Source organism: Arachis hypogaea, chromosome 1, assembly GCF_003086295.3.
Source record: "Arachis hypogaea cultivar Tifrunner chromosome 1, arahy.Tifrunner.gnm2.J5K5, whole genome shotgun sequence".
Lineage (NCBI taxonomy): Eukaryota > Viridiplantae > Streptophyta > Magnoliopsida > Fabales > Fabaceae > Arachis > Arachis hypogaea.
The window spans coordinates 26484998-26550317 of record NC_092036.1 but is presented as its reverse complement, the minus strand read 5'-3'; the positions used below and the strand labels follow the sequence as shown (position 1 = coordinate 26550317).

At 36.5% G+C, this 65320-nt stretch overlaps 1 non-coding gene across 1 annotated transcript; it reads left to right on the top strand.

Moving 5' to 3' along the window:
• Positions 1–47434: 47434 nt before the first annotated feature.
• LOC112715404 (small nucleolar RNA R71) lies at positions 47435–47538 on the top strand. Its single transcript, XR_003159675.1, has one exon. It is a non-coding gene; the product is annotated as a small nucleolar RNA R71 (small nucleolar RNA).
• The last annotated feature ends 17782 nt before the right edge of the window (positions 47539–65320 follow it).

Genomic DNA, 65320 nt, shown 5'->3' with positions numbered 1-65320 from the left:
ATGGCTTCAACCCACTAAATCAAATGCAGTAAGACTACTTAAATCAAATGCAACACGATTATGATTGAAGTTATTGGTGATCCTAGATTAGGTGTTATGCTTTATATATATACATATATCTTTACATGCATGGGCTTTCCTTAACTTTACTTTTTTAATGGCTTCGGTCATTAATATATTATAGTATAGTAACGATAATAATAAAATGAAACTAAGTAGTAATAATAATAATAATAATAATAATAATAATAATAATAATAATAATAATAATAATAATTTTTTTATCTTTTTTTTAAAATATCTTATGTTAATAAAAATTATTTAAAAATTTAATAGATTTTAAACTCATTATAAAATTTAATTTAATTATTTTTAAAAAATAATTTTTTTAAATAAAATAATAAATTATGAATAACTCATTATTTAATTTTTTAAAAACTCGAGGTGTTATATCCCACCTACCTTATAAAAATTTTCGCCCTCAAAAATTGATATAAGATAGAAGAGATTCATATTATCTTCCTTTTTAAACATGTCAAAAAAAAAAAACAGAAAAATTTGACATGTTTAGTTTTCAAACATAAAGAAAATAATATCACGTGAAAATGATTGAAAAAGTGTAGTGTGATGTAGAAGTTGTATGAGAGGTTTAATATAAGTTAAACTTAAAATATGAATACTTGCAATTTTAACAAATAAGCTCAAATTTGAAAAAAGAAATTCAAAATCAAGAAAGAAAATGGTTGAACATCACAGATAATGGTTACAAGAATTTAAAAAGATGAGTAGAATCGAAATCAAACATGAGTGCAAAAAATAGAAAATCCGTTAGGAAGAGAGTTAAGTTGTACCCTAAGGAGAAATCTGAGAAAAGAACTTGGATAGGAACAATGAAAGAAGGTAGCAGAATAAGTCGAAGCAAATTCAAGCTGAATTACCTGGTTCACAAATATAGATAACCAAGGTTAATGACAATGTTTTTGAAGAATTAAAGATTTATTATATTGCCCCAAATTTAGCCCAAGATCAAAGGGTACAAGATGCTTGAAGAAGAATATAAGCAATGCCAAGGATAAAAATTCAGAAAGGATCCATTTGCAAGCAATATATTTTCGTTAGGCCATTTCGACGAAGAAAATAGTCTATTTTTTGTGACAATCGTATCCCGCAGAACTAACATATTTTCTCGTCACATCTAGAAATTACTCATGGCATAAACAAGCTCATGCTTAATCAAAGGAATACAAAACAAAAGTAGATATTGAGAATTATGCGTTGCGTCGAAACAAACTCAAAATCAGATCGAAGGAAAAAGTTTGAAAATAAGGTTTTATAAAATAAGGTTTAAGACTTTTATAAATATTATATTAAATATTTGTTTAAAATTACTCATTTTTATTATAGTAAATTATTATTATAAATTTTTATTTATCAAAGATATTATTTTTTTAGAATATTGTTGTATGTATTATGAAAAAAATAAAATAGAAAGTGGTAAATAGACAAGATTTTCTAAAAGTTTTAAAAAGATAAATTTAAGGATTTCATAATTCCCTCTTCATAAAACATTTAGGGAAAGACGAGGGAAGAGTGTGAAGATAATTCTTGATGTTAAAAGTAAGGAATTAAAAGAGTAATGAGAAAAGAAATGAAATGAAAAGAATATATTAGTTAAAAGAACTTCTGCCACAGGAGAGCATAGAGTCAAAAGATTAAAAGAATTTAAATAACCTCTGCCACAGGAGGGTAGAGAATAGAATAGAAAAAAATGAATGAATGAAAAGAAAAGAAAAGGAGAGAAGCAGTGATGATTGTTTACCTGCTAAAAACAAGCAGAGATATGGTGGTGAGTCCACCGAGATTTGCTTTCCAGAGATACATCGACCAATCTGGGAGATTGTCGCACCTGTAAGACAGAGGTTGCTTACAGAGGTTATCGCTACATACATTGGCTAGAGAGAGCCTCTCACCTGTAAGATAGAGTTTGCTTACAGAGGTTATGTTTGCATATATCATCAACTCAAGAGAGTTACACCTGTATGACAGAGGTTGCTTAGAGAGGTTATGACATTGGAAACCAAACTCAGACAAAGGTTGCTGAGTTGCGTCGGGAGTGGGCCGAAACCGATAGATGAGCTCATTATCTGCACTAGTGATAGACATGCATCATACTTGTTTGCGTATATTTGTTTGTGAATGTAAATTTTTGTGATTGTGGGTATGCTAAATGACTGTTTGAATTTTGTGTTCTTTAATTGTTGAATTAGATGGTACCTTGTTGATTATTATTGCTGACCAAGTATATATAGTATGAACTTAACTCCTAATTTCGACCCTACTAAGAATTCCCCAGTTCTTACCCCCTATCTCCATCCCTTTCAGCTATATAGGTGCGAAAGCGCTTATTGCGATGTTGCGGGAGCACAGGAAAATATGTTTACGAGTTGAGTTATTAGAATTTATTTTTTCCTCACCTTGTTAGTTAGAGTTTTATTCAGAGGGATAGGTTCTGTAAACACTTTTGTATATAACGCTACAACGTATTATTAGTATTAAGTATGTGAATGTGTGTTGTTTGTATTTGTTGAAAAAGTTATAGTTTTAGTAAAATCATCAATAGACTTACACGTAAAGGCTCAATATTAAATTGATAATAAAAGGAATTAGGTTAATAACGTTTTACTTTTGGTATGATTATAAAATGCTAAAAGTTAGGGGTAACAATTCAACTTATTAAATATGTTTGATATAATTATTTATGAATTTAAAAAGACTTATGCTCCACGAGCCATTTAAATATTCAAAATCTCTGTCTTGACTAAAATTCTGAAATCCGAACTGATTATTGAATTATTTTAATTTTTAATTTATCGATTTAGAAATTTAATTAATTTAATTGTGGTTTAACAAAAAAATTAAATTATAATAAAATAATACATAAAATTATAAATATAAATTATTATATTATATTTTTATGATAAATTATAATCTTTTAAATAAGAATTTTTGTATTAGTGTCATATAATTAGTATGTTAAATTATAATGTTTTGTCTAAACTTTATATTAATATTATATTATAATTATAATTATTTGACTAAAATCTGTTGACCCGGATCGATGTGCCAGCGAGGGCGCTGGGCTCCCTTAGGGGGGTGGATTGTAAGGCTTACATCAGTTGGGGAGGAGAACGAAGCATGCCTTATAAGGGTGTGGATACCTCTCCCTAGCATGATGCATTTTGACGAGTGAGTGTGGGGGGCTTTCAGCTAGCATCCCTATCGTCAAAGGCAAAACCGTGAGGCCTTGTGTGTCAAAGCGGACAATATTGTGTTAGCGGATGGTCTGGGCTGTTACATGCTCCAAGTCAGTGATTGTGATGCCTGGGTAGTAGCAGCAGTACTGGATTATTCCACTTGCTCCAGGTTGAGTTTATAAACACCCGCCCGAATAATAGCAGCAGCAGTAGTTTATTCCACTTGGTGTGGGTTAAGCGGATTGTAGCAAAGGGGTTGTGGCTCAACCTCACTTGCTCTGTGATGGGGTGTTTCTATCCAAGGTTAGCTACCAGGACATGTTGAGATTGGCTATATGACCGAAAGATGATATCATCACCCATAGAACAGGCATGCATAATGTGCATTTGTATGTTTTGCTTGAGTGTGCTTTATCTTGGCTTGTCTAATTGCTTATTTATGCCTAAATGCTATTTTCCTAATTGTCCTATATGTATTCTATTTGTGTTTTCTTTGTCTACTTTGTTTGTCTGTGCAACTGAAAAATCCCTCATGCTGACGGAGGTGACGCTAAGGGTAGTTCCACTTGTGCTTAGGGGATTTGGGTTGACAGAAGGTGAAGAGTTAAATTGGAATTAGGATTCTCTTAGATAGATTACTGATATTTCTGGTTTAGTATTAATTTTAAGTTTTAAATTTGAGTTTCAGAGTTCTAGGATTGCCTCTAGCTTTCCTAGGACCTTATATCTTATCTATGTGGACACTTTTACCATGCAGAGAACCTTTGATTCTCATTCCATACATGTTATTGTTTATACTCTGGCCAGCCGTAGCTTCACAGGATGAATTTGGAGCTCGATATTTTGTAACTCTTGACATTTCTACTCTTTATAAACTTATGTCTTATCCTTTTCTGTTTTCCCAATTTACATTTTCACGAGTTATGCATTTTTTCTATTGCGGTTTTGCTTGAACTTCTTTTCAAGTCTCCTATTTACGAATCCTTTCGACTATACCTATTTATATATTTTACTTTTAAAGGTTGTAATACCTCACCACCTTTGATTTACGTCCTAGGCGTAAACCTCTGTGTAGCAGGGTGTTACATCCGACACATCCAATAGCTAACCCGAATATTGTCTCTCTACTATATATTCTCATTAAGAACTTGTTTCTCGCATATATATAAAATATAGCCTCGCAGAGTGAGTGCCCTATAGACCTCATAGGGTGAGTGCCCTTGTACCTCGCAGGGTGAAATCCATGTATATCTCGCAGGGGGAGTGTCCTATGTACCTCACAGACAGAGAGAATGTAGACGAGATGAGACCACCATCCCCACATCACACCGCAACCATGAACAAGTGGGATAGAACCTCCATTCTTGTCTGGTATGAATGCCAAACCAAAATACGCAAGTAGAACAAATCCACGACCTTGCCTTGCAAGCGGGACGAACCTCCAACCTTGTCAAATTAATCATAAACATTATCTTTTAATCAATTTCACAAATTATTAGATTCATAAATCTCCATTTCTTTATCACTTCATTAATTTATTTATCTCTTGAGCAGGACAACGCTACTGTCCTCACTGTGGGAAGGACAAAGAAACCATACGCACAATACAATAACACACTGGGCAAGCAGGATGATACCACCATCCTCGCCAATTCGGTCACTCAGACCACAATTCATCATTATCATTTACTTAAATTAGTTTCATAAGTTATTATGTTCTTTAACTCCATTTCTTTATTTAGTAATCAATTTCGTTTTCTCGTGAGAAGGCTAACACCACTGTCCTCATTGGGGGCGAGATAAAAATTCTTTTCCTACAACTATACTGCAACCATAGAACAAGTGGGATGAGACCACCGTCCTTGTCCGGTGCAGGTGCCAAAGCAATAACAGATTAGTACGCAAGCGAGAAAACACCCAGATCTCACCACAAAGAGATATCCAATCAATTCACAAGTGGAACACCACCCAGACCTTGCCATTCCAACCATTTAGGCTATAATCAATCATTATCAGTGTTCTTAAGTAATTTTATAAATGATTTAACTCATTAACCTCAACTAGTTATCCATTTCATCAATTTGAATTCATAAATCCCCATTCATGTATCAGTTTCTCAATTTCTTTAACATGTGAGCAAGATGGAGCCTCCATCCTCACCGCGGGTGGGATAAACCACCATCCCCGTAATGATTTCATCCAGTTTATCAAGTGATTATCCAGGAATTAATCAGTTCATCTCATTATATCGCTCCCTAATGTATTCAAAGCTTAATTATCGATTATTCTACTTCCTACGGAGGTTAGAAGGGTTTATAAGCAGATTAGGAGGGCTAAACAGTCCAAAATCATCATTTGAAAATAGGGTGTCATGCGTATGCATGGATCAGGTGTATGCATGGTTTCAATTCAGGAAGCCACCTCATGTGTATGAATGGTTTCAATTCTGTTTGCATGTCATGGTATGCACAGTCGTGCGTACCCATGGCACCAGTTTTCTGCAAAATCTGTAGAATTTAGTTTTTGACACCAAATTTCAAACATGCATAACTATTGCTACAAACTCACCCATTCTTGGACAATTTTACAGTTCTCTTCCTCAATTTTAATTCAATATAAATTTCACCCAAATCCAAATTCCGAGCACCAAGTTATCGTTCGTCGAAGTTGGTTAAAATTCTATTTTCACCAATTTTACCAAATTGTCAATTTTTAACAAAACTCAATCCAATTTAATTTCAAACTACTCCAAAACTATTTCTAAACATTCTCAACACGCATTCACCATTTTTTAATTATTCAACAACTAATCAAACAATTCCTCTTTATTCAATTCAATTTCCAAAGTTTTGATTAACAAACCAATATCAACAATATAATTATTCAACCAAACCACATCATTTCACAACCAATCACAACATGGAAATTATCCAACTTACCATGACTTACCAACTAGGAGATGCCTCACTCTATTATGGCCTTCGGCCCAATTCTCGTCACTTAGCCTTTCATAGGCAAACATACCTCAACACTTTTTAATTCAACCATACATATGCATCGTTACTCAAATTCATGCTAACACACATCATTATTTTAATCATCGACCAACAAAAAATTGACACTAAGCATCAATCATCCACATAGTGTTACATATTGTCTAATCAAAATTAAGACCCATACCTTAATGTCGCAATTTTCAAGCTCCCAAGCTTTCTTTTTCAAATTTTCCAAGTCTCAAATCGGTTCACACCAATATCCAAGTTCAAATTATACTATTCCACCAAATAAAACTTCCAATTACTCAATCTAACACTATATCATACAATTTGGCACAATATCAAAACTAGGGCTCATATAAATTGATAAACCAAGAGGAAAAAATATTTACCCACTAAAATTAGTGATGGAAATCACCAAGAACACAAGCTAGAGAACTCCTATAACATCAAAATACCAAAAATCCTTAATATCTAAGATCAAAATACGAAATCCAATTTGAATGAGAAATTGGAGTTAGGATTTTGAGTTACTCACCAAACAAATCAAATAGAATTGAAGAGTATGAGGAGAGTGACATGTGGCTGCAAGCGACTCATCAATCAGAGCTCTAGAGAAAAAGTTATGGCCAAATGAAGATGATGGAGCTAGGGTTTTCTCTCCTTTCTCTCTTCTATCTATTTCAGCATCCCCCTTGCTGAATGAGTGGTGAAGATACTGAAAGGTTGCCTTAAGAGGGATTATATATATATATATATATATATATATATATATATATATATATATATATATATATATATATATATATATATATATATATATATATGTTGGGCTTGTGCCCAAGGGTGGCCCAACTCAAGTTCTTAGCTCCTGGGCCCAACTTTGGGCCAAAACCTTTAAGATAAGTGCTCGGGCTTTCATTCTAAATATTTTTCCTTATCATTTTCACATCTTTTAACATTCCTCACTCACAATACCAGATACATTTAAGCTGATACAGACAATTTTAATGACAGTACACGATTTTTTGAAAATAGTTATATTTTTGTGCTCAATTTTATTTTCTAAATTAAATTCTTACCACTAATTTCCCGAATTATAAGTTTTTTATTTCCTAATCTTCTTTGCTGATAATTAATTTATTAATTACTTATTCAATATTTATCGAGGTTTTACACGTAACGCACATGGAGGAAACGAGTTTGATCAGTGGGGATGACGATATGTAACGGTCACTTGAGACCTAAACGAGAGTTCCCCATGAGGACGGCGATACGTAACGCTCATGGAAGAAAGGAATTTCATCAGTGGAGTGGTGAGATGTAACCCCTACTTGAGATTGAGGATACAGCTCAGTGGAGATGGCGATACGTAACGTGTACGTGAGACTATGAGTACGACTCAGTGAGGACGGCGATACGTAATGCTCACTTAAGACCGGAAGGATGATCCCCCATGAGGATGGTGATACGTAACACTCATGGAGAGGGATGTTTTCTAAGATATAAGGGCAGCGATACGTAATGCCTATCTCAGGAATGTTGTCGGGTGTGGGCAACCAACCGACACTTAAGCTCATGGCCTATTTAAGAATAGACATGCATCATACTGTATTTGTTTGCAATTGTTTGGGTGTGCATAATTGATTTGGTTTGCCAAATGGATGATCTGTGTAATTGCTAATTGTACTACTTTTCATAATTGTTCTCTATGTGTGATTGTCTGATTATCTGTTTGATTGCTTATGTTTGTGACTTTTTGGTTCGGATTATGGTGGAGTGTGGTGGCTTGTAATTGATTATATTTTGGGCTGGAGGCCGTGATTTGATTATGTTTTGGGTCAGAGGCTGTGATTTGATTATGTTTTGGTCTGGAGGCTGTGGTTTGATTACATTTTGGGTCGGAGGCCATGATTTGATTATTTTTTGGGCAGGAGGCCGTGGTTTGATCATGTTTTGGTCGGAGGCCATAATTGGGTAAGTTATATATTTTGGTAAGTTTGGTGAGAATGGATTTTTGATATGTAGTGAAATCTTTTGGATATTATGTTTTGATTAGCTTCTATAAATTTGAAATATGAATTTGGATTTTTGGATAATTAATTGTCGATTTTAAAAAAGATTCTTAAGATAAGCGATAATCACTGCGGCTGAAAATAACTTTCTTTATATATATATATATATATATATATATATATATATATGACAATTCTAAAACTCCTTTGGTGAGACTGTGTGGTTAGGTTCTCACCCCCTACAAGCTTCTCTTTTTAGGACAGACAAGGTAGCTTATGAATTTTTCTTCTGTGCATCTGGTTGTAAATATAGTAATATATCGCATTCATTCATATCATATGACAGATTTGGGATTTAGGGATGAAATTGTCAACTTTAGTTTATAACTTGCATGTGTATATACCAGCTTCTCAGATAGTGAATTGTTGTCCATACCCTGAGCTAAGTAAAACCTTTTCCCAAACTAGAAAATTGTTTAAATGCGCAACAGAGGATCGTAAGTGAGTATTAAATTAGTATAGATGAACATAAGTGGTTTAGGTTTGCAGTTTGATGCATGCTGAGGATGTCCCACCTTGCACGCTCTTAGGGTATTCATCCCTTAAGTCATCTCATGAAAGAGATAAAATCGAGGATCGTTATGACTTCACAAATCAATGGATGTGTGTGGGACAAACAACACGTTACATTATCCCTTGAACTTCGTGCCATGTCCCATGTTGCTAACCTCTGAGAGATCACTATATATACACACACACACACACACTCCATATACAAATCCGTCGCAGTTCGATAGGATGAGAATTTGAACTTTTTAAAGTGAACCCCAATTCCAATTGATGGTGTTAAAAGTGAAAGAATTCATGGAAAGTAGAATTTTGAAACTTTAGATTGTTTCAAGGGTTAAAAGAGGAATTTGAAGTTGAGATAAAGACGAGCTACTTTGACATAAATTTTTTTAGTGATCGAAATTTTGAGGACAAAATTTTTCTAAGGTGGATAGGATGTAAGACCCGAAAAATACTAACGAGTTAATTATATATTTAAAATTGAGTTAAGAGGTTTAAACCGCCCGGTCTGGATTAAAAATTTAAATTTCATAATTTAAAAATTTACAGATAAAATTTAAACTCCAAAAATTATTTGGAGCCCCAAAATATAATTAATTATGGAAAAATATGTACCGGCATCAGAATTAACTGTACATGCTTAGATATATCCGATATTGCGAATGAAAAAGTAAAAATAACCAGAAAAATATTTGGAATATAAATCAAAACACTTTTCTTTAAAATTTTGGCCCTAAGTAGGGCCAATAGGTGAAATGACAAAAATGTCCCTTACTTAACTAGCTCTAAAAGTGACTCTGTCCCCAATTTCACCCATCTTTGGCAAAAGAAAGATAGAGAGCTCGAGAGAAGAGGAGAAGAGAAACCCCAACCAAAATACTATTCATCATCTCCTCTAAATCCACTTTTCTCACAAACCAGAGCTCCGATCGACGATCCGTTTGCGGCTACACGTCGATCTTAACTCTTTCTATGTTTTTATACCACTTTTTTGTGAGTAATCATGAGAATTCTACTCCATTGCTCTATTTCTTGCTAATTTTTCATTTTTGGATATGTGGGTGTTGAAATTGGTGATTTTGATGCTTTAGGAAAAGCTTAAGCTCAATTTCTAGTGGGATTTTGACCCATGATCATATAGAGTAAGGTAAGGAAACTCTTTCCCTCGATTTTTTTCAATTTGTGTGAAAATCCAATATGAACCATGTGAAATTTGGATACTATTAGATTTAATAGAGTTATTTGAGTGCTTGGTATGGTTGGTGCTGATAAAAGCTTGGATTAATTGAGACTTGAATTGGTCGGAGAGGGACCCATGAGGTTGGAATCACGGTTAAGTAAGGTACGAATTTTAGTTTCGAATAATCACTATATAATGGTTTAATATGAATGCATGATTTTGTGTGATACTTGATATTGAATGAAGTTGTCCAAAGGCCTTAAATGATTGAGTTCCTCTTGTTTGGTATGTGGTAGTGTTATGCTCAATTTCTTGAAAATTGGAGTTGTTTTGATGAAAAGGTGAATTTGAATTTGGAAAGATTGATTGAGTTATATGAGTTACGAGTTAAGTACTGATATGTTATGATATATTGGTTGAGATTGAAATTCTTGTAAATGATATGTAAAAGTGAATTTGGGATGATTAATTGTTGCTTGTTTGAAAAATTGTGTAAGTTTGGGTGAGGGAAAGTTAAATAAGGATTTGGATGAAAATTTAGTGTTCAATGCATTGTTGGGGTGTAAATGATGGATGGGACTTGATTGATATTGGTTTCAAAAGAAGAGGATTTGAAGTAATGGTAATTTTGAATGATGCAGAAAATTTTTATAAATTGGTAATTTTAGTCAACTTTGACGGCCCATAACTTGGTTCTCAAAACCTAGAAATGAATAAAATTTATCTTGAATTCAAACTAGAAATGTCTACTTTAAGATCATCAAAAAACAGAGGGAAAGCAATTTTTGTAGAAAAAGTTATGCGTATTTGAAAATTGGTGGTTAAAACTAAATAATGCAGATTCTGCAGAGTTAGTGGCCGAACCAGGTTCTCTGCGTACACATCATTGCACTTTTGCGCATATGCACGATGCATGTGTACACATCATTCACGCACCCACAAGGAACCGAGTCAGGTTCTATAGCCCGCGTACAAACAATTGTGTTGATTTTCCAAAAATAATATTTTTGAACTATTAAGCCTTTTCCGGCAAGCTTGTAACCCCCTGTAACCTCTATATAAATTCTAAAAATCATATTTTGACCTTGATTTTATTGGGGATGAAATTAAAGGATTTAAATTTGTATACTCCCCTAGAAAACATGTAAAATGAAATGGGATGGTGGTTCGTCCCACCCACAATGAGAATGGTGGCATAGTCCCGCTCACGACTTGATGAAGTTGACTACTTTAATAAATGAATGGGGTTTTGACGAGTTATATCTTCTAATATTGGTTGAAATTGTGATTATGATTGTAAATGTGATATGATGATCGGATTGGCAAGGACGTGGGTTTTGTCCCACTTGCGTTATTAAGGTTGTGAGGATGGTAGTTTGTCTAGCCCACGATGAGGACGGTGGTTTTGTCCTGCTCTAACGATAAATAATTTGAGGTTGTGGATTCCCTCTCTTCTGTTATGGTGGACAAATAGGATCGAGGATTTCCTCTTTTGTTATATCGGGGGATTGTTGACGAACAGATTCTTGTGTGGTCTAGAATTTCACAATTGAAAGCTCGCTGCTAGTATAGTTTTTAAACCAACAAAGAATCCTTTCATACAAAAGTTTTGGTTGTCACAAGTAACAAACCCCTAATAAAACTAATAACCGAAATATTTAAACCTCGGGTCGTCTCTCAAGAAATTGCAGGGAAGTGTTCTTATAATTGGTTATGAAAAGCTATATTTTGGGGTTTTTGAATAAGGAAACAAGAAAAGTAAATTGCAAAAGAAAATTGAATGACTAGAAAAGCTCTTGGCAAGGTTTGGTGGTCAAGGATCTCTATCCTTATCACTAACCACAACATGAGAATTGGCAAGGATCAATCACATTAAGTCATCCTCTAACTAGTAGTAAAAGAAAGATAAATGAGCTATATCAATCCAAGTCCACAAGTCCTACCTCTCCACCAATTCAATTAGTGAGAACTAGGCCAATCATCAATTTCTTCGACATTAGTAACTCAAGAGTTCCTAATTTACCATCCCAAGCCAAGCACATAAAAGTCTAATTTGAGAGCCTCCCAAGCATTTTGCCAAACACTTGGAAGGTGCAAAATAAAAACATAGAGAATTAATATGAGAATATTAAATCCAAACAATCAATTGAAAGCATCAATAACCTACATTGAAGGAAGCAATCATAAATATGAAATACCTCAAATTGCATTAAATAGAAAATCAAATCTAACATGAGAAGTTCATAAACTAAATTGTCAACATAAAGAATTCAACAAGGGAAATAAATGAACTAGAATGCTAAGACAAATAAGAGTAGAGGAGAAACTAAATTAAAGGAACATTGAACCTGGAATTGGGAAGAAATAAATCTAAAACTAAGAATCCTAAAAATCTAAAGAGAGTAGAGAGACTCTTTCTCTAGAAAACTACATCTAAAACCTAAAATTGTGAATGAGAAGTTATCTCTCTAATTTCTCCACTCTGTAGCCTCTAATCTGTGTTTTCTGGCTGAGAACTGGGTCAAAAATAGCCCAAAAATTGCTGGGGGCGAATTCTGATAAGCTGAATTTTCGTAGATGCGATGCGTGCACGTGATGCACGTGTGCGAGTCACCTAGATGTATGGCCACTATGGAAAATTATATATCATTTCGAAGCGCCAGTTGTTAGCTTTCCAACTGAAACCGTCTCATTTGGACCTCTGTAGCTCAAGTTATGATTGAATAAGTGCGAAAACAGTAGAAGTAAATGGCATATGAATAGTGCAAAATTTGCAATAATGGGGGAGAGAGAGTGTGGGTAATGAAAGACAGTATAGGTACATATCAATGCAAATAGAATACAAGTATCATAAAAATTAGCATTGATTTATAATTAATAACACCCAACAGTTTAAAACAAGTCACAAAGCACCAAAATAATTCAAGAAAAGATGCAAGAGTTGAATAAGAACATGTAACACCAGTGATAAAATAGGAAATTAGAAAAGAAGATAAAAACATGAACAAAATTAAAATGCAATGAAGGAAAGTATGCAAATGTAATATGTAAAAGGGAATTAAAGAGAATAAGGAATGGAAGGGAGGAGAAGAAAGTAAGAAAGGAGGAGGATAGAAGAAAAGGAGAGAAGAAAGAAGGAGAAAAGATAAGAGAATAAGAAACAGACGCGATGCGCACGCATGCATCACGCGTATGCATGAAAACTGAAATGGCCATGCGACGCGTAAGCGTCATCCACGCGTACGCGTGAACGGCCAAAATAGAACACTGATGTGTGAGCGTCGGCCATGCGTACGCATGACCTCTGGTCATGCAAAATGCACGTTATCAGTACCAAGGCAGCACAACTCTCGGCCAAATCACTCATTGACGCCGATTTTGCACCCCATGCGTACGCGTCGCTGACGCCTACGCGTGGGTTGACTAAAATACGGGTGACGACCATACGTCGCCACGCGTACGCGTGGGTTGGCTCGTGTGCAAGGCACCCTTCTTGCGCAGCTCCCGTGTAACTTGCTGTAAGTTTTAGCGTCGCATGTGACGCGTGCGCGTGGACCACGCACACGCGTCGAACTCACTTTTCTCTCTCTTTTTCTTTTTTCTTTTTTTTATGCAGAATGCAAAATGCAGATGCTGATGCAGACATTATGACTGGATACTAATAAAAATAGAATAAAATAAAATTAAGGATAAAAATGAAAGATCATACCATGGTGGGTTGTCTCCCACCTAGCACTTTTAGTTAAAGTCCTTAAGTTGGACATTCGGGGAGCTTTTTGTCACGGCGGCTTGTGCTTGAACTCATCCAAGAATCCCCACCAATGTTTGTACTTGCAGTAGCCTCCGAGGTCCCAAACTAGGTGCAAATAGCCTTCAAGCAAGTTAAAAAAGTGACAAGACCCCAATAGTGTTGATTGCTAGAATGAATTTCGGGGTCCCAAACCTTGCTTTTGCACCCGTCTTCTTGTTGATTATTGTTGTTCCAACCAGGTGGCAAGCAATCTGAATTCTCACTGAAGCGTCCAAACAACTTCCTAGACCCATACAATCGAGCTCCACACCAACCTTTGTATTTAGACTTGGAGCATGCAACCATATTGGACCTTGCATGACAATTCCTACCACTAACCATCTTCCTCTTACTCTCAACGCCACAAAGAGCTCTAAGTTGACCATCTGTCTCAAGTAAACCATATTCAAGTGGAATGAGAAAGCTAAGGGATAGAATTTTACCCACTTGAATGTTGTGAAGGATGATGGTGACTTAGGTGGATGGATCTCCAACAACTTTGGCAAGGTGATTTCAAGCTCCACTCCCGTGTGTTCTTTCTTGACAACTTCCACCTCTTTGCAAGCTTCTTTAATGTCAACCTCTTCCTCTTGGTAGCTTTCTTCTAATTCAATCTCTTCTTCATTGCTCACCAAGGGCATGGGAGGTTGTGCTTCTTCTTCTTTAATCTCCATCTCTTGATCAACCTCTTCAAAGTCTTCAACCATGATATGCCTTGGAGGTTGTACACCCTCCTCAACATCAACATCGAACACCTTGGAAGGAGGCTCTATGATTGGACTTTCCCATGGAGGTTCCGCGTCTCCCAAGTCTTCAACCACTTCCTCTTCTGTGATAATTTCGGCTTTCTCCACTTGCTCTAATACAAAATCAGGCTCCTCCTTGATGTCTTCCTTTACTAATTCTTCAACCACTCCTTCACCTTCAAGGGTCTCCACTACCTCCACCTTTAGAGCCTCCTCTAGCCTCTTTTGAAGTATGAATTCGTGAAGACGATCCCTTCTTTCTTGTTTTGGGTCAGTAGTATTATTAGGATCATGTTGCTCTTAGATTGATGGATATGAGTATTCTTGCACAGAGGGTTGTGGCACACTAAAGCTTGAGGTTGAATATTGGAGGTAGATGGTTGGTCCCTGCGGGATATAAGATATTTGAGTTTAGAGGTGAGAGCAATGAGAGTAGAGATAAGTGTGTTGTTATCCAATGGAGGTTGGGGTGGATAGGAGGGTTCATTTGTTGGGAGAAAGGGCTCAAAATACGAAGGTGGTTCTTCTTGATAAGGATATGGAGATGGTGTATATTGAGGTGGTGGTTCTAAGTATGGCTTATAAGATTCTTAGTATGGTGGGTAAGGATTAGGATCATAGAAGGGTGTTTGGTAGTGGGTGGCTTGTGAGTATGGTGGTTCAAAGTTATGTTGAGGAGGGGCCCATAGGTATAGTGTGGTGGGGTTTGATTGTCACAGACGGGTCCACCATAACCATTGCCTTGATATGCATCACAGAATGGTTGTTGCTTGTAACACATTGGAGGAGTTTGTTGCCAAGAGGGTTGATCAAATCCTTGTGGCGCCTTCCTTCTTTGGTCGTTCCAACCTTGATGCATGTTCTCATTGTAATCTCCTCTTCCTACAACACAATGGTAACCAGACTCATAGCCAAAGGGGTGAGAGTTCATAGTAGCTAAAGAAATTAAAAACAAAAACTAGTAAAAATAAGCAACTAAGTCCTAAAATAACAAAAATAGCAAACAAGCAAAAAGCAAATATTTACAATAACCAATAATAAGGCACACGTTTGCGATTTTCCGGCAACGATGCCATTTTGACGAACGAATTCTTGTGTGGTCTAGAATTTCACAATTGAAAGCTCGCTGCTAGTATAGTTTCTAAACCAACAAAAAATCCTTTCATACAAAAGTTTTGGTTGTCATAAGTAACAAACCTTTAATAAAACTAATAACCGAAGTATTTAAACCTCGGGTCGTCACTCAAGAAATTGCAGGGAAGTGTTCTTATAATTGGTTATGAAAAGGTATATTTGGGAGTTTTTGAAAGGAAACAAGAAAAGTAAATTGCAAAGAAAAATTGAATGACTAGAAAAGCTCTTGGCAAGGTTTGGTGGTCAAGGATCTCTATCCTTATCACTAACCACAACATGAGAATTGGCAAGGATCAATTCCATTAAGTCATCCTCTAACTAATAGTAAAGGAAAGTAAAATGAGCTATATCAATCCAAGTCCTTAAGTCCTAGCTCTCCACCAATTTAATTAGTGAGAACTAGATTCAATGGCTCCCAATCATCAATTTCTTAGACATTAGTAACTCAAGAGTTCCTAAGTTACCATCCCAATCCAAGAACATAAAAGCCTAATTTGAGAGCCTCCCAAGCATTTTGTCAAACACTTAGAAGGCTCAAAATAAAAACATAGAGAATTAATACGAGAATATTAAATTTAAACAAGCAATAACCTAAATTGAAGGAAGCAATCATAAATATGAAATACCTCAAATTGCATTAAATAGAAAATCAAATCTAACATGAGAAGTTCATAAACTAAATTGTCAACATAAAGTAATCAACAAGGGAAATAAATGAACTTGAATGCTAAGACAAATAAGAGTAGAAGAGAAACTAAATTAAAGGAACATTGAACCTGGAATTGGGAAGAAATAAATCTAAAACTAAGAATCCTAAAACCTAGAGAGAGAGGCTCTCTCTAGAAAACTACATCTAAAACCTAAAATTGTGAATGAAAAGTTGTCTCTCTAATTCCTCCACTCTGTAGTCTCTAATCTGTGTTTTCTGGGCCGAAAACTGGGTCAAAACAGCCCAGAAATTGCAGGGGATAAATTCTGATACGCTGAATTTTCACAGATGCGATGCATGCGCGTGATGCACGCGTGTGCGTCACCTAGATGTATGGCTACTATGACAAATTAAATATCATTTTAAAGCACCGGATGTTAGCTTTCTAATGCAACTAGAACCGTCTCATTTGGACCTCTGTAGCTCAAGTTATGATTGATTGAGTGCGAAGAGGTCAGGGTTGACAGCTTTGCGATTCCTTCAATTTCCTGTATTCCTTCCACTTTTGCATGCTTCCTTTCCATCCTCTAAGCCATTCCTGCCCTGTAATCTCTGAAAACGCTTAACACACATATCATGTTATCGAATGGTAATAAGATATAATTAAAATTAGCAAATTTAAGACCAAAGAAGCATGTTTTCAATCATAGCACAAAATCAGAAAGGAAAATGTAAAAACATGCGATTTCTATGAATAAGTGTGAGCTTAGTGGATAAAATTCACTCAATTAAGCACAATATGTACCACGAAATAGTGGTGCATCAATTGCATATAAGGTTGAGGATTCTATTCAATTCAATTTCTGTTATGGTGTGAACGGCTTAGATTGAGGATTCTCTATTGTTGCATCACAGTTTCACTTGTGGTTTTATATGTGGGAAGACACTCTTCGTTGTTTTATATGGCACGGTGTATACCTTTAGAAGAAGGTGAGAAGACACTCTACTTTGTTTCATATGATTCCTCAATGATAATTCCTCCTGGGGATTTGTAATAGAGAACTGATATCTGGATTAGTAATGAGTGGATATTTTATACCCTTTTTGGTACTATTTTCCTAGTGTTTTTAGTTATATTTTTGTTAAGTTTTATTATGTTTTAGTAGGTTTCAGTGCAAAAATCACTTTTTGGATACTACTTTGAGTTTTTGTGTTTTCTTATGATTTCAGGTGATTTTTGGGTAAATTTGGCAAGTTTTGGCAAAGACTGATTCAAAGGCAAAGAAAGGACAACAGATGTTGTCAAAGCCTGACCTCCATTCATCTGAAAGAGCATTTTTGGAGCTAGTATAGTCCAATTGACCGGCTCTTAATGGCGTTGGAAAGATAACTTCCGGAGCTTTCTTGCAATATATAATAGTTTATACTTTGATTTGGAAAGAACTACCAAAAAATGGGAGTTAAACACCCATCTTACCCCCTTTTTGGCGTTCAACGCCCCAGAAGGGTCAAGGCCAGCGTTGAAAGTCCAAAACTAGCGTTCAACGCCACCAAGGGAGCACAAGGCAGTGTATTTAATGCCCACTCACTTAAGTTGGGCGCAAAGCTCAACCCAAACACTCACCAAGTGGGCCCATAAGTGGATTTTCGCACCTTTAGATTAGTCTATTTCTTTTTTGTAATTTCTAATTACTATTAATATCTTTTTAGGTCTATTTATTAGTATAAATAGAAGGAAGATCACTCTTGTTAAGCATCTTTGGTTTCATGCATTTTCTTAGGAAATAAGTAAGTATTTGGTTGAAAATGCATTCATTCCATGATTCAAGCAAACATTGTGAATTTTGAATGATTTCATGAGAATTATGCATGAATTGAATGATAAAATGGATGATGCATAATTTCATGATTAAGAGCAAGACTTTGATGCACTTTGTTTGATTGATTTCAGGTAACAAGAAGCAGAGAAGAGCCACGTTAGTGGCTACGTTAGTGCCACTAACGTGGCCATTAACGTGGAAGGAAGGAAGGTTTGGAATGTTAGTGCTAAAGTTATCACCACCAATGCCTTTGAAAGGCAAGGAGGCCCACGTTAGTGGCCCCGTTAGCTCCACTAACGTGGGCACTAACGTGGAAGAGAAGAGAAGCCCCAACGTTAATGAGAAAGTTAATGGCATTAACTTTAAAGAAAGAGAGCATGGAAAGTTAGTGGAAACGTTAACGCCACTAACTTTAGCGAAGGGGCAAGAAGACCCACGTTAACAGTCCCGTTAGTACCACTAACGTGGGCATTAATGTGGAGCAAAAAGGGAGCCAACGTTAGTGACACTCACCTTTGTCACTAACGTTGGAAATGGCCAAGAACACCCACGTTAGTGGCCCCGTTAGTGCCACTAACGTGGGCATTAACGTGGAAGAAAGGAGGCAGCTATGAAAGTTAGTGGAAAAAGTGAACGCCACTAATGTTTGCGAAGCAAAGAAGGCCTACGTTAGTGGCTACGTTAGTGCCACTGATGAGCGGATAATTTATACGCTTTTTGGCATTGTTTTTAGTATGTTTCTAGTATACTTTAGTTAGTTTTTATTACATTTTTATTAGTTTTTAGTTAAAATTCACTTTTCTAGGCTTTACTATGAGTTTGTGTGTTTTTCTGTGATTTCAGATATTTTCTGGCTGAAATTGAGGGACCTGAGCAAAAATCTGATTCAGAGGCTGAAAAGGACTGCAGATGCTGTTGGATTCTGACCTCCCTACAGTCAAAGTGGATTTTCTGGAGCTACAGAAGCCCAATTGGCGCGCTCTCAATTGCGTTGGAAAGTATACATCCTGGGCTTTCCAGCAATATATAATTGTCCATATTTTGCCCGAGATTTGATGGCCCAAACTGGCGTTGCAAATCAGCTTCAGAATTCCCGGCATTTAACGCCGGAACTGGCACAAAAATTGGAGTTAAACGCCCAAACTGGCATAAAAGCTGGCATTTAACTCCAGAAAAAGTCTCTACACATGAAAGTTTCAATGCTCAGCCCAAGCACACACCCAGTGGACCCCGGAAGTGGATTTTTACGTCATTTACTCATTTCTGTATACCCTAGGTTACTAATTCACTATTAATAGGACCTTTTGACATTGTATCTCTACCTCATGAGACATTACACGTTTCTCATTGTATCTTCTACGGCATGAGTCTCTAAACCCCAGGGTTGGGGGTGAAGAGCTCTGCTGTGTCTTGATGGATTAATGCAATTACTACAGTTTTTCATTCACTCACGCTTGCTTCTATTCTAAGATATCACTTGTTCTTCAACTTGATGGATGTGATGATCCGTGACACTCATCATCATTCTCACCTATGAACGTGTGCCTGACAACCACCTCTGTTCTACTTTAGATTGAGTAGATATCTCTTAGATTCCTTAATCAGGATCTTCGTGGTATAAGCTAGAATTGATGGCAGCATTCAAGAGAATCCGGAAGGTCTAAACCTTGTCTGTGGTATTCTGAGTAGGATTCAAGGATTGAATGACTGTGACGAGATTCAAACTCCTGAGGGCTGGGCGTTAGTGACAGACGCAAAAGAATCACTGGATTCTATTCCAACCTGATTGAGAACCGATAGATGATTAGCCGTGCTGTGACAGAGCGTGTTGAACATTTTCACTGAGAGGATGGGAGGTAGCCATTGACAACGGTGAAACCCTACATACAGCTTGCCATGGAAGGAGCCTTGTGTGCATGAAGAAGAAGATAGTAGGAAAGCAGAGATTCAGAAGATAGAGCATCTCCAAAACCTCAACCTGTTCTCCATTACTGCAAAATAAGTACTTATTTCATGTTCTTTTACTTTTCACAATTAAATCTGATAATTATTGATATCCTGACTAGGAGTTACAAGATAACCATAGCTTGCTTCAAGCCGACAATCTCCGTGGGATCGACCCTTACTCACGTAAGGTATTACTTGGACGACCCAGTGCACTTGCTGGTTAGTTGTGCGGAATTGCAAAAGTGTGAATGCAATTTCGTGCACCAGCCACTAACGTGGACACTAACGTGGGCAAAATCTCACCCGGCATCCTGACTATGCCTTCTTCAAACAAAAATAACTTGAGATACAGAGATCCAATTGAGATGATTCTAATTTCGTTAGAAAGCTGACATTCAGAGCTTTTCAACGATATATAATACTTTATAGTGGGCATGAAATTGGAGCACAAACAAGAGGCATCTTTTAAGCCTCAAAAACACCAACTGGGTAGCAAGTGTGACGTTAACAACACTAACTTCAGCACTAACGCCACACTTGTAGCATTAGTGGGGCTAACGGTAGCACTAACATTAGCACCTAGACCTCAACTTGATTCACTTCTCTTTCAAGGACCACCCAACCTCAAGGAAGCAAGCCCACATGTGTCAACCAATCAAGGCCACAAAAAGCATCTAGAATAGGAATTTTCATTTAATTGTAATTTGCTTTTAATTTCATTTTGTAATTTAGGAGAGCCTATATAAAGGCCTTAGTTTTTACATTCAAGGGATTCTGGAAACGGGAAATTGAAGGAAGGGGGAGAGAGTGAAGACCAATTCGAACTTCTGTGAATTAGCACACTCCAAGGGGAGTGGGTCTTCAGACCCTTCTCCTCCTACACTTTTCTCCCTTTTCTCTTCTTTTTCTTTTTTTAGTAGTAGTTTAATTCTAGTTTGTACTTTTCGTTTATGAACTTTGAATTTTCAATTTCAGTTTTAATCTTCATCTTTATTTTTCTACACTTTCTTCCTTTTTTGTTTGAGTAGAGCAATGAACAACTAACTCTTTTCATTGGGTTAGAGAGCTCTGTTGTATTTAATGGATCAATTGTAGCTTTTATTCTTTTTTCTCTTTGTTTTCTCTTGATTTTACTAGAGAGATTTCGATCTTCATCCAATTGGGTAATTGTCTCGGAAGAGAAATTGCTCATACTTGGATTTCCTCTGAACCTTGGAAGAGGAATGAGGAAATCATGCTAGAAATGCTCTCTCACATTGGATTAGGTTGGGGGTTGGATGGATATTGTGACATTTAATCCTACCAATACTTTGATCTATGAATGTGTGTGGTATAATCAGTGACCATACTTCATCTCTTCCCATGAGCAATTAAATCAAGGAATTGGAAAATTGTTCAAGCTTAGAGAGATTGAGTTGCCAAGGAATTGGGATCCAATCATCTAAGATTGCCAAGGAGATCAATGAATGCATTGATTGAGGAAGAGATGAGAATGAACTTGATCCAGAGGATTGCAATATCTCTTGATCCCAATGTTCATTTTATTTCTTACATTTACTTTTCTTGCCATTTTACTTTTCTGCACTTTATTGCTTTCTTTACTTTTATGCCATTTACATTTCCTTGTCACTTATCACTCCAATATGATTCCTCTAACTAGAAAAATCAATTAACCATTGATTGCTTAATCCATTAATCCATGTGGATTCGACCTCACTCTATTGTAAGTTTTTACTTGAAGACAATTCGGTATAATTGCCAAAGGAAAATTTGTTGAGAGACAAGTTTCCGTGTATCAAGTTTATGGCGCCGTTGCCGGGGAGTAATTGTGATTAACAAACTACCGGTTCATTGATTTACTAGATTAGAAACTTTTCTTTTGTCTTTGTTTTCTTTTGTTTCTTTATTTTCTTTTGCTAACTAACTATTTGTGATATTGCCTCACTGGGAATTTCCTCATATGTGACAAGGGAAATTCCAAATCTCTTTTATCTTGGTGATTATTGTTTGCTACAGAGTATTTTGAAGAAAAATGGAGTATAGATCATCTTTTGGTCAATCAAGTTACATGGGATACTTCTCACCACCACAAAATAATTCAGGTTATTATGATAATGGTGGTTGGGAATATCAAGAAGATGAAATGGGGTGCTTCCCAGGGTCACAAAATGGTCCATATTTTGGTGAAATTGATCACCACTCAAGTTGTGGCTGGGAAGATCAAAATCAAAGAGATTTCACTCATTTATACCCCATTCATCAAGAGCCATCACCTCTCAATTATCCAACCTCACCTCCAAGTTTTACATGCCTAAATTCTTCATCACTTGAGTATACCTCAGCACAAAATTCTATCCCAAATCCATACAATTCATTTCACCATCCACAAAACTCAATTCACTACCCACAAGAGTCATACCACTTTCAGAACACACAACCACAAAACAACCAAATCCATTCACAAGCCAACCCCGACCAACCATTACAACCTACCCAACCTCCTTTAGATAGACTTTCTAGGATGGAACTCATCATTGAAGAACTCAAAAAAGTAGAAAAGAAGATAGACTCGCTAGGATAGAACTCCTCCTTAAAGAAATAATAAAGACAAACGAAGAGGTAAAAATAGCAAAAAGGGACCATGAAGAAAAATTGAGATAGAATGCACAACTCTACTCTGAAGAACAATTCATTGAAGAGTTGAGATCACAAAGAGAGACCACTTCACTCTCTCCAGGAACAGAGGAGTTCATTTAAAGATCAAGAACAAGGGAGGAATCAGAAGAACAAGAAAAAGAGGTAGCCATACTAAGTGAGATTCATATGAAGAAGGAGGAGGTTGTGAGAGTATATAAGCCTAAGGCTCCAGACCTACAGAGGTTACTAGGGGTGGCAATGGAACATGCAAACTCACTCCCAAAAGACTCAATGCAACATCATGTAGAAGAAAGGGAGGAAGTCAATCAAAGGAGTCCACACTACTCCAATAAAACAGAGAGTTGCATAAAGGGTGAGTTCATTGAACCACCAATTCAGGAAGCTCTTGATGAAAAGGATGCTCCAACCATTATACAACACCCAAGTACTGAAATCAAGGTGGTGAAGGCAATCAACATGAGCACTAAAAAGAGGATGGTGACCAAGAAAAGAAGGACAATATCCATGAAGAAGAAAAGGTCAACCAAAAGCCATCCCACCACTACCCCAACAAGCAAGTTTACTCAAGCTAACAACAAAAGACAACTTGCTGGGGAGAGGCACTCAAAACAAGGGGCATTAACTGGCTCCTCTTCCCTCTTGAGGTCATTCCTCTTAACAAACTGGAAGAAGAGGAAGAAAGTCATGAACAGCATGTCAAGCTAATGACATTAAAAGAGCGCTTGTTGGGTGGCAACTGATGAGAGAACTTTTGCGTGGTCTAGAATTCAGAATAAATTCCCGTTGCAAGTATAGCTTCTAAACCAACAAAAGTCCTTTCATACAAACGTTTTGGTTGTCACAAGTAACAAACCCCTTTGAAATTGATAACCGAGTATTTAAACCTCGGATCGTCTTCTCAAGGAATTGTAGGGAGGTATGTTCTTATTATTGGTTATGAAAAAGTGTGTTTTGGGGTTTTGGATTAAGGTAAAAAGTTAGTTGAATGACAAGTAAAATAAAATAATAATAGCTGTAAAATAAACTCTTGGAAAGGTACGAGAAATTAGAAGTCCTATCCTAGTTATCCTTATCATTTGTGATGAGAATTGGATTTTTCTCCCACTTTGTTAACCTCTAACTATGAAGGTAAGTTAAGTAGATGAATTAATTCGAATCCTCAAGTCCCAGTCTTTTCTTGGGAAAAGTTGGAGTTATTGGATCTCGAATTAATTCCTGAAGAATTCCAATTTTCAGTCAACAATGAGTTTGATAACTCAAGAGTTACCAATTAATCAACCAAAGCCAAAAATATAGAAAGCTAAACTGAAATCATAAATATCTGGAATACCTCAAATTATATTGAATGAAAATGTCAATTCTAACACGGACAATATCCATAAGCCAATTGGGCAACATATACCAAACACAAATAAAAGCTTCAGAGTAAACAAAAATAGAAGAGAAAATAAATAGTAAAAGAAATATTGAACCTGTGATGAAGAAGTTGAAATCCTAATCCTAATCCTAATCCTAAGAGAGAGGAGAGAACCTCTCTCTCTAAAAACTACATCTAAAACTAAAATTATGAATTATTAGAGCATGATGAGTCTCTGCAAGTTCCCTGACTTTAATCTGTGTTTCTGGGCTGAAAACTGGGTTGAAATGCGGTCCAAAATCTCTGCCAGTGACTTTTGTAATTCTGCAGATCGCGCACGTCACGCGATCGCGTCATCCATGCAGACGCGTCATTCGCGTTTTTCCCTGCCACGCGTTCGTGTCGTCCATGCTTCCGCATCACTTGTGCTTTTCCAATCCGCGCGGTCGCGTGAGCCATGCGGTCGCGTCACTGCAAATTCCTTTCTTCCGCGCGGTTGCGTCGCTGACGCGTATGCGTCACTTCTCGCTGGTCATCTCCTCAATTTCTTGTGTTCCTTCCATTTTTGCAAGCTTCCTTCCCAATCTCTCACTCATTCATGACCTATAACGCCTGAAACACTTAACACATAGATCAAGGCATCGAATGGTAATAAGAGAGGATTAAGATTAGCTAAATTAAGACCAAAGAAGCATGTTTTCAATCATGTAATAATTTTAGGAAGGAAATATAAATGCATGCTAATTATATGAATAAGTGGGTAAAGACCATGATATAACCACACAATTAAGCACATTGTAAACCATAAAATAGTGGTTTATCAACCTCCCCACACTTAAACATTAGCATGTCCTCATGCTAAACTCAAGGAGACCAAATAAATGAGTAGGGAAAGGCAAGACTCATGCAATGCAACCTATGAAATGTGAATGCAACTACATGCTAAAATGGTTCTACCTACTTGGTGAAAAAGTAAATAAATCTTTCAAGAATAAATATGAACTGGATTTCACTAATTCAAATCACAAAATACAATATAAATAACTTGCAAGAAGAAGATAACTCATAAAAGCAGGGAACATAGAATTAATCACTGAACCCTTACTAGTAGTGTATATCATTCTAACTCTCAAGTGTCTAGGTTCAATTCTCTCAATTCTCTACTAATCTTGCTTTCTATAGCTTGCTCTTCATCTAACAATCAAAAAAAATTAATGCACCAATACACAAATCAAGAGGTCTTTTAAGGGTTGTAATGGGGTTAGGGTCAAGCTAGGATTGTATTTGGCCAAGTGGACTAAAATCTGAATCCTTAATTAACATAAACTTTCCACCTAACTTAAGACAATTCATTTAATTAAAGTACAAAATCTAACTTCCCATTAACTGTGTTTACTACATGTTCATGCATCCTAAATTTGAGTTTAGTACATATGCATTGATACCAACACTTACTTTGGGGCATTTTGTCCCCTTTTATTACTTCCTTTTTTTTTAATGCATATGATTAAGGTTTTGAATGCATAAACATGTTCTTAACATTTTCTATATTTTCACACAAAGTCTAACATACTCAATTCCCAAACCAAACGTTTCCAAACCCACTTTTCCCCACAGTTAATTCATGAGCATTCTCACTAGTCTAAGCTAATCAAGAATTCAAATTAGGGACATTATTGTTTTCCGCTTAGAGTTAGTGATGAGCTAAAGTAAAGAACAAGGGGTAAAATAGGCTCAACATGGGTTTGCAAAGGATAATAAAAGGTAAGGCCATAAGGGTATGTATGTTCAGTGAAACAAGACCTCAATCATATAAGTGCATGCATACATCAAATAATGGAAATATAGAATTAAGCAAGACAAAGATCACAATTTTAGAGAGAGAAACACACACCAAAAATAAAATATTGGTTGATAAAATGCAACCAATCAAATAGGCTCAAAATCTCACTGGTTTTGTGTGTTCGAGCGCTAAACTATGTTCCAAAATAATATTTCTTCAAACAAGTTTTTTAAAGAGTTTTATTCAAATTAGTGAAATACTATAAAAATTTCTTGAAAAAGAAAATATTACTTTAACCAAGTGGTAAAATATGCACAAAAAATAAACATGCAATCAAACATGCAAATGCAACAATGAAAAACAAAAATTCGTGTTGAGAAGTGACTAACTAACCCGTGGAGATTGGTATCGACCTCCCCACACTTAAAGATTGTACCATCCTCGGTGCATGCTGAGATGTACAGGTGGGTGGGTGTTGTGGTCCCTCAGCTGTTGCTCGTTGTAGAAGCTTTCTATTTACCCGTTCTAGTGGCCAGCCTGAAAAAGGGAGAAGAGAAAGGGACATGAGGTCAAAGGGATGGAGCAAAGAGGAGGGCGGTATGAGTGATAATCATGCCAAGTAAAAAAAATAGTGACTGAAAGACATGGTCGTGATTCCATGTGATCAGTTCATCAATGGAAATATAGCAAGGCATGGGGAGTATTGGATGCAAGATGTTTATTAGCATGCCGGCAAGGGCATGAGTAGCATAGATCAAGCATCAAAAGCTTTAATGTATTGTTAGTCGTGAGAAACTAACAATAACGTTTGTATTGACAATTATATTTAATTAATAAAATAGTAAAGGAAATTTGTGAAAAGAAAGCATTGAATAGTAGAAGAGAATAATTTAAAATAATGCACAATGCCATATGGGCTTTTTCACAAACACTTAGCAAGCATGGTGAATATGTCATTGAAAATATTAATTAGAACATGCAAGCAACCCTTTAAAAAGTAATATATAATTGTCAAATAATCTACAAAAATATATAAAAAAAAATAATGACCCAAATAAAATTCCAACACCAATGAAAATAATGCAATGAATGAAAGTATGCAATTAAGTAAAAGAAAATGAAAGATAAGAGAAATGAGAAGGGAAAGAAGGGAAGAAGAAGTAAGTAAGAAAGGAGGGAGGAAAAATTAGGATTGGGGAAGAAAAGATAAAATATTTTGGCATATTAGGTTAAGGTGTGCGACGCTGGCGACGTGGATGCGTGGGGGACGCGGCCGCGTGGTGCGCAATAAGGTCAGGTGACGCGGACGCGTGGGTGACGCGATCGCGTCACTTGATTTGTGCTAGTGGTGCGAGTGCAGCCTCGCATTCGCACAACTCTCTGTTCGAATTGCATTTTGCCAAAAATCTGGGTGACGCGGTCGCGTGGGTGACGTGATCGTGTGGGTGACCATTTTTGAAAGACGACGCGGCCGCGTGGGGCACGCGTTCACGTGGGATGGCTTGGGCTTCTAGCACGAGTCCAGCCTAATTCCAGCACAACTTTCGGCCATGCACCTTTTTGACGTCGATTTTCATGGCACACGGCCGCGTGGGTGACGCGGTCGCATTGGAGGCCAAAATTTCACATGACGCGGTCGCGTGGGGTCAAATTATGCTAAAGGCGCACCTCCAGCCACGCTTTCGCGTGACTCTCTGTTCAATTATTTTTTTCCCAACGCACTAGTGACGCGGACGCGTTAGCAACGCTGCCGCGTCGTGTGTGATTTATTTTTTTATTTTTTATTTTTTATATATATAATGCAGTATGCAGAATGCAATGCGAATATGAATGTCATGCATGATTCCAGGTCCAATAAAAAAAATAGAGCTCAAAAACAAATAAAACTTAATTAAAATGAAAAAGGAATGATCATACCATAGTGGGTTGTCTCCCACCTAGCACTTTTAGTTAAAGTCCTTAAGTTGGACATTTGGTGAGCTCCCTGTTATGGTGGCTTGTGCTTGAATTCATCCAGAAATCTCCACCAATGTTTGGAGTTCTAGTAGCCTCCAGTGTCCCAAACTAGGCGCAGAAAGCCTTCAAGTAAGTTAAAGCAAGTGACAAGGCCCCAAGAGTGTTGATTTCTAGATTGAATTCCGAGGTCCCAAATCTTGCTTTTGCACCCGTCTTCTTGTTGAGCAATATTGTTCCAGCCGGGTGGCAAATAGTCTGAATTCTCACTGAAGCAGCCAGACACCTTCCTAGACCCATTCAGTTGAGCTCTACACCAACCTTTGTGTTTAAATGTTGAGCACACAACCATGTTAAACCTTGCAGGATAAATCTTATCACTGACTATCTTCTTCTTACTCTTAATGCCACAGAGAGCTCTAAGTTGACTATCCGTCTCCAGTAGCCCATGTTCAAGTGGAATTAGAAAGTTAAGGGATATGAATTTTACCCACTTGAATGTTTTGAAGGATGATGGCAACTTAGGGGGAGGTGTTTCTAATGAACGTGCAAGCTCCACTCCCTTGTGCTCTTCTTTAACAACTACCACCTCTTTGCAAGCTTCTTCAATATCAACCTCTTCCTCTTGGTAGCTTTCTTCTGATTCAATTTCCTCTTCATTGTTTACCAAGGGCATGGGAGGTTGTGCTTTTTCTTCTTGAATCTCCATCTCTTGATCAACCTCTTCCAAGTCTTCAACCATAACATGCCTTGGGGGTTGTACACCCTCCTCAACAACAAATTCAAACTCCTTAGAAGAGGGTTCTGTGACTTGAGGTTCCCGTGGAGGTTCTGCATCTCCTAAATCTTCAACCACTTCTGCAACTATTATGGCTTTCTCCACTTGTTCTAGTACAAAGTCATGCTCCTTATTGTCCACTGGAGTCTCTAGTGTCTCCTTCATGCTACGTTCTTCATTAGACTCTCCACATGAAGCCATGGGGGTCCCTTGAGTGTCCAAACGTCCGGAAGGTAATTGACTTATTGCTTGCTCCAATTGATGAAGGGTTGCATGAAATTGGTCTACTTTTTCCTTGAAATGATCCCTTGACTCTTGCTCCTCCTTGATGATTACCTTTCCATGACAACTCCCTTCAATTACTCCTTCATCTTCAAGGGTCTCTCCTACCTTCACCTTTAGTGCCTCCTCTAGCTCCTTATGAAGTATGGATTCGCGAAGATGATCCTCTCTCTCTTGTTCCATATCAATAGCATCATTGGGATCATCTTGCTCTTGGATTGATGGATGTGAGTGCTCTTCCATGGATGGTGGTGATGGGATGAGTGGATCATTATGTGGTTGAAAAGGAAGTGCACTAGAGCTTGAGGGTTGATTGTTGAAGGTATTTGATGGTCTGATTCGGGTGGCGAGAGCTTGTATAGTAGAGTTTAGATCGGTAAATGCTTTCTCCATGGAGGTTTGGGGTGGATAGGAGGGTTCATTTGTTGGGAGAAAGGGATCATGGTAGGAAGGTGCTTCATCTTGATAAGGATATTGAGATGGTGAATATTAAGGGGGTGGTTCTAAGTATGGCTCATAGTGTGGTTGGTGTGGTGGATAAGGATTAGGGTCATATGGAGGTGTTTGGTGGAAAGAGGCTTGTGAGTATGGTGGTCCAAAGTCATGTTGAGGATATCTATCATTTTGGTATGCATTGCAGAATGGTCTTCGTCCATGATATCTTGGAAGGTGTTGTTGCTTAAAGGGTTAATCAGATCCTCTTGGCTCCGTCCATCTTTGATTGCTTTGACCTTGATGCATATTCCTGTTCTCATTATAGTGTCCATTCCTAACAATAACATTGGAATCAAACTTGAAGCCAGTGGGGTGAGAATTCATAGTAGTAGAAAAAAAATAGAAACAAAAACTAACAAAAAGAAAATATTTTGAAAAAGATAAGATTTTGAAAAAGATAAGATAGGATTTTGAAAAAGATATGATTTTTTTTTAAAAATATTTACAATAACCAATAATAAGGCACACGTTTACAATTCCCCGGCAACGGCGCCATTTTGATGAGAGAACTTTTGCGTGGTCTAGAATTCAGAATAAATTTCCGTTGCAAGTATAGCTTCTAAACCAACAAAAGTCCTTTCATACAAACGTTTTGGTTGTCACAAGTAACAAACCCCTTTGAAATTGATAACCGAGTATTTAAACCTCGGATCATCTTCTCAAGGAATTGTAGGGAGGTATGTTCTTATTATTGGTTATGAAAAAGTGTGTTTTGGGGTTTTGGATTAAGGTAAAAAGTTAGTTGAATGACAAGTAAAATAAAATAATAATAGCTGTAAAATAAACTCTTGGCAAGGTACGAGAAATTAGAAGTCCTATCCTAGTTATCCTTATCATTTGTGATGAGAATTGGATTTTTCTCCCACTTTGTTAACCTCTAACTATGAAGGTAAGTTAAGTGGATGAATTAATTCGAATCCTCAAGTCCCAGTCTTTTCTTGGGAAAAGTTGGAGTTATTGGATCTCGAATTAATTCCTGAAGAATTCCAATTTTCAGTCAACAATGAGTTTGATAACTCAAGAGTTACCAATTAATCAACCAAAGCCAAAAATATAGAAAGCTAAACTGAAATCATAAATATCTGTAATACCTCAAATTATATTGAATGAAAATGTCAATTCTAACACGGACAATATCCATAAGCCAATTGGGCAACATATACCAAACACAAATAAAGGCTTCAGAGTAAACAAAAATAGAAGAGAAAATAAATAGTAAAAGAAATATTGAACCTGTGATGAAGAAGTTGAAATCCTAATCCTAATCCTAATCCTAAGAGAGAGGAGAGAACCTCTCTCTCTAAAAACTACATCTAAAACTAAAATTATGAATTATTAGAGCATGATGAGTCTCTGCAAGTTCCCTGACTTTAATCTGTGTTTCTGGGCTGAAAACTGGGTTGAAATGCGGTCCAGAATCTCTGCCAGTGACTTTTGTAATTCTGCAGATCGCGCACGTCACGCGATCGCGTCATCCATGCAGACGCGTCATTCGCGTTTTTCCCTGCCACGCGTTCGCGTCGTCCACGCTTCCGCGTCACTTGTGCTTTTCCAATCCGCGCGGTCGCGTGAGCCAAGCGGCCGCGTCACTGCGAATTCCTTTCTTCCACGCGGTCGCGTCACTGACGCGTACGCGTCACTTCTCGCTGGTCATCTCCTCAATTTCTTGTGTTCCTTCCATTTTTGCAAGCTTCCTTCCCAATCTCTCACTCATTCATGACCTATAAAGCCTGAAACACTTAACACATAGATCAAGGCATCGAATGGTAATAAGAGAGGATTAAGATTAGCTAAATTAAGACCAAAGAAGCATGTTTTCAATCATGTAATAATTTTAGGAAGGAAATATAAATGCATGCTAATTATATGAATAAGTGGGTAAAGACCATGATAAAACCACACAATTTAGCACATTGTAAACCATAAAATAGTGGTTTATCAACCTCCCCACACTTAAACATTAGCATGTCCTCATGCTAAACTCAAGGAGACCAAATAAATGAGTAGGGAAAGGCAAGACTCATGCAATGCAACCTATGAAATGTGAATGCAACTACATGCTAAAATGGTTCTACCTACTTGGTGAAAAAGTAAATAAATCTTTCAAGAATAAATATGAACTGGATTTCACTAATTCAAATCACAAAATACAATATAAATAACTTGCAAGAAGAAGATAACTCATAAAAGCAGGGAACATAGAATTAAGCACTGAACCCTTACTAGTTGTGTATATCATTCTAACTCTCAAGTGTCTAGGGTCAATTCTCTCAATTATCTACTAATCTTGCTTTCTATAGCTTGCTCTTCATCTAACAATCAACAAAAATTTAATGCACCAATACACAAATCAAGAGGTCTTTTAAGGGTTGTAATGGGTTTAGGGTCAAGCTAGGATTGTATTTGGCCAAGTGGACTAAAATCTGAATCCTTAATTAACATAAACTTTCCACCTAACTTAAGACAATTCATTTAATTAAAGTACAAAATCTAACTTCCCATTAACTGTGTTTACTACATGTTCATGCATCCTAAATTTGAGTTTAGTACATATGCATTGATACCAACACTTACTTTGGGGCATTTTGTCCCCTTTTATTACTTGTTTTTTTTAATGCATATGATTAAGGTTTTGAATGCATAAACATGTTCTTAACATTTTTTATATTTTCACACAAAGTCTAACATACTCAATTCCTAAACCAAACGTTTCTAAACCCACTTTTCCCCACACTTAATTCATGAGCATTCTCACTAGTCTAAGTTAATCAAGGATTCAAATTAGGGACATTATTGTTTTCCACTTAGAGTTAGTGATGAGCTAAAGTAAAGAACAAGGGGTAAAATAGGCTCAACATGGGTTTACAAAGGATAATAAAAGGTAAGGCCATAAGGGTATGTATGCTCAGTGAAACAAGACCTCAATCATATAAGTGCATGCATACATCAAATAATGGAAATATAGAATTAAGCAAGACAAAGATCACAATTTTAGAGAGAGAAACACACACCAAAAATAAAATATTGGTTGATAAAATGCAACCAATCAAATAGGCTCAAAATTTCACTGGTTTTGTGTGTTCGAGCTCTAAACTATGTTCCAAAATAATATTTCTTCAAACAAGTTTTTTAAAGAGTTTTATTCAAATTAGTGAAATACTATAAAAATTTCTTGAAAAAGAAAATATTACTTTAACCAAGTGGTAAAATATGCACAAAAAACAAACATGCAATCAAACATGCAAATGCAACAATGAAAAACAAAAATTGGTGTTGAGAAGTGACTAACTAACCCGTGGAGATTGGTATCGACCTCCCCACACTTAAAGATTGCACCGTCCTCGGTGCATGCTGAGATGTACAGGTGGGTGGGTGTTGTGGTCCCTCAGCTGTTGCTCGTTGTAGAAGCTTTCTCTTTACCCCTTCTAGTGGCCAGCCTGAAAAAGGGAGAAGAGAAAGGGACATGAGGCCAAAGGGATGGAGCAAAGAGGAGGGCGGTATGAGTGATAATCATGCCAAGTAAAAAAAATAGTGAATGAAAGACATGGTCGCGATTCCATGTGATCAGTTCATCAATGGAAATATAGCAAGGCATAGGGAGTATTGGATGCAAGATGTTTATTAGCATGCCGGCAAGGGCATGAGTAGCATAGATCAAGCATCAAAGGCTTTAATGTATTTTTAGTCGTGAGAAACTAACAATAACGTTTGTATTGACAATTATATTTAATTAATAAAATAGTAAAGGAAATTTGTGAAAAGCAAGCATTGAATAGTAGAAGACAATAATTTAAAATAATGCACAATGCCATATGGGTTTTTTCACAAACACTTAGCATGCATGGTGAATATGTTATTGAAAATATTAATTAGAACATGCAAGCAACCCTTTAAAAAGTAATATATAATTGTCAAATAATCTACAAAAATATATAAAAAAAAACAATGACCCAAATAAAATTCCAACACCAATGAAAATAATGCAATGAATGAAAGTATGCAATTAAGTAAAAGAAAATGAAAGATAAGAGAAATGAGAAGGGAAAGAAGGGAAGAAGAAGTAAGTAAGAAAGGAGGGAGGAAAAATTAGGATTGGGGAAGAAAAGATAAAATATTTTGGCATATTAGGTTAAGGTGTGCGACGCTGGCGACGTGGATGCGTGGGGACGCGGCCGCGTGGTGCGCAATAAGGTCAGGCGATGCGGACGCGTGGGTCACGCGATCGCGTCACTTGATTTGTGCTAGTGGCGCGAGTGCAGCCTCGTATTCGCACAACTCTCTGTTTGAATTGCATTTTGCCAAAAATCTGGGTGACGCGATCGTGTGGGTGACCATTTTTGAAAGACGACGCGGCCGCGTGGGGCACGCGTTCGCGTGGGATGGCTTGGGCTTCTAGCACGAGTCCAGCCCAATTCCAGCACAACTTTTGGCCATGCACCTTTTTGACGTTGATTTTCATGGCATGCGGCCGCGTGGGTGACGCGGTCGCGTTGGAGGCCAAAATTTCAAATGACGCGGTCGCGTAAGCGACGCGGTCGCGTGGGGTCAAATTATGCTAAAGGCGCACCTCCAGCCACGCTTTCGCGTGACTCTCTGTTCAATTATTTTTTTCCCAACGCACTAGTGACGCGGACGCGTCAGCGACGCTGCCGCGTCGTGTGTGATTTATTTTTTTATTTTTTATTTTTTATATATATAATGCAGTATGCAGAATGCAATGCGAATATGAATGTCATGCATGATTACAGGTCGAATGAAAAAAATAGAGCTCAAAAACAAATAAAACTTAAATAAAAATGAAAAAGGAACGATCATACCATGGTGGGTTGTCTCCCACCTAGCACTTTTAGTTAAAGTCCTTAAGTTGGACATTTGGTGAGCTCCCTGTTATGGTGGCTTGTGCTTGAATTCATCCAGGAATCTCCACCAATGTTTGGAGTTCCCGTAGCCTTCGGGGTTCCAAACTAGGCGCAGAAAGCCTTCAAGTAAGTTAAAGCAAGTGACAAGGCCCCAAGAGTGTTGATTTCTAGATTGAGTTCCGAGGTCCCAAATCTTGCTTTTGCACCCGTCTTCTTGTTGAACAATATTGTTCCAGCCGAGTGGCAAATAGTCTGAATTCTCACTGAAGCAGCCAGACAACTTCCTAGACCCATTCAGTTGAGCTCTACACCAACCTTTGCGTTTAAATATTGAGCACACAACCATGTTAAACCTTGCAGGATAAATCTTATCACTGACTATCTTCTTCTTACTCTTAATGCCACAAAGAGCTCTAAGTTGACTATCCGTCTCCAGTAGCCCATGTTCAAGTGGAATTAGAAAGTTAAGGGATATGAATTTTACCCACTTGAATATTGTGAAGGATGATGGCAACTTAGGGGGAGGTGTTTCTAATGAACGTGCAAGCTCCACTCCCTTGTGCTCTTCATTAACAACTACCACCTCTTTGCAAGCTTCTTCAATATCAACCTCTTCCTCTTGGTAGCTTTCTTCCGATTCAATTTCCTCTTCATTGTTCACCAAGGGCATGGGAGGTTGTGCTTTTTCTTCTTGAATCTCCATCTCTTGATCAACCTCTTCCAAGTCTTCAACCATAACATGCCTCGGGGGTTGTACACCCTCCTCAACAACAAATTCAAACTCCTTAGAAGAGGGTTCTGTGACTTGAGGTTCCCGTGGAGGTTCTGCATCTCCTAAATCTTCAACCACTTCTTCCTCTGCAACTATTATGGCTTTCTCCACTAGTTCTAGTACAAAGTCATGCTCCTTATTGTCCACTGGAGTCTCTAGTGTCTCCTTCATGCTACGTTCTTCATTATATTCTCCACATGAAGCCATGGGGGTCCCTTGAGTGTCCGAACGTCCGGAAGGTAATTGACTTATTGCTTGCTCCAATTGATGAAGGGTTGCATGAAATTGGTCTACTTTTTCCTTGAAATGATCCCTTGACTCTTGCTCCTCCTTGATGATTACCTTTTCATGACAACTCCCTTCAATTACTCCTTCATCTTCAAGGGTCTCTCCTACCTTCACCTTTAGTGCCTCCTCTAGCTCCTTATGAAGTATGGATTCGCGAAGATGATCCTCTCTCTCTTGTTCCATATCAATAGCATCATTGGGATCATCTTGCTCTTGGATTGATGGATGTGAGTTCTCTTCCATGGATGGTGGTGATGGGATGAGTGGATCATTATGTGGTTGAAAAGGAAGTGCACTAGAGCTTGAGGGTTGATTGTTGAAGGTATTTGATGGTCTGATTCTGGTGGCGAGAGCTTGTATAGTAGAGTTTAGATCGGTAAATGCTTTCTCCATGGAGGTTTGGGGTGGATAGAAGGGTTCATTTGTTGGGAGAAAGGGTTCATGGTAGGAAGGTGGTTCATCTTGATAAGGATATGGAGATGCTGAATATTAAGGGGGTGGTTCTAAGTATGGCTCGTAGGGTGGTTGGTGTGGTGGATAAGGATTAGGGTCATATGGAGGTGTTTGGTGGAAAGAGGCTTGTGAGTATGGTGGTCCAAAGTCATGTTGAGGATATCTATCATTTTGGTATGCATTGCAGAATGGTCTTCGTCCATGATATCTTGGAAGGTGTTGTTGCTTAAAGGGTTGATCAGATCCTCTTGGCTCCGTCCATCTTTGATTGCTTTGACCTTGATGCATATTCCTGTTCTCATTATAGTGTCCATTCCTAACAATAACATTAGAATCAAACTTGAAGCCAGAGGGGTGAGAATTCATAGTAGTAGAAAAAAATAAAAACAAAAACTAACAAAAAGAAAATATTTTGAAAAAGATAAGATTTTGAAAAAGATAAGATAGGATTTTGAAAAAGATATGATTTTTTTAAAAAAAATATTTACAATAACCAATAATAAGGCACACGTTTACAATTCCCCGGCAACGGCGCCATTTTGATGAGAGAACTTTTGTGTGGTCTAGAATTCAGAATAAATTCCCGTTGCAAGTATAGCTTCTAAACCAACAAAAGTCCTTTCATACAAACGTTTTGGTTGTCACAAGTAACAAACCCCTTTGAAATTGATAACCGAGTATTTAAACCTCAGGTCGTCTTCTCAAGGAATTGTAGGGAGGTATGTTCTTATTATTGGTTATGAAAAAGTGTGTTTTGGGGTTTTGGATTAAGGTAAAAAGTTAGTTGAATGACAAGTAAAATAAAATAATAATAGCTGTAAAATAAACTCTTGGCAACGTACGAGCAATTAGAAGTCCTATCCTAGTTATCCTTATCAATTGTGATGAGAATTGGATTTTTCTCCCACTTTGTTAAACTCTAACTATGAAGGTAAGTTAAGTGGATGAATTAATTCGAATCCTCAAGTCCCAGTCTTTCCCTGGGAAAAGTTGGAGTTATTGGATCTCGAATTAATTCGTGAAGAATTCCAATTTTCAGTCAACAATGAGTTTGATAACTCAAGAGTTACCAATTAATCAACCAAAGCCAAAAATATAGAAAGCTAAACTAAAATCATAAATATCTAGAATACCTCAAATTATATTGAATGAAAATGTTAATTCTAACACGGACAATATCCATAAGCCAATTGGGCAACATATACCAAACACAAATAAAAGCTTTAGAGTAAACAAAAATAGAAGGGAAAATATTTAGTAAAAGGAATATTGAACCTCTGATGAAGAAGTTTAAATCCTAATCCTAATCCTAATCCTAAGAGAGAGGAGAGAACCTCTCTCTCTAAAAACTACATCTAAAACTAAAATTATGAATTATTAGAGCATGATGAGTCTCTGCAATTTCCCTGACTTTCATCTGTGTTTCTGGGCCGAAAACTGGGTTGAAATGCGGCCCAGAATCTCTGCCAGCGACTTTTGTAATTCTGCAGATCGTGCACGTCACGCTATCGCGTCATCCATGCGGACGCGTCATTCGCGTTTTTCCCTGCCACGCGTTCGCGTCGTCCACGCTTCCGCGTCACTTGTGCTTTTCCAATCCGCGCGGTCGCGTGAGCCATGCGGCCGCGTCACTGCGAATTTCTTTCTTCCGCGCGGTCGCGTCGCTGATGCGTACGCGTCACTTCTCGCTGGTCATCTCCTCAATTTCTTGTGTTCCTTCCATTTTTGCAAGGTTCCTTCCCAATCTCTCACTCATTCATGCCCTATAAAGCCTGAAACACTTAACACACAGATCAAGGCATCGAATGGTAATAAGAGAGGATTAAGATTAGCTAAATTAAGACCAAAGAAGCATGTTTTCAATCATGTAATAATTTTAGGAAGGAAATATAAATGCATGCTAATTATATGAATAAGTGGGTAAAGACCATGATAAAACCACACAATTAAGCACATTGTAAACCATAAAATAGTGGTTTATCAGCAACCCAACCGTAGGTAACATTTTCTTTCCTTGGTTAGTTTACTTTCAATAATTTGACATATGATTACATTCTAAGTTTAGTGTTGCCATGCAACAACTTGATTTTCAATCTTCACTGGGTACTTGCAACATTCTAAATTGAGAGTGTCACACTAAGTTTGGTGTTGCCATTTATCTTTCATGCAAGGTACCAAGCACACCACTTATTAATACAATCACATTGTCTCTGTTTTACTTCTTGTGCCTTTATTGTATAATTAATATTGCTTACTTAAGCACATGCATTACTCACAATTCATTGCGTAAGACACTCAAGATCCATCATAGACCCCATCACCACTGTTTTAATTGTTGCTTGGGTATAAGCAATCATTCTAAATTTGGTGTGGGAAGGGGAAGAATAGGAGGAAAAGGACAACAACAATGAAGATGAACTACAAGATGGTAAAGTTCCTTTTTCCTCTTACTTATTTCCAGCACTTTAAATTGCATGATTATCTTCTATTTTCTTTGTATGCATGTGTGATTACTCCTTGTGAATAAGCATAATTTGATATTTGATTTGTAACATGTTGCTATGATATCATAATTATCATCTTGAATTTTACTTGCACCCAATATCTCTAAGAATGCAACAAAGAAATCATTCTTTTGAAAGGAAAATATTGAAGAATTTTATAAATCTTGGGGCAAGCAAAAGATTAAGAGGAGTGGAGGTTCTGATTTTATGGTTGTGTATTGAGGTTGCATGTTTGTGAAAACTTGCATGGGAGCTCATAGACAGAAAATGAAGTTTAGAGAAGTATTATGAAATTTCTCAAACATCTATTGATCCAAGAAGCAATAACAAAAGAAAACAAAAGAAAAAAAATAAAGAACAAGCCCAAGGCTCTGAGCATCAATTACTAGGAAGAAAAAGAAAGAAACAAGAACTCAAATAGTTATTGTCCTAGTTAAATGCTTGTGGTGGATTTGTGTCAAAGAGAGAGGCCTGAGCAAGTATATCCTAAGGGGTGCTTCAACACCTAATACCTTAGACCAACTGGTTTGGGAGTATTGATTGAAAGCTTATCTTAAAAAGCCGCTTTGAGACATGATACCTAGAGTCGAGGCCAAGATACAAAAAGAAAAGAAAAATGTTAGAAAATAAGTGCTGCTTCAAAGGTGACAATCTATAAAGAGGATTCCATAATATCATTTGAATGAAAGTCCTGAGATCTAAGACTTCCAAAATGTGAGGACTAATGAGCACTGTAATCCTTGCATAAGCATACAAATTAGAGTTCACCCCACTGTCACTTATTCAATTCACCCACTAAGGCATCATAAGCAATTCTTCAATACATTCCAATTAAGAGAATTCTTTGTGCATAGTTCTTTTCTTGCTTAGGGACAAGCAAGATTTAAGTTTGGTGTTGTGATGCCAGGACATCTTGGCTAGTTTTACTAGCCATTTTTTGTATGCTTTTGGTTGGTTTCATGCATTTTCTTAGGAAATAAGCAAGTATTTGGTTGAAAATGCATTCATACCATGATTCAAGCAAACATTGTGAATTTTGAATGATTTCATGAGAATTATGCATGAATTGAATGATAAAATGGATGATGCATAATTCCATGATTAAGAGCAAGACTTTAATGCACTTTGTTTGATTGATTTCAGGTAACAAGAAGCAGAGAAGAGCCACGTTAGTGGCTACGTTAGTGCCACTAACGTGGCCATTAACGTGGAAGGAAGGAAGGTTTGGAATGTTAGTGGTAAAGTTATCACCACTAACGCCTTCGAAAGGCAAGGAGGCCCACGTTAGCGGCCCCGTTAGCTCCACTAACGTGGGCACTAACGTGGAAGAGAAGAGAAGCCCCAACGTTAGTGAGAAAGTTAATGGCATTAACGTTGAAGAAGGAGAGCATGGAAAGTTAGTGGAAACATTAACGCTACTAACTTTAGTGAAGGGCAAGAAGACCCACGTTAACGGCCCCGTTAGTACCACTAACGTGGGCATTAACGTGGAGCAAAAAGGGAGCCAACGTTAGTGACACTCACCTTTGTCACTAACGTTGGAAATGGCCAAGAACACCCACATTAGTGGCCCCGTTAGTGCCACTAACGTGGGCATTAACGTGGAAGAAAGGAGGCAGCTGTGAAAGTTAGTGAAAAAGGTGAACATCACTAACGTTTGCGAAGCAAAGAAGGCCTACGTTAGTGGCCACGTTAGTGTCCACGTTAGTGCCACTAACGTGGGCAAAATCTCACCTGGCAGCCTGACTATGCCTTCTTCAAACAAAAATAACTTGAGCTACAAAGATCCAATTGAGGTGATTCTAATTACATTAGAAAGCTGACATTCAGAGCTTTCCAACGATATATAATACTCTATAGTGGGTATGAAATTGGAGCACAAACAAGAGGCATCTTTTAAGCCTCAAAAACACCAACTGGGTAGCAAGTGTGACATTAGCTACACTAATTTCAGCACTAACGCCACACTTGTAGCGTTAGTGTGGCTAACAGTAGCACTAACATTAGCACCTGGACCTCAACTTGATTCACTTCTCTTTCATGGACCACCCAACCTCAAGGAAGCAAGCCCACAAGTGTCAACCAATCAAGGCCACAAGAAGCATCTAGAATAGAAATTTTCATTTAATTGTATTTGCTTTTAATTTCATTTGTAATTTAGGAGAGCTTATATAAAGGACTTAGTTTTTACATTCAAGGGATTCTGGAAACGGGAAACTGAAGGAAGGGAGAGAGAGTGAAGACCAATTCGAACTTCTGTGAATTGGCACACTCCAAGGGGAGTGGGTCTTCAGACCCCTCTCCTCCTACACTTTTCTCCCTTTTCTCTTCTTTTTCTTTTCTTAGTAGTAGTTTAATTCTAGTTTGTAATTTTCATTTATGAACTTTGAAGTTTCAATTTCAGTTTTAATCTTCATCTTTATTTTTTTGCACTTTCTTCCTTTTTTGTTTGAGTAGAGCAATGAACAACTAACTCTTTTCATTGGGTTAGAGAGCTCTGTTGTATTTAATGGATCAATTGTAGTTTTTATTCTTCTTCCTCTTTTTTTCTCTTGATTTTACTAGAGAGCTTTTGATCTTCATCCAATTGGGTAACTGTCTCAGAAGAGAAATTGCTCATACTTGGATTTCCTCTGAACCTTGGAAGAGGAATCAGGAAATCATGCTAGAAATGCTCTCTCACATTAGATTAGGTTGGGGGTTGGATGGATATTGTGACATTTAATCCTACCAATACTTTGATCTATGAATGTGTGTAGTATAATCAGTGAACATACTTCATCTCTTCCCATGAGCAATTAAATCAAGGAATTAGGAAATTGTTCAAGCTTAGAGAGATTGGGTTGCCAAGGAATTGGGATCCAATCACCTAAGATTTCCAAGGAGATCAATGAATGCATTGATTGAGGAAGAGATGAGAATGAACTTGATCCAGAGGATTGCAATATCTCTTGATCCCAATGTTCATTTTATTTCTTACATTTACTTTTCTTGCCATTTTACTTTTCTACACTTTATTGCTTTCTTTACTTTTATGCCATTTACATTTTCTTGTCACTTATCACTCCAATATGATTCGTCTAACTAGGAAAATCAATTAACCATTGATTGCTTAATCCATTAATCCTTGTGGATTCGACCTCAGTCTATTGTGAGTTTTTACTTGACGACAATTCGGTATACTTGCCGAAGAAAAATTTGTTGAGAGACAAGTTTTCGTGCATCAAGGAGCTATGCTCATTCTTATGGATTAATATTATTAATTTTCTACTTTAATACATGTTTAATTTCATTCTATGATTTATTGTCGTTCTTCATCGTTATTCTACATGAGTTCTTTACGAGTCTTGACCCGGATAGTATTGAGCTACAGCTTGAGAGTACATCACAGGTTCCAACAAGTTATTTACGCTAATTGGGATATGTGACATGAAATCTCGTTAGTCATGGGTAATTGAGGTCCCTGTGGCGCTAATGCTAGAATCATAGAGCATTATTCTCTGATCTGGAAGATCCGACCTTATCTGTGGCGTTTTGAGTAGGATCATCAGAGATTGAATTGCATGAGCTTCACCTGCTTATAGATTGAACTATCACGGATGGTGTTTGGTTTGGAGAAAGGAGATTAATGACCACTACCCCTGGCTTAATCACTTACATCTTCGTCATTGAATGAATCACTAGTTGTTAAAGTAGTCAGTAAGAAGTATTGATCCGGAAGAATAAGCATCTCTGAGGCCTTAATTGATTTCTTACTATTGTCTCTACGTCAACTCTTTACTGCTTTCTTTATTGTTTTGTTTATGCGCCTACAATAACAACAATCAACTTTCTATTCACCTGACTAAGATCTGCAGCATAACCACATCTTTCTTTATCCAGCAATCCTCGTGGGATTCGACCCTCACTCACCAGAGGTATTACTTAGACGACCCGGTGCACTTGCTGGTTCAGTTGTGTGAGTTTCATTTTTGCACACCAATTAGCTACTAGATATGTCGATCTTGGCAGTTTAACCGACACATGAGCTCACGGTCAGTAGGACAGGCATGCATCATGTGCATTTGTTTGTCATTGCTTGTGTGTGCATAATTATTTTGATTTGCTTATTTGGTAATCCTGTTTAACTACTAATTGTATTACTTGTTCTAAGTGTTCTTATTTGTGATTGTTTGGTATGATTGTTTATTTGTGTTTGAATTTCATTAAAAGTATAGAGACTAAGGACAATAAATATGACCATTAGGAGTGGATGAGACTAGTAGTAGATTAAAGTATTTTTTACCTTAGCAAATTTAACCCTGTATGGATTAGTTAAGATCCTAGGCTTGGATTCCTGTGATGTTGGAGATCAGGATTGCCTAGAGGGTTCATATTTCTTTATGTAGTCTTTATTTGGAACTGTTACCCTACTAGAACCTTCGGGTTCTCTCCTGTTGTTATTCCAATGTTCAAATACAGGATGCAACGCACCTTGTTGAGAGTGTAGAATTTCATGTGATGAATGATTCTCCTAGTTCAATATGTTGATTCTTGAACACAGCTACTTATGAGTCTTGGCCGTGACCCTAAGCATCTTGTTTTCCAATATTACCACCGGATACATAAATGCCACAGACACATAACTGGGTGAACCTTTTCAGATTGTGACTCAGCTTTGCTAGAGTTCCTAGTTAGAGGTGTCAAGAGTTCTTAAGCACAGTCTTTTTTGCTTTGGATCACGACTTTAACCACCCAGTCTCAAGCTTTTTACTTGGACCTTCATGACACAAGCACATGGTTAGGGACAGCTTGATTTAGCCGCTTAGGCCAGGATTTTATTCCTTTGGGCCCTCCTATCCATTAATGCTCAAAGCCTTGGATCTTTCTTACCCTTGCCTTTTGGTTTAAAGGGCTACTGACTTTTTCTGCTTACTTTTTCTTTTCTTTTTTTTCGCCACTTTTTTTTCGCAAGCTTTTTTTTCACTACTTTTTCTTGCTTCAAGAATCAATTTTATGATTTTTCAGATCATCAATAGCATTTTTCTTTATTCATTATTCTTTCAAGAGCCAACAATTTTAACATTCATAAACTTCACTATAAAAAATATGCATTGTTTAAGCATTCATTCAGAAAACAAAAAGTATTACCACCACATCAAAATAATTAAACTAATTTCAAGATAAAATTCAAAATTCATGTCCTTCTTGTTCTTTTGTAATTAGGAACATTTTTCACTTAAGAAAGGTGAAGGATTCATAGGACATTCATAGCTTCAAGGCATAGACACTAGACACTAATGATCATGTTATAAAGGCACAAACATAGACAAAACATAAAGCATAGGAAACCAAAAAATAGAAAATTAAGAACAAGGAAATTAAAGAACAGATCCACCTTAGTGATGGCGGCTAGTTCTTCCTCTTGAAGATCCTATGGAGTGCTTAAGCTCCTCAATATCTCTTCCTTGCCTTTGTTGCTCCTCCCTCATGGCTCTTTGGTCCTCTCTTATTTCATGGAGGATAATGGAGTGCTCTTGGTGCTCCACCCTTAGTTGCTCCATATTGGAACTCAAATCCCCTAAAGAGGTGTTGAGTTGCTCCCAATAGTTGTGTGGAGAAAAATGCATCCCTTGAGTCATCTCAGGGAATTCTTGATGAGGGACTTTCTCATGCTCTTGTTGAGGTCCATGAGTGGGATCTCTTGTTTGCTCTATCCTCTTTTTAGTGATGGGCTTGTCCTCTTCAATGAGGATGTCTTCCTCTATGACAATTCCGGCTAAATTGCATAGGTGACAGATGAGATGAGGAAAGGCTAATCTTGCCAAAGTGGAGGGCTTGTCAACCACCTTGTATAGTTCTAGAGGTATGATCTCATGAACTTCCACTTTCTCTCCAATCATGATACTATGAATCATGATAGCCTGATCCACAGTTACTTCAGATCTGTTGCTAGTAGGAATGATAGAGCGTTGGATGAACTCCAACCATCCTCTAGCCACAGGCTTAAGGTCCGGCCTTCTCAGTTGAACCGGCTTGTCTTTGGAGTCTCTCTTCCATTAAGCTCCTTCCACACAAATGTCCTTGAAGACTTGGTCCAACCTTTGATCAAAGTTGACTCTCTTAGTGAAAGGATGAGAATCTCCACTCATGATTGGCAAGTTGAACGCCAATCTCACATTATCCAGACTAAAATCTAAGTATTTTCCCCGGACCATTGTGAGCCAATTCTTCGGGTCTTGGTTCATACTTTGGTCATGGTTCTTAGTGATCCATGTATTAGCATAGAACTCTTAAACCATTAGGATTCTGACTTGTTGAATGGGATTGGTGAGAGCTTCCCATCCTCTTCTCCTAATTTCATGTCGGATCTCTGGATATTCGCTCCTTTTGAGCTTGAAGGGGACCTCGGGGATCACCTTTTTCTTGGCCACAACTTTATAGAAGTGGTCTTGATGGACCTTTGAGATGAATCTCTCCATCTCCCATGACTCGGAGGTGGAAGCAATTGCCTTCCCTTTCCTCTTTCTAGAGGTTTCTCCAGTCTTAGGTGCCATTAATGGTTATGGAAAAATAAAATGTAGCGCTTTTTCCACACCAAACTTAAAAGGTTTGCTCGTCCTCGAGCAAAAGAAGAAAGAAGAGAGTAGAAAAAGAAGAGAAGTGGGAGATAGAGGCTTGAGAGGGTTCGGCCAAGGGGGGTTTTGAGTATATGTGATGTGTGAAAATGAAGGAGGAAGGAGGGGTATTTATAGGGTAAGAGAGGGAGTTGGTTCGTGTGAGAAGGGGTAGGTTTGGGAGGGAAATGGTTTGAATTTGAGTGGGTGGGGGTAGGTGGATTGTATGATGGGTGTTTGGGAATTAAGGGATGGATGTGAGTGGTGAAAAGAATATGGGTAGAGTGTTATAGAGAGGTGTGAAGAGGAGAGAGAGTTAGGTGGGATAGGTGGGGATCATGTGGGGTCCACATATCCTAAGGTGTCAAGGATTTTTCACCCTGCACCTCCTTGGCGTTAAAACGCCCTCTATGTGGCATTTCTGGCATTTAAACGCCAGTCTGCTGCCCTTTTCTAGTTTTAAACACTAGTTTGTTGCCCTATTTTGGCTTTTAAACGCCAGTCTGCATGCCAGTTTTGGCGTTTAACGCTCAGAATGGTGCCAGATGGGCATTTAAACGCCCATTTTTCTTCCTTTACTGGTGTTTAATCGCCAGTTTGCCTATCAGTTCTGGTGTTTAACGCCCAGAATGGTGCCAGGCTGGGTGTTTACATGCCCATTTTGGTATCCTTACTGGCGTTTAAATGCCAGTAGGCTCGTCCTCCAGGGTGTGCTATTTTTTATGCTGTTTTTATTTTACTTTAATTTTTGCAATTGTTTTTGTGACTCCACATGATCATCATCCTAAGAAAACATAAAATAACAATGGAAAACAGAATGAAAGAGTAATTAATATAGATAAATAAAATTGGGTTGCCTCCCAATAAGCGCTTCTTTAATGTCAATAGCTTGACATGAAGCTCTTACAAAGCTTTACATATGCTCAGAGCATAATTGTGGCCTCCCAACACCAAACTTAGAAGTTGGATGTGGGGGCTTTGCTTGACTCTGCATGGAGAGAGTTGGATGAAGCTGTTCGTGCTTCTTCTCCATGTTTACAGAGGAAGATCCTTGAGCCTTAAACAAAAGGTAGTCCTCATTCAACTGAAGGACTAACTCTCCTCTGTCCACATTAATTACAGCCTTTGATGTGGCTAGGAAGGGTCTTCCAAGGATGATGGATTCATCCTCATCCTTCCCAGTGTCTAGGATTATGAAGTCAACAGGGATGTAAAGGCCTTCAACCTTCACTAAGATATCCTCTACAAGTCCATAAGCCTATTTCTTTGATTTGTCTGCCATCTCTAGTGAGATTCTTGCAGCTTGTACCTCAACGATCCCTAGTTTCTCCATTACAGAGAGTGGCATGAGGTTTACACTTGACCCCAGGTCACACAGAGCCTTCTCAAAGGTCATGGTGCCAATAGTGCAAGGTATTAAGAACCTTCCGAGATCCGGTTTCTTTTGAGGTATCTTCAGCTGAACCAAGGCGTTTAGTTCATTAATGAGCAATGGAGGTTCATCCTCCCAAGTCTCATTACCAAATAACTTGGCATTCAGCTTTATGATTGCTCCTAAATACTGAGCAATTTTCTCTTCAGTAATAACTTCATCTTCTTCAGAGGAAGAATACTCATCAGAGCTCATGAATGGTAATAAAAAGTTTAGTGAAATCTCTATGATATCTAGATGAGCCTTAGATTCCCTTGGTTCCCCATGAGGGAACTCTCTAGTGGTCAGTGGACGTCCCATGAGGTCTTCCTCACTGGGAATCACTGCCTTTCCCTCCTTTACAGGTTCGACCATGTTGGACGTGTAGATGGCCTTGCACTCTCTTTTTGGATTCTCTTTTGTGTTGCTTGGGAGAGTACTAGGAGGAGTTTTAGTAACTCTTTTACTCAGCTGACCCATTTATGCCTCCAAATTTCTTATGGAGGACTGTGCCTCAGTCATGAAACTGAGAGTGACCTTAGATATATCAGAGACTATGTTTGCTAAGCCAGAGAGGCTCTGCTCAGAATTCTCTGTCTGTTGCTGAGAAGATGATGGAAAAGGTTTGCTATTGCCAAGCCTATTTCTCCCACCATTATTGTTATTGAAGCCTTGTTGAGGCCTCTGTTGATCCTTCCATGAGAAATTTGGATGATTTCTCCATGAAGGATTATAGGTGTTCCCATAGGATTCTCCCATGTAATTCACTTCTTCCATTGTAGGATTCTTAAGGTCATAAGCTTCTCCTTCAGAGGAGGCTTCTTTAGTACTATCGGATGCAGCTTGCAATCCAGTCAGATTCTGAGAAATCATATTGACTTGCTGAGTCAATATTTTGTTCTGAGTCAATATGGCATTCAGAGTATCAATCTCAAGAACTCCTTTCTTCTGAGTTATCCCATTATTCACAGGATTTCTTTCAGAAGTGTACATGAACTGGTTATTTGCAAGCATCTCAATAAGTTCCTGGGCTTCTGCAGGCATTTTTAGATGAAGGGATCCACCAGCAGAATGATCTAGTAACATCTTTTACATTTAAGATAGACCATCATAGAATATACATATGATGCTCCATTCTGGAAACATGTCAGAAGGACACCTTTTGGTTAATTGCTTGTATCTTTCCCAAGCTTCATAGAGGGATTCACCTTCCTTCTGTCTGAAGGTCTGGACGTCTACTCTGAGCTTACTCATCTTTTGAGGTGGAAAGAATTTGGTCAAGAAAGCATTGACCAGCTTGTCCCAAGTGTTCAGGCTTTCTCTAGGTTTGTGAGTCCAACCATGTTCTAGCTCTATCTCTTACAGCAAAGGGGAAAAGCATAAGTCTGTAGCCTTGGAATTAACCCCAATGGTCTTAACAATATCACAGATCTACAAGAATTTAGATAAAAACTGATGAAGATCTTCTGATGGAAGTCCATGAAACTTGCAGTTCTGCTGCATTAGAGAAACTAATTGAGGCTTAAGCTCAAAGTTGTTTGCTCCAATGGCAGGAATTGAGATGCTTCTTCCATAGAAGTTGGAAGTTGGTGCAGCATAGTCACCAAGCATCTTCCTTGCATCTCTGGCATTGTTGTTATTTTTGACTACCATGTCTTCTTCTTTTTCAAAAATTTCTGTCAGGTCCTCTCCAGAAAGTTGTGCTTTAGCTTCTCTTAGCTTCCTCTTCAGAGTCCTTTCAGGTTCAGGATTGTCTTCAACAAGAATATTTTTATCCTTGTTCCTACTCATGTGAAAAAAAAAGAGAACAGAAAAGAAGAGAAATCCTCTATGTCACAGTATAGAGATTCCTTTATGTGAGTAGAAGAAGAGAAGAAGAGAAGAATGAGGTAGAGAGAAAATAAAGAGAATTCGAACACATAGAGGGAGAGAGCGTTCGATTTTTAAGAAGGAGAGAAGTGTTAGTAAATAAATAAATAAATAGAAAGAGATGAGAGAGAGGGAATTCGAATATAAAAAATATTTTTTGTTTTTATTTTAAATATTAGTTAGTATTCAAAAATTATGAAAGGAATAAAATAAAATTAGAGTTTAAAATAATTAGTTAATTAAAAAGATTATTGAAAAAGTTGTTAGTGGTTTTTGAAAATTAGAGAGAGAAAAGTAGTTAGATGGTTCTGAAAAAGATAAGAATTAGTAAACTTTTTAAAATCAAACAAAAAGTCAAGTGGTTAATTGAAAAAGATTTGAAAATAAATTTTGAAAAGATAAGAAGTTAGAAAAAGATTTTGAAATTAAGTTTTGAAAAGATATGATTGAAATCTATTTTGAAAAAGATTTGAAAAAGGAATTTAAAAAGATTTGATTTTGAAAATTGAAGTTGATGACTTGATTAACAAGAAACTAAAAGATATGATTCTAGAATTTAAAGATTGAACCTTTCTTAACAAGAAAGTAACAAACTTGAAATTTTTGAATCAAAACATTAATTGTTAGCAAGGTTTTCGAAAATATGAAATAAAATTAAGAAAAAATTTTTGAAAAATTTATTTTGAAGAATTTTTGAAAAACATGAAAGAGATGAAAAAGATTTGATTTTGAAAAAGGTTTGAAAAGATAGAATTTTTAAATTGAAATTTTGACTTGACTAATAAGAAACAACTAAATTTTTAAAATCTTTTGACTAAGTCAACCCAAAATTTCGAAATTTATGAGTAAAATAAGGAAAAGATATTTTTTATTTTTTAATTTTAATGAGGAGAGAGAAGATTACAAAAATGACACAAGACATAAAAATTTATGATCAAAAACACGTAATGCATGCAAGAACACTTTGAATGTCAAGATGAATACCAAGAACACTTTGAAGATCATGATGAATATCAAGAACATATTTTTGAAAAATTTTTAAGAAAAGAAACACATGCAAGACACCAAACTTAGAAATTTTTAATTCTTAGACACTAACAAATTAAAAAAGTGCATATGAAAAACAAGAAAAGACACAAAATAAGAAAATCACAAGATCAAACAAAGACAATCATCAAGAACAACTTGAAGATCAAGAAGAACATATACATGAGTTTTTGAAAAATGCTAGAAAAATAAAAACATGCAATTGACACCAAACTTAGAATTTGACTCTAGACTCAAACAAGAAACACAAAAATTTTTGATTTTATGATTTTATTAAAAAAAATTCGAAATTTTTTTTGGAAAAATGAAAAAGAAGAAAAAATTTTTGAAAGATTTTTGAAAACTTTTTGAAAATAAAATAAAGGTTGAAACAAGAAGAAAATTACCTAATCTAAGCAACAAGATGAATCGTCAGTTGTCCAAACTCGAACAATCCCCGGCAACGGCACCAAAAACTTGGTATGCGAAATCATGAATCACACTTTTCACAACTCCGCATAGCTGACCAGCAAGTGCACTGGGTCGTCCAAGTAATACCATACGTGAGTAAGGGTCGATCCCACAAAGATTGCCAGCTTGAAGCAAGCTATGGTCATCTTGTAAATCTCAGGCAGGCGGATTCAAGTGGTTATGACGTGTTGATAATTAAAAGATAAATAAAACAAAAAATAAAACACAATTACTTATGTAGTTCCTTGGTGGGAATTTCAGATAAGTGTTTGGAGATGCTTTGTTGCCTCTAAACCTCTGCTTTCTTATTGTCCTCATCCAATCATGCGTACTCCCTTCCATGGCAAGCTGTATATTGATGGATCACCGTTGTCAATGGCTACCATACGTCCTTTTAGTAAAAACATGTCCTCTACGGTTTCCCTCATGGCTAATCAGCTGTCGGTTCTCGATCGTTTCAGAATAGAATACATTTATTCTTTTGCACACTATCACTGCGCCCAACAGTCACGAGTTTGAAGCTCGTCACAGTCATCCCATCCCAGATCCTACTCGGAATACCATAGACAACGTTTAGACTTTCCAAGATCTCAAGAATGCTGCCAATTGATTCTAGCTTATACCACGAAGGTTCTAACGTCACTGATTCGAATGCTCTGTTGTCAGGAGAGGTGATTCAGATCCGTGGTTCAGAGACCAAAGAGAGTATACTCCAGTTGTCATCCAATGACTACGTTGAACATCATGTAGACTGCTTTGTGGTTGTCAGGCACGCGGATCTTGGCTAAGCAAGTAACGAAGATTGGGTGATTATCACAGGTCACCCCTTCATTCTGACTTAACTGAATTAAGTACAAGAGTATATCTTGGAGGAGAAGTAGGCGTGAATTGAAGGAAAAACAATAGTACTTGCATTAATACTCGAGGAACAACAAAGCTCCTCACCTTAATTTGTGAGGTGTAGAAACACCACCATTGGAAAATACATAAGAACAAGGTCTAGGCATGGCCGAATGGCCAGCCTCCCCAATGGCATAATACAATCAGAATAGGGTTCAAAGACCTGATCCAAGGATCAAAAAGTGGTCCAAAGATGTGAATACAATAGTAAAGATTGCTATTTATACTAAACTAGTAAACTAGGTTTACAGAAAATGAGTATATAGTGCAGAAATCCACTTTCGGGGCCCACTTGGTGTGTGTTTGGGCTGAGCATTGAAGCTTTCACATGCATAGGCTCTTCTTGGAGTTCAAACGCCAGTTTTGGTGCCAATTTGGACATTTAACTCCAGCTTTGGTGCCAGTTCTAGCATTTTATGCCAAAAAAGGGGTCTCTGGTGGGCGTTTGGACACCAGTTTAGGCCATGAAATCTCAGGCAAAGTATGAACTATTATACATTTCTGGAAAGCCCAAGATATCTACTTTCCAACGCAATTGAGAGTGTGCCAATTGGGTTTTTGTAGCTCTAGAAAATCCACTTCGAGTGCAGGGAGGTTAGAATCCAACAACATCTGTAGTCCTTTCTTAGCCTCTGAATCAGATTTTTGCTCAGGTCCCTCAATTGCAGCAAGAAAATACCTGAAATCACAGAAAAACACAAAAACTCAGTAAAGTCCAAAAATGTGATTTTTGCATAAAAACTAATAAAAATATACTAAAAAGTAACTAAAACATACTAGAAACTACCTAAAAATAATGCCAAAAAGCGTATAAATTATCTGCTCATCAATGAAGTGAAGAAGATTCTTTTGAGATTTATTTTGGCTCTAGTGTTGTCTCCCCTTTTGAAAATGTATTATTTTATAACTTAAATTTCTCTTAGAAGCTTTTGTCAGAGAGATAAACTCTATTTTGTATATTCTCTAGTATTATAATATTGTAATGGGCCTTTCTTTGCAGGTCCAGACTACTAGTGATTATTATGTATATATCTTATTATGTCTCTACTTATCGAATCTTTGGATATTATTCTCTTTTGTATACGACCTTTGTTGCTTTAATAACGTCCGTGTGGATTTAATGGTTTTCGGTGTTTATTTTCTTTACGGATTCCTAGTTATAATATCATCCTTCTATGTCTATATATGTATTTTCTTTTTTAAGTGTTGTAATGACTCATCACGATCGTTGGTTTACAATTATAACATAAAGTTCTGTGCAATAGGGTGTTACACGATAGTTTAAAACCGTCGCAAGTTTCAAAATAAACAACTGCTATTCAACACGTGTTGTAGTGCTGGGAAAGATTTTTTATTTTTTATTAAGAACGGTTGGATATAGCAAATACGTTGTTGGACAAATATCGATAAATGTCGTATATTATTAAAATATGTCCGACATACAGACACAACAACTTTATGACATGTTGATATATTTTTGTGGTTTGTGGGATTTGGCCATTTTCTTTATCCTAAAAATAGAAAAACCCTAATTCAATTCATCATTCTCACCCATTATCATATTTGTACCAACAAGCAGCATCAAGAAAAAAAAAAAAAGGCAGGAGGATATTTCACTTAAGTCTAGTTTAGGTAAACAACTTAATTAAGATACTTTTGAAAAAATAGTTTAAACAATAAATGATTATATTAAAAGTAGTTTATAAATAAGTTATTTTGTATTTGGATTTTTAGTTCTAAAAGTACTTATTTTATAAAAATGCAATAAAAAATAGTAATATTATGAGAGAAGTCATTTTTTTTAACTTTTTTATAAACTCCTAAAGAGCTTCTTAGAAAGTTATAATTTGATTTTAAAAATTGCATTAAACATTAATACTACTACTTTTTATAAGTCAAGCTCAAAAAAATTACTTTTTTGATAGTTTTTAAATGGATCCTAAATCCTAGCCTGTGTAGCACGTTCAAGGCAATATCATAGGAAACTTGAAAGTATATATTTGTCATGTGTGTGTATTTTTTTTTAATAGAAAATAATAATTTGTAGGAATGCAATATAGACAACAAAAAAGCATGTGCATTATTTTTTAATATGGATTGGTTAAAAATAACATCACTGTGTTCTCTAAAAACTTATTTTCATATAGGAAGAAAAAACCATTTGAATAAAAGTCCTTCCACGACATAATGGAAATTGATAGATGCTTGCCATTGTAAACATATCGGTGCAGCGATAACCACAAGCTAAGATACACGTGCAAAAATCCTTTACTTGTATAAATACTATAATCTTCATAATAAATATCTAGTTATCATCCGAAGTTTATTTTTCCCTATTATACTTCTTTCCCATGATGGCGGCTGTTATCTGATCTTTCAACGGAAGAAAAAGAAATGTATTATTATAGTGAGTAGTAGTGATCGGTCATTGTGCAATTATCAAACTGAATTTTAAGTAATTAATATTGTGATGAGATAAAAGTCCCAATCATCAAAAGAATCTAGGCCACGTGAATGTATATATAAAATTCAGACATTGAAAACATTTGAATTATTAACTCAAAAGTGAATGGTAATACTATCTGCGAGATTCATTTCGTTCTTAATATTCATTTAATCATTTGGGGTGAATAATTATTTGTTTTGATGGGAGATGATTTTTAATGGAATAAGATTTTATAGAAAATAAAACAGAATTTAATTTAAATAATATTCTCTTTGATATATATATAATATATAAAATATATATAAAATAATTAATAAAATAATTAATAATATTATAAAAAAACAAAAATAAAATGAGTATCCAAAAAAGTAAATTAAAATTTAATTTTTTATTATTTATAGATAAAAGTGGGCCAAGTTCTATGGCCAACCCTACTTAAAAGAGCAAAGAAATTAAAGGTAGGTGAACAAGGGATAAATTCCTTTGAACAGACAAAAAAAAAAAAAAAAAAAGAAAAGAAGAATATTCCCGTTCACATTGACCCATTTAACTTGAGAAAAATAAGATTTCCTTAATTTTTTTATGGATCTCTTTAATTTAACGTACGCTTTCGTTTTCTCAAGAAAAAACTCTTTACAATAACTAAGACTCATTTTATTAGTGTACAAAACGTTTCTGGTAGGGATTATGAGATTTATCGAGAACTTGCGAGTCGAGGCGGTTGTCGAATTATCTAGTTAAAACAATAAAAAATGATATTTGTAAAGATATTTCAACATTTAAGTCTTAATAAATCTAAAAGGTATAAAATATGTCAAATGAATGACGTATTTAAAGGAGTTTTTATCTTTTTTTTATATAACTAGTGGCAATTATTATATCTTAATCTGACTAAGATAAATGAAGTATTTAAATTCGAATATTGGTTAGAAAGTGTGAGATCGTTTTAGACCTTCTAAAAAAATAAGGGAGTCGACTTTAAATATCTGAATTTGAGACCGTTCAAGTACAAAATTCGAGAGTCAGGTTCGTAACAATAAATATGTCTAATAAAATTTTATCTTTCTTTCGGAAAAAAAAAATACTGAAGAAGTGCATCTAAATAGTGAAGTAAACATCATTACTTTAAAATTTGTTACTATATTAGTACATATTATTATTATTATTATTAACTTATCCCATAATTGTTTCAGAGATATTTCTTACCATTTTTCACCCTTTCACGACGTCATAAGTGGGTTGGATCGCTAACTTGCAAATGTTATGTAACAACTTGTTAGTTGAATTAAAAGATGGACTATTGGAAATGTTTAGTGATATAACTCAGTAACTTGATAGTTGAAAGGTCAATAATATATCAAGGAAAAGGCATGCATATATCTAGCTTAAATAGATTATGTGAAGGTAAACGTGTCAAATAGCAAAACCTTAAATAATTAGTATTTTTTAATAAATGAAAAACATTATTTATCAAATAAATTAGTAGATTAACGAAATCCTTTTTGGTGATGCACATCTTGAACGGAAAATTTATATATGGTAATATGGAAGCTAAAATCGTGAATTTGTTCAAAATGGTTCACAAGCTGAATTTCCGAAATATGAGTCCAAGTTTTTTGCATGCATGTTACGGAAAGCATCCCTTTTTTATATTTTTCAAGTTGCAAAAAAGTAGTTTTTTTTTTTTCGTTTCTCTCGTTGGTAAATGCACCCTTTTATTTTAAGAGGGATGTTCTGGAGAATCAGCATAACTTGTTATTTTTCATAAGCAATTACATAATAATATTTAAAAATATAAATTAAAAATATATTATTAAATTACTAAAATTTAAAAAATTAGACTGATAACTAAAAATACTAATAGAAAATACTAACTTTTATTAGTCTTTAAATTTTTTTATTTTAAATTTTGTAAGTTGTGAAAAGATATTTTTGCAAATGGCAAAAAGTCTGTTTAACGTTTTAAAGGTAAGAAACTGGATATAAAAAAGCAACTTAAACGCTTTATTATAACGGTGAGATATTTGTGTGTAATTAAAAGACTACTTTTTGTTATTGTTTGACAAAATATGGAGTTACAAACCGATCTTTGTCAAACATGCAAACTCATGCTTTAAAGAAGCCGAATTATATTTTATACAGGGCGGAGCTATATTGTAGCAAAGGAGAATAATGGCCCCTAATTTTAATTTTTTACATGTAAATTATATGTAAATTTCAGTTTAGCCTCCTCTCAAAATTTTATTTTAATCTTAATTTATTATATAAATATTTTTGGCCCCCTCTAATCTTTTCTCTAGCTCCGCCCCTGATTTTATAGACACTTAATTATAGTATTTGGTGGGTTAATATAATTCTAAAGTGTTCATCATTGATAAAGCAAGTATGCAACAATTACTTTTGGTTTATCAATGACTCAAGTTTAAGTATTAATAATAGAATTATATGTTGAGCTAGATCAGTCAACTATGAATGAGGCTGAAGAGGAGTACAACATTGATGAAGGAAAATAAACTAAGAAGAAAATAATCGAAATCGTCAAAAGAAATTTGAAGGCAACTATCAAATTAGTGACAAAAATGAGGATGAAACGACAATATAGTCATGCAAAATGCAGAAAATACAAAGGCAAACCAACAACCCTTCAAGTTGTCATCTTTTATATATGTTTTAGATCTTAAGGCTATGCATATACTGAAACTTCTTCCGTATGCAAACTCGAGTATGTGATACAAATAATTTTTTATAGCAATAGTTTATAAGCAACTAATCAATTATTTGCTAATTATATTGAAAATTTTCACTACAAGGAACAGTGAATTTTTTTATGCTAAAAATTGACGGCCAATTTTTTTGTCGTCAATATTTTTTTACATCTTGTTGTCGATATGATTAAAAAAAATTAAAAATAAAATATTAAAATCGACAGTTAAATCGTCGATTATTTTGATGACATTATAACCTCCTCTTCTTATTTTTATATTGTTGACGAACCGTTGAATTAGAATACTTTTTCTCTAAAATCGACGGATATGGCATCGATTTTAGTATTTAAAATATTGACATCACATTATCGTTATAATGACCCAATTCCCAGTACGTCATGATCATACTGGAAACCGAGTGTCACCAACTTGCTTACCCAAACTTTAACGATTTACTATTAAGCTTGTCATCGAATTAATGCACTATCGAATTTTTGGAAAAACTTTTACTTTATAAAAAGATTTGCGAGGACAGCTAATTAAACATACACAAGTCACAATAAGGAATCAAATAAAGCATACACAAGGCCAACATTATATATAAACATAACATATATCATAGATCATACATACATATAAAGATACTACCATATATATCATAAGTTAGCATACAACCCTTCATATCTTGTTACTATATACATAATTAACACTTCGGGTCCTGGTCCATTTGGGAAGCCCCTTAGCTGGCGTCTGAAACTAGGCTAGCCAGTATTTACAGCTCCTAATCTCTCGGTGGATCTATCCAAAAGTGAGAGACTAAACCAAAATTCCCACGCTAAACTGAAGGCGCCACCCGAAATTCACTACCAACTCTTACTATCTCTGATCGATCATAAGACGAGATCTCTATCACCTTCATAACCTTCTCTGGGTCCTCGTATATATAGGGCTAATATTAACTAGATTTCCTGTTTCCATCTGAAGGGGAAGAGCAAGGGTAAGAACTGCGGAGTTCTTAGTAGGGTCAGGGAGGTTAGTTAAGTCCGTTTTAATACTATACCTAGTCAGCAGCAACAGCCGAATCACGCATCAAACAAAATAACTATAGAACATAACGAGAAAACAAACACAACACATACACAATCACAGAAAACAGAATTCATAGAAGATATGTTCAAACAATCATGATGCATGTCTATCCCTAGTGCATGTAATGAGCTCATCTGTCGGTTTCGACCCACTCCCGACATAACTCAGTAACCTTTGTCTGATTTTGGTTTCCAATGCCATAACCTCTCTAAGCAACCTCTATCTTACAGGTGCGACTCTCTTGAGCCGATGTATGCAAACATAAACTCTGTAAGCAACATCGGTCTTACAGGTGAGGCTCTCTCTGGCCAATGTATGTATCGATAACCTCTATAAAAAATCTCTGTCTTTCAGGGGCGACCATCCCTTGGATTGGCCGATGTATCTCTGGAAGCAAATTTCGGTAGACTCACCACCATATCTCTACTCGTTTTCAGCAGGTACATAATCATCTCAGCTTGTTCTCAAGGCCCAATATACTTCTACTTATCCCCTTTTCGTTTCGTTCTTTCTTTCGTTTCTTTTATTCCTACTCTCTGCTCTCCTGTGGCAGAGGTTCTTTAGATTCTTTTAATCTTTACTCTCTGTTCATCAGTAGCAGAGGTTTCTTTAATATTTTTCTTTCCTTTTCTTTTCTTTCTTCTTCGTCTTTCTTTTCTATTTTTCCATAAATAAATTATTTTCGCATTATTCCCTTGCCTCTCCCTAAGTGTCTTATGGAAAAGAATTATAAATTTCTTTAATTAAGTCTGCGTTCTCTTAAACTTTTAGGATTACTTTGCTTGCTTGCTTACTCAATAATATTACACATTATAATATTCTTACAAAATAATATCTTTGATAAATATTAATTATAGTAATGATTTATTTTAATATAAATGATTAATTTTAAAGAAGTATTTAAAATAATATTTATAATCTTCTTTTAAAACTTAGTTTATAAAACCTTATTTTTAAACTTTTATAAATCTAACCTGAACTTTTATAAAATACTCATTTTATCCCTGAACTTTACTTATTACCCAAAATACCAGAAAACTTATATAATTGCAAATTATACCTCAATTTTTATATACAAATAAAATGTAATTACTAATCTTTCTTTTATACCAAAATCGAAACCCTTAGCTCTTCTCTTTCAAAATATTACTTGTATTTTAATCCGTTTTTGAGTCTCTCAATTACCGATTTTTCTCAACTTTTAATTTAATCTTTCAACCACCAAATATCTTCAATCTCCTCAAAATACCACATCACAACAGTGCCAAACCCATTAAAACAACCCCAGCTGAGCTGTTCCTCATAGCAAAACCAACAAATCACAAGCAATAACAATAATTCAACATAAACTCATTCAAACTCAAACAATAATCAATTAAATCAACATTCACTTATCAAATTCACATTTAATTATTATAAAGTTATCAAACCCTATTTCCATGCGAATTTTAAATCAACGAAAACTCCGAAAAAACTTTTTAATCGAGCTGCTGAAGAAAAAAGTCAAAAATCGTCTGTGTCTCTTAAAATTTTAATTGGTCAAACTCGAGGGAAAGAGAAATTACGTCACCATCAACTTCTATCAAACAAAAATAACGCTAACGTATAGAAGAGAAGGATACAAACACTTTTATCAGATTATATTTTTTATTAGAATTACGAATCACAAAACTCGTGGGAGGCCACGGTTCTCTCAAGGGTTACTCTCGATTTCTCTCTCCTTTTTTTTTTGTAGCATTTGTAGCATTCAACAAGGTTGTATACTCTATGCGGACCATGGCAGGAATCATAGCAAAATAGGTCACTAATTGTCCAAAAAATTTATATTAATCAACAACTTGAAACAGTCAAGTTAAAAAACTTCATAAATGGGTAAAACAGTAGACCAAGGGCATTCAACATGCAGCATACTAACAATCCCTCATTAAGCAATTTAAAGAGTTCCATTAAGTCACGACAACTTCAACACAGAAGTCTTGGGCAGCCTATAAATCCAAATCCAAATTTTTAGAACTATTGCAATATCTTCAAGGGTTCAGGTATCGTGTCGCCCACACAGTTAGGTGCCACGCATTCTTCGTATCAGGGGACATTCCACCATATGGATATTCATTCTCGTCCGGCGTTTTATTGAGGTCATATGATAGCATCGAGGCCTTTTGTCCAGCAGAATCAGCCTCTTCAGAGCTTTCGGAGGAGACATCAGCCTCTTTTTCCACTGAATCCGGCACCACCTCCCCCGTTTCTTCGGGTGCCTCCTGAACCTGGGATCGAGATAATCCTGACAGGTATGTCATGGCCAAATATAAGCGCAAAATGTTAGGACTTAGTGTATGAACGTAATTATTCTAATTCAAAGAATTTCAAGAAGTTGATAATATTACGTTCCCATAGTCGTTCAAGTCCATCTTCTATGAGTTTGAACTCCTCTCGTGCTGCAATATCCAGTTCAACAACAAGAATATTTTCATAGCGTACCTGCACAACACACCACCCAAATAATGTAGAAACACCTTTTGTAAAAACCACAGACAATGCAATCCCTTACAATATATGATATATATAATTATTCACATCATTCCAAACCTATACCATTACCAAACAGATTCAAGAAGGCATAAAAGATATGGCATCCAAAAAGGAGTACACAAATAACAGCATCAAAAATTGGAACCTTTGGGGTTGCTCCTACTTAAGTTAGAATTAAAAAATTTAGCTCATGCACAGAGTTCAGTGTACGAAGAACAATTAAAAGAACGCCCACCTTCAGCAATTTCCGTTGACATATATATGTATATACTTGTATAAAGAAGCAAAAGGTTAATTGCATGCATTTGAGCCCTTCTAGAAAACTCAGCCATTTGTATTTTATAAGAGACATTACTATTAAATAGGATAAGGACAATAAGCCTACGTAATCCCAGAATTCAGCTTCATGACAGGGTTGAGAATTTCCCATTATATATATATATATATATATATATATATATATATATATATATATATATATATATATATATAAATAATGTTTCATCATGACATTACCTTCAGCAGGTATCAAATTTTCCTTTAATTTATTACACCCGCATAGATTAGAAACATGGCAATTAGAAACCACAAAAGGATCAATATTATATGCTTGAGTACGACAAAATTAAAGGGTCTATATTATATTAATGAACAGAATTTAATTATAATCTTAGAAAGCAAATAAAATAGTTTAGATATCTAGATAGATAAATATTATATACGTTAGATAAATAGCCCTGGAATAACACCACTATTTTACCTTCACCTCGTCAAGTATTTTCTGCGACTCCCACGAGTCCGTACTTGTTATAAACTCAAACCCATATTTGGCTCGGTACTTTCGGTCCCAATGAAGCAATTCCTAGCATTTACACATAAACATGTATATATGGGTTTCCCTCACAAATAAGAAAAGTATTTACAAAATAAAATTGGGTAGCAGCAAACAAACCCTCATCATTGATCCTGGGGCATAACGAATGGCTCGAAAGAGGTGACTTTGTCCAGAGAAGGCATCCAACCATGATTGTATAGGGGACTCTCTGAACCACAACTGCCTTGCAAATGAGGTTGCGACCTCCAACGAAGAGAAAGGAGACGCATCTATCATCTTCTCTGCGAACCAACGGCTTCTGGAAATGAGAAAGAAGTCTCTGCTCTCCAATTTCCCTGAAAGTCAACAGAGATAGAAAGATCGTCCAAGTACAGCATAAGTTTACATGAGAGGATAAGTTTTAAAAAATCTAAGAAGTCTCAATCAATTCGACCTATTGTCCAACGATATGACAAACATAGAATCCATTAAATACAATCCAATCTCTTAGGAATCGGCTGCCTCATCACAGTCTTCAACCCCGTCTGTAATGGATTCCTCTAAATCACCGTCTCTTGTCAACCGCAGGCCTTCGACATCAAATTCAGGCAAGCTAGTCATACAGGATTGTGATGAAGGTCGACCTCACAATGTTCATAGTCCTCGCCCATGTCAAACAAATCCCTTGGTTTCACATGGACTACTACACTCCATCCGCTCTCCACCTCATCCTCCACGTAGAATACAAGACGCGCCTCAATTGCCAAGATGTATGGCTCATCGTCTTCTCGATCACCGGTGTGAATCGATGTCGCAAAATTGACACAGGTGTGGCCGAAAACATCCTGTCGGATACCTCTCCCCGACGTGGTATCCGCCCAAAGACACTTGAACAAGACTACATTGAATTGACCACTGTAATTTAGCTCGATGATGTCTACTAATCTCACGTAATACGAGACACCGCCAATAGCAACATTGGCATCCCGTTTACTTGCATAACTTCTAGTATCCGAAGTGACATAAACCCCGCTGTTCTATGTTTTCATTCTTTCCTCCCTCGACATGGTCCTAAATTTAAATCCGTTGATGTTGTATGCCATATAGCGTTTGGCCTGAGCATTCGGACCGCAAGCAAGCCATTGCAACTCGTTCGAATGATTGGCGCTTCCAAATGTGACCTGGCATTGAACAATAGAGGCAAGAAAGCATAACATGGTAGTAGGATCCAGGAGATATTAAGATTACCTTATGCCTGAGCCAGTTCGAAAATTCTCTGTGCACAACATTATCTACGTGAGACTGGGACCTTGTTTTACTTCGCAACCTTCTCTTTGTGATGGCTCTGAACTCACTGTGCACACAAAAAGGTATTTCAAGTTCAGTACTATCAAAACTGAATTGGCTCACGGTATAAATTTAGAACTCAGGCTCTGCACGTACTCCAATAATTTCTCTACAGCAATGCAGTTGACCAGTACATGACGATGTGCTTGAAGCTTTTCGGTGGGTGTTAGTTTGAAAAATGAGGCTGCCCCGACCGCCTTTCCAACCTCTGGGAACAAGTTGGCAATCTCACTCGGCCGGGCATCGCTCGGCCGGTCGTCAACGCGCGTCGGTCGGTTGATCCTTATCTCGACGTTATCTAGGTATCTTGAACAGAATGTGAGAATCTCCTCGGATAGGTAGCCCTCTGCTATCGATCCTTCCGGTTGTGCCCTATTACGCACGTACTGCTTGAGACGACATAGGTACCTTCGAGAATGTAACATATAAATTAATAGGTGACAGATCCTAATAAAACAGGCCGAGAAATCTTAAGTAGATCTTTACCTCTCGATTGGGTACATCCACCGGTAGTGCACTGGGCCACCGAGACGTACCTCCTCGACCAAATGCACCGTTAGATGAACCATGACTGTAAAGAAGGAAGGTGGAAATATCATCTCCATATGGCACAGAGTATGGACCACACGATCCTGAAGGAGAGGAAGTTGTTGAGGATCTATGGATTTACTGCATATTAGTCGGAAAAAGGCTGATAAATCGGCCAGGACAGCGGACACTGGGGTCGGCAATACGTGTTTTGATGCAATTGGCAATAGATGTTCCATTAGAACATGGCAGTCATGACTCTTCAAACCAAATAACTTGCGCTGTTTTAAGTCAACACAGCGAGAGATGTTGCTAGAGTACCCGTCTGGAAAAACCACATTCTTTATGGTCCTAAGAAAGACATCCTTCTGTGAGTTCGACATGGTAAAAACTGCAGCGGGATACTTTCCACCTTCAAGTGGCCACATATCATGCCTGATTCCCATCATCTGGAGATCTTTACGAGCCTTCAGGTGGTCTTTGGATTTACTGCTCTCGTTCAACATAGTGAATACAATGTTATCGCACACATTCTTCTCTATACCCAGCTTTTGGACATATAGCATGCAGTCATTTGGACATGCATTTATCTTCTTGTACTCTATACCCAGCTTTCTTATGATCCTCTTGGCATCGTGCAAGGTCCTCGGAATCTGTGCATGCTCAAATGCATCCCCCAATAGCTCTAGAATCAATCCAAAAGCCTTGTTGCTCACTCCGCACATGCACTTTATATGGTACAGCCTAACCAGGAAAGAGAGCTTCGAGAATCTTGAACATCCTGGATATAATTCCTGCTCGCCGTCATTAAGCAAGTCTTGAAAGGCACGAGCCTCGTGACTAGGTTCATTAGATAAGTACGGCAACCCATCCGCAACGTCTCCAGCATGCCCATGCATGGAATCGTCATCCTCGCTCTGCAGTCCCGGCAAATTGAATGCGTCGTGGATCATGTCACGCATTTGATCTCCTGAATTTATAGTGGGATCTAGTTCTTCCCTACCGCTGGGTCTCTCGTCTATTATCCTCTCACCATGATGTAACCAAAAGGTATAGTTGGGGGGAAATGGTTTCATCAAAAGATGATCGTATGCATCTTCTCTAGTCTGGAAAAATCGGAACCCACACATAGGGCATGGACAATGTATCATCCCATCGGATGATGCATTGGCAAATGCGAAGTCGAGGAATATATTCAGTTCATCCCTATATTCTGTACTACCTCGTGGCTTTGTAATCCAGCTCTTATCAATGTCTTAGTAAATGAAATAGCACATACAAATAGATACTTAGTAAAAAAGTACATAGAAATAAAAACCCCAACTAAAAAATGGGGTGTGTGTCAGTTGAACCAATAACAGTTTATCATAATTATGTTAAGGGACAGTACCATACGATAATAAACTCGACAAGATATTACAAGCTAAACCATGTAGGAAGAAACGCAATAACTCAAAACAGAAACAGAACCAAAGTTGAGTGCATCCCAGATAACATGAAGAACAGGAAAGGTATTGGGAAGGAGGCTTACTCATGTTTAAAATTCTGTGCTTTCTTAAAAGAATACTGGTAGAAAGAATTGCTGGTTCCAAGTCCAAAAAATGAAAAGATAAAGAAAAGCTACCTTAAAAATTGAAAAAGAAACCAAGAATAACTGTTAAAATTAAATAATAAATAGGTCAACAAAGATAACTAAACAATGATCATGTACAGTGAATTGGATCTTTAAAATATCTCGAAAATGGAAGACAAAAAAAAGTTAGAATTAAAAGAAAGTTAATAAAAAGGGGTCAAAATAACAATAATAACAAATGGAGGATAGATTCATAAAACTTTAAGGATATATTACACCTTGTATGCTTATAAGAAGCTCTTATTATAGTTTCCCTGCCATAATTGTCTTTGACCGTGTAAATATAATAAACAAGTTCAGTGAGTAAGAATGAATTATTAAGCCCTCAACTCAATTTCAATATATTGAACAAGTCACTTGTAACGGGTTTTGAGAAGTCAATATTGTTCCTTTACTTGGAAAAGAAAAAGGGCATTCAAGAAAATGTGGTTTTGAGCCATGGTAAGGGAGCTGCTATAACATTAATAATTATAGTAACAATGATGAAGAATATAATTGAGTTCTTTATCTATTTTGGCTTCATCTGCCATGTGACATAGAAACTGTATTACCCAAGCAGGAATTAGAAAGAGGAAACCATGGTCAAGCGAAATCAATTGAAGTCAAGTAAAAAAAAGCAACTTTATAAGTAAACACGCAGAGTCCATAATATCTTTATTGTTTTTCATTCTTGGATAAATGCCCAAAGTCCTATCTTATATAAACCATACTTCTCTATCAATAATTAGTATATAAACCATGACTATAATACAAAGGAAAACTGTATATTCTGTTGGAATTAGTATATAAACCGTGACTAAAATCCTATCCATAATATCTAGCTAGCTGCGGATACTAGTTAAGCACTACTTTCAAGTTTGACATAAATAATAATACAAAGGAAACCTGTATATTCTGTTGCAATTTGTTGAACATAACAGATACCATCAGTCAAACCAAAAATGAAATAAAGACTCATGTATCTATATGTTTGTTAGAACTTAGTAACTCCTCTTGACTTCAACATTTCATTCATTAGTCATATTTTTTGGAAATTAGAATGCCACCAAATATACTATATGATCAATTATCCAACAATATCCAAAACTCACACAATATTGCTTATTTCACTTTAATATTACTAACAATAGGCAAAAGATGCAGTGGTGACAAGTTTTCAATGCAGGTAAGTATTGGTTATAACACATATACACTATTATGGTTACATCATGCCCAAATCATTCTTATTAAAACCCTTTTCCTAACCAGGAGAATTGTCAATTCCACTACTCACATGTGCAAAAGATGAATGGATACAACATTAATAAATCAAATTTATCAGAGTGGATTCAAATTTCCAAGCTTAGAGGCAGACCATAGAGGCAGGACAGAATGCAAAGATCACAATGGAGATCATTATGAACACTGTAGCGTTTGTATGTCTGTAGTTCTGTACACGCACCTGAAAGGAATGATGACAACCACTTTGCATCTATATATCAGGGTTAATCCATAACCTTGTAACTAGACTAGTCTATTTAATTTCATACTTTAAAAGCAACATACACAGGGAGGGGAGTCAGTGATGTTTCAAAGGCTAGTGGGATTTTCTTGTCTCTCAACCAAAGTATTTCAGATTCAATCCAACTCACACGATTACCCTTCAAGTTCAACTAACTCTATCAGGTTTAAGA